This window comes from Chanodichthys erythropterus, chromosome 3 (genome assembly GCF_024489055.1).
Source record: "Chanodichthys erythropterus isolate Z2021 chromosome 3, ASM2448905v1, whole genome shotgun sequence".
Taxonomy (NCBI): Eukaryota; Metazoa; Chordata; class Actinopteri; order Cypriniformes; family Xenocyprididae; genus Chanodichthys; species Chanodichthys erythropterus.
In genome coordinates, this window is record NC_090223.1 from 13,734,527 (window position 1) to 13,806,615 (window position 72,089).

The 72,089-nt window shown below is 39.5% G+C and overlaps 1 protein-coding gene and 1 pseudogene across 1 annotated transcript; both read right to left on the reverse strand.

Moving 5' to 3' along the window:
* Positions 1-15,094: 15,094 nt before the first annotated feature.
* Positions 15,095-20,451, reverse strand: LOC137003491 (interferon-induced very large GTPase 1-like; annotated as a pseudogene).
* An 11,356-nt stretch (positions 20,452-31,807) lies between these two features.
* LOC137003501 (GTPase IMAP family member 8-like) lies at positions 31,808-54,940 on the reverse strand. Its single transcript, XM_067363689.1, has 7 exons — positions 54,877-54,940; positions 52,815-53,486; positions 47,324-48,001; positions 42,264-44,182; positions 32,814-32,866; positions 32,349-32,397; positions 31,808-31,906 (listed from the first exon to the last, which is right to left on the reverse strand). Exons 1-7 carry the CDS (start codon positions 54,938-54,940, stop codon positions 31,808-31,810), a joined length of 3,534 nt encoding a protein of 1,177 aa, XP_067219790.1.
* Between the last annotated feature and the right edge of the window lie 17,149 nt (positions 54,941-72,089).

The window sequence follows — 72,089 nt, forward strand, 5'->3', positions numbered from 1 at the left end:
TGCTGGCCATTTATTTTTTTGAGAGAAAATACAACAATAAATGAATTTTAAAAATGCGAGTAGCATAATCATTTCTTTTATAAAACACCATTGAACATGTTTTTAAAGTTTCTGATTTCTGAAGTTCTGAGTTCAGACAGTTAAACACAGACCTCAGATATCATCAACTCTGGTCTGACAGATGGGGGAGCCAAAACTGTGTTGTGAAATTATCAACTTTCTTTTCAGTTACAACATACCATTTTAATATGCAATGAACAACACAAATAACATACTTTTTCAGGAAATTATTATAAATATACTTTTTTAGGGAATAGTTATATTGTTCATTGTTTCTGTATTTTAACAAATAATGTTACATAAAGACAAGATAACAGTCAGTAACAAATGAAAAAATTACTAGCAATACTAGCACAAAGATACAAACAAGACACTATTTAGGAACAAAATACTATAATGTATAAATGTATAGATTATTATAGATTATATTTGTAGATTAATCCTTATTAAAGATGAAGTTATTCAGTCAAGAGCAGATTTGAGCAGAGTGATTGACATTGACACAGACAACAGCAAGTGTATTAAAAGCTGCTGTCACCTTTAGACCAAATGCACGGATCAGACATACATCAGATTTTCTCCCAAAAATGTATGTTCATTTAAAACTTTTTATTTTAACACAGTTATGACTGCGCTTAAGGGCATACTCTCCAAAATGGGCATTTTGACTTAAAATTGTGTGTAACTGTCCGTTCAAGCACAATAAGACGCAGAAGTGAACTCAGTTCGGTAATGCCAAATTGAGTTATTTTGCATCTTCTCTCGCTTGAATGGAATCACTTGAATCCTTAAATTGGCAAGACTTAAAAGCACATGCATATGATAAACTTTCATGATAAGTCAAAAATAAAGCATTAAGCTGAAGGGGAATGGCACCGCTGAAAAATATACAATCAAATCAAACAAAAATAATCATATTTATTTGCTGAGAGGCCCCGTTTTTCAGTGATCATGTTTATTTAAATTGTGAGTAAAATATGGGTTAAAATACAAGATTCCCTTCATGTCCTTAAATGTATGAGGAAATAAATAAATAAATAAATAAATAAATAAAAGAACTTTAAACTCAGCTATCTGGGAATTTAACCTTTTCAAAAAATAAAATAAAATAAAATAAAATAAAATAAAATAAAATAAAATAAAACCTGACATCCACATTTCTTGTTAGGGGAAATCCAGAGACTACAACGACCACATTTTTTTTTTTTTTTTTTTTTTTAACATGCACTTTAAACACTATGTTGTGTTAAATGTGAATATTCTTTGCTCAGTATATTGAAATTGACTAAAGGAGAATGTATTTTATTTGTATTTATGAATAATCTATAGAAATAAATGTAATGTTTCATAAGGTTTGCATTTAATAAATGGCGATTTGGACCAATCTGAAGTTCACAGAAGCACACAGTTTCCATGAGTCTTATTCCAGGCAGTAATGTTATCAGACTTTCTTTCTTTCAATTTCTTGAGTTCTGCAGCATGAATCTCTTCAATCTCTTTATATCTTCTCTTGATCTTCTCCATCTTCTGATTGCATTCCTCCATTGCCTTTTTCTGCTCAAGCAAAAATTTATTCTCATTCATATATTTTTAGTTTGATTTGTTTCTGTCAGTCTGATCACCTGATTGCAAGGATTTTTCTTCCCCGAACATGCCAGTGTTCATCCTTTGATTTTTCCCTGGCTTTGTCTCTTTTAATGTTAATGATCTAAACAATCTCAATTTTTTTCTTGTGTTTCTTTTTATCTTGATCAGATTCTCCTCCTGTTGTTCCTTTTTGTGTGTCAGATTTTCCCACAAGACATTCTTCATACTCATCATTCTTAATTTCCTCAACATATTCTTTAGGTTCACCTTGATCATGTGTTTGTGTATCTGTTGTGACTTCATCCTCTGTCATTTTTTCAGTCTGATATTTTCTTAACAGTGTTTTCTTTCTCTCCAAAAATTTAAATTCTCTAACTTTTGCTTTTTCTTCCTCTAGTTTCTCCTTCATTTCTTTGATTTCAGACTCATATTTGGCTTTAAAGGCGTCTGACCTCCTCCCCTCTCTCTCTGTTGTTCTGCATGAGTCTGAATGCTTTCTCTGCCTCCTGAAACATGTTGTCATTGTAGAAAGTTTGTTTATTACTCCACATCATCTTATCGATCTTCTTTAACAGACTCACGACCTGATCATGGTCCTTCTGTTTATTATTGAACACATGAAATCTTCCTCCACAGTCATTTATCAGTTTCTGGACGTGTGGATCTCCTTCTTTAATGTAATCTTCAAAACTTTAATCTGTGAGATTGTCTCCTTGTGTGAACAGCACCATAGTGTAGGCCTCTGCTTTCTGTCCGAAGGTCATTTTGATGAGCTGAAGTGTTTCTCTCTCTTCTCGTGTGATCGGGCCGACGGTGATGACCAGCAGAAACACATGTGGTCCTGCAGTTGACAGTTCAAAGCATCTCATGATCTCCTGTTGAACTTCTTCATTGCTGTGGCTTGTGTCAAAGAGTCCTGGTGTGTCCACAACAGTCACGGCTCGGCCACAGACCTCCCCGGTCTCTTTTTGGCAGGTCAACAAAAAAACTTGAACAGCGTTGGCCAATACTGAGCCGGCATTCGAACGTAAACACTGAAGCTCTGCAACAAAAATAGCATATGAGAATGACAGGGGAGAGACTAATTTGTTAAATAAAGTCATTATTTTTGTTTACCTTTTGCACACAAAAAGTATTTTCATTGCTTCATAATATTAAGGTTGAAAAGTTTAGAAGATCTTACAAGATTTAAATTCATCTGAGATTATGAAAACAAGTGGTAAGATATGTGTGGCGAGGGGGGCGTGGTTCAGCGAGGTCTGCAACTGGAGAGAGTGTCGGGAGACGCGTGGTAAGCGAGCGGGTTAAATGTAAATTACAAACACCTGTTTCTCATTCCAGCAATTGGCGCGGAGACAGGATAAAACGCCAGGAGAAGCAGGAGTGTGGGAGAGAGAGAGGGACTGCTGACTGAGACACTGAGCACGACAACAGCACTGGAGAGAAGCCCTATTATGGATTGTTTATACCGTTCTGGAGTGAAGCCCTGTTGTGGATTGTTTATTTTCGTTGTTGTGCGGTGCACAGACTTTTGTTGGACATTTTTCATTTTACTAAATAAAGCTCAGTCAGCAGTCAAAAGCCGACCCTTGTCCTCTTCCTTCCCCATGAACTTTGAACATTACTACACTGGTGCCGAAACCCGGGAAGGAAGAAGGGAGCCGCCGCCATGCAAACGCCCTCCGCCGTGCCGTTTGCGGACATCATCACATCCCTCGCGGTCTTACACCAAGACCAACATCAAGCCCTGCTGGACCTCCGCTTGGATCAGGAGCGGCGTTTCCAAGCCATCCTTCAGGTCCAGCAGGAAGACCGCGAGAGGTTCCGGAGCTGGATCGACCGGGAGGTTCGTACGGAGACCACCGGACAGCAGGCTCCGCGCCAACCATTTAACCCTCTCCCTGCCACGAGAGCGGCGGGCAGGTCTGGGCCGGCCTGTTGGCGTTGCGGGGACCCGGAGCATTTCGTGGACAGGTGTCCGATTATGGAGGTTGGGACGTTGATCCGGGTCCCGGACGTTCCACAGGCCGCCCCTGGTCAAGCTGGCGGGTACCAAATTCCTGTGAGTATCAAGGGGGGTACCTATCAGGCTTTGGTGGACTCAGGATGTAACCAAACCTTGGTGCATCAAAGCCTGATTTCATCCGGGGCATTGGATACAAGCCGCATGGTTAGGGTTCGGCGTGTGCACGGGGATGTGGTGAAATATCCTATAGTGCCAGTCATTATCCAATTTAGGGGACAAAAGCATAATGTTGAGGTGGCAGTTAACCCGCACCTCCGGCATCCGATAATTTTGGGACGAATTGGCCTGCGTTTAATAAATTATTGGGTTGTTTGTGCTCGGATGCCTCTTGGAATAAAAATTCGCCGGGTAAGGATGTGCGCGTCCAGGTGGGGGAGACTGACCAGGGACCAATGAGTACTGCCTCAGGGGAACAGAGCGAAATCGGGAGACTAATTCTTTCGGACCGCGATGACTTCCCCCAGGAGCAGTCTCAGGATGAGACGTTAAAACACGCTTTTGAAAAGGTCAGCACTATCGATGGTCAGCCTCTCCAGCCTGGACGCCCACTGAATTATCCGTATTTTGCGATCATAAAGGATAGGTTGTATCGAGTGACCCAAGACACTCAGACAAAGGAGGATACAACTCAGTTATTAGTTCCAAAGAGCCGCAGGGAAATGCTTTTCCACGTGGCTCATTCTAATCCAATGGCTGGTCACTTAGGACAAACGGCAACACTAAATCGCCTCATGACCCGATTCTTTTGGCCGGGCATTCACGAGAACGTGCGCAGGTGGTGTGCGTCTTGTCGTGAATGTCAGTTGGTGAATCCACCGGCCGCTCCAAAAGCGCCTTTGCGCCCCCTCCCATTAATGCAGGTCCCCTTCGAAAGAATTGGTATGGACCTCATCGGGCCATTAGAGTGATCAGCAAGGGGGCATCGCTTTGCATTAGTCATTGTGGATTATGCAACGCGATACCCTGAAGCAGTGGCTCTCTGCAACATTTCCGCTAAGAGTGTTGCGGACGCACTGTTTAATTTAATCTCCCGAGTGGGGATTCCGAAAGAAATCCTCACTGATCAGGGCACGGCGTTTATGTCACGCACGTTACGCAAACTTTACGAATTGTTGGGCGTTAAATCGATTCGTACCAGCATCTTTCACCCACAAACGGACGAGCTGGTCGAACGTTTTAACCGCACGCTTAAATCCATGGTTCGTAAGTTCGTTAGGGAAGACGCCAAAAATTGGGATAAGTGGCTAGAACCCCTGTTATTCGCAGTACGAGAAGTCCCGCAAGCCTCCACGGGGTTTTCCCCCTTCGAGCTTCTCTTTGGACGCCAGCCCCACGGGGTGCTGGATGTCCTAAGAGAGACTTGGGAGGACGGACCGTCTCAGGCTAAAAACGAAATTCAGTATGTGATGGACTTGAGAGCAAAACTCCACACTCTGGGGCGGCTATCCATGGAGAATTTGTTACAAGCCCAACACAAACAGAGCCAACTGTATGACAGGGGAACTAACTTACGCAAATTTTCACCGGGAGATAAAGTGCTTGTATTGCTCCCTACTTCAAGCTCAAAATTATTGGCAAAGTGGCAAGGACCGTTTGAGGTTACACGGCAAATTATGATCGATTATGAGGTAATACGGTCGGATAGGAGAGGAGCACGTCAAATTTACCACCTCAACCTCCTTAAAAAATGGAATGAGGCGGAATCAGTGATGCTGGCGACGGTGATTAGCGGGGAGGATGATCTCGGGCCAGAGGCGAATGTCAAAAAACAATCCCTCGCTCTGGCTTCAGGGGGAGATCACCTCTCGCCCTCCCAGCTCACTGATTTATCTAAGTTACAAGCAGAGTTTGCTGACGTGTTTTCTCCCCTACCGGGCCCTACTGACCTCATTCAGCACCACATCGAGACAGAGCCGGGCGTGGTGGTTCGCAGCCGGCCGTATAGGTTGCCTGAACACAAAAAAAAGGTAGTTCAGGCAGAATTAGGGGCAATGCTTGAAATGGGAGTAATAGAAGAGTCCAGCAGTAACTGGGCGAGCCCGATAGTTTTGGTTCCCAAAACGGACGGCTCAGTTCGGTTCTGTGTGGACTATCGCAAGGTGAATGCAGTGTCGAAATTCGACGCGTATCCAATGCCACGGGTGGACGAACTGCTTGACCGGCTCGGTACGGCTCGATTTTATTCGACACTCGACTTAACAAAGGGATATTGGCAGATCCCCTTGTCGCCATTATCCAAAGAAAAGACAGCTTTCACGACGCCGTTTGGATTGCACCAATTTGTTACACTTCCGTTCGGGCTGTTCGGGGCACCGGCTACCTTTCAGCGGCTCATGGATAAAATTTTGCGGCCCCATGGTGCATATGCTGCTGCCTATCTGGATGATATTATTATCTTCAGTAATGACTGGCAGCGGCATATGCAGCATTTGAGGGCTGTCCTGAGATCGCTGAGGGGGGCTGGGCTCACGGCCAACCCGAAGAAGTGTGCAATTGGGCGCGTGGAAGTAAGGTATCTGGGCTTCCACTTGGGGCATGGACAGGTGCGTCCCCAAATTGATAAGACCGCAGCAATTGCGACTTGTCTGCGCCCCAAGACCAAAAAGGAGGTTAGACCGTTCCTCGGGCTGGCGGGATATTATAGAAGGTTTGTACCTAATTATTCGGACCTCACCAGCTCGTTGACTGATCTAACTAAAAAGGATGCACCAGATACGGTCCAGTGGACGGAGCTGTGCCAGCAGGCCTTTACCCAAGTGAAGGCTGCTCTATGTGGCGGGCCACTGCTTCATTCTCCTGATTTGAAACCCTTTTCTCTGTTGTTCATCTCTAATCATTTTTACCTGTATCTATTATTTTAAATATTTTAAATAGCAAGATGTAGTTTTTTTCTCTCCTCTCCTCTCCTCTCTCCTCTTCATTGTTTATTGTGTGTCTATGATTGTGTATTACTGCAGCTTTGAGTCCAAAACAAATTTCCTGAAAAGGACAATAAAGTATACTCTAACTCTAACTCTAATCTTGCATGAGGAGAGATTTCAGTCTCGGCTATAGAGTCTAATTTTTTCAAAGGGAAAAAAGAAAGAAAAATTAAATGAAAAGACCAACTAAAATGCTTAATTCAAAACTGCAGCTATTTACTGTGGTAGTGTTCATTCCAGCAAGCCAAATGAGAGCATGTGACATATGTTAAAGTCTTTTCAGTCATTAACAAATTGTCCCATTATTATGCTGCTGTTTATTACTTCAATATATCAATAGCAATGGATTCTGCCAGATCAAGAGAAAGATGAGGGATTTGATCATGACTAACTTTGGCATGTTCAATATTGAGAACAGTTTTGCTTCTTCATAAAGCATTCTAAAATTTGGAAGAGCCTGAATATTTTTTAATATAACTCTAATTGTGTTTGACTGAAAGAAGAAAGTCATATACACCTAAGATAGCTTGAGTAAATCATGGGATAATTTTCATTTGGGTGAACTATCCCTTTAAGTTATATAAAATAAGAAACAGTTCTTGGATTGTAAGGTTGTGTTCTTTTAAACAGTTTGTTACAAAAAAATAAATAAATACTGTTCTCAGCATTTTGACAAAAGAGGAACAAGACATTTCTGCACATTTAAGCATTTTAACATCATGGAACTAGTTGTCCAGTTAATGTTACAATGCTTAAATGTGCAGAATTATCTTGTTACACTTTTCACTGTAAAACTTCTGAGTTTGAAACAGCTAGTCTTTATTGTAAAGTGCTTTATAAATAGACGTTTTGGGTTTAATTTATTAGTATAACCCTGCTTCTCTACCAAAGAATGAGAACATTGGGTCTCGTGCATGTGTACGCACAAACTGACATTTTAAGAAAAAATCACATGTTAGCTACTTCACAAAATAGTGTTTTTCTCTGAGGCATGGTAAAAGCATATACTCTCTGAAAATCAAAAAAACTAGATTTAAACAATTAGAATAAATGTGTTGAGCTAATTAGTTTTCTGTCTATAAATATATCAAAACAGTTGTTCTCTTGTCTATTAAAACATGTAAATATTAAGGCGTCTTTGGTGTTTCCATGGTTTCTACAAAATAAACCCGGAAACCGAGGGTAACGCAGGTACGACACAATTGACAGGTGACTCATTACTCGTCCCGGAGCCTTGGTTAAAACTGCAATTTTCTCACGATTTACAATTAGTTGTAAACATTTGGGATACTGTAATTACTAGAGCTGCAACAACTATTCAATAACATCGATAATAATCGATAATGAAAATCATCGACACTCTCAACTAGTCGGGTCTGCCCACCGTGCACTGAAAACATCTGACAGTTGCGTCAAATAGAGTGCCCCAGGGATGACGCGTTTTTGTAGGCCAACCCTGAAGTTAGCGGCGCACGGGTTCCCTCGGTTGAAAGCCTATGCATTTTTCCCATAGACTTTTGGAAAATCGCAGAAAATAAGCTCTGTGTTCAACAAAGGGTTATGACACTTACACGTTTTGTCTATCAAGATAATCTTTACAAGTTGACACAACATTTATAGATTTTGAAGCCTAAATAAAGTCGTCAGATATAAAAGGCTAACATTAGGCTATAAACGGACTACAGCACATCATGGTCGTGGATCAACGTCGTCACCACCAAGCGTCCTCAAACTGTATTTAAAAAACAACTTTATTTACAAACATGCTCACTGATTATGATCTGTGCTGTGTATGAATACTTATCCACTTTTTCATGAGAAATGCTGTCCAAATGTCCTGTTTGTCATGATGACATCTAAAGTCCCCGCCAAAGGAAGTAGTCCCTTTTAGCAATTTGTTAGCAACCGCCGATTTTAAGACACATTAAAAGTTTAAAAAATCACAAGCGGGTTATAACTGGTGTGTTTTATATCATAGATCAAAACGTGAAAGTATTTAGAGGCTTTGTTAATCACAGACCTTATTTCAGGCGATTTAGCAAAAACCCATTAAAAAAACCCATAGACTTTAGCGCGATGGAACCGGAAGTCCTAAAATGCTAACTCGCTTCCGGGTTTTGCCTACAAAAATGCGTTATCCCTGAGGCACTCTATTACAGCACTGAATGAAGGATATCTTTGGACAAAAATGCATCTAAAAATGCAAAAAATAATGAAGGAATCACCTGCAGGAAAGGTACGTGATTCAAGCTGTCCAAAACATGAGAATTCTTTATTTTAAGCTTCAAGCTAATGCATTAGCGTAATGGCTTACCCTGTCAGGTGCTTTGAGAGATGCATGTCCTCAGTGTAAAACGTTCAATTTACGCCTATATCCTTATCTGTAAATGTTACAAATTCACGCGGATATTTCCATTTTGCATAAAGGCTCGTCCTGACAGTCTGCGTTAAACTTCAAACTTTACTGAGTGTGCAATCCTCAGTAGCTCTGAATGAAACTCTATGCTTTTGGACCTTTCAAAATATTTGGTCCACTTCTCATGTGCTTGCAGATCACAGATCACTGTTAGCTACACCTTTCTGTGAATTCCTTCAGGTTGGTGACCTGATCAAAGCACTTTGACTTGGGTAAAGGTTTTATATTCGCACATTCGGACATCCGTATTCAATAGCTGGTTGTCGTTAAGCCAGCTCGGGCATTTCCGGTAAACTGTTAGCTGTTCATTCTGTAGTTGCTGTACATCGACACAAAACTATCAATCCCTAGTGAAAAAAAAAAAAAGTATACTTTATTGTATTTTAAATATATTCCCTTTTTCTATAGTACATTGCAAATATACTAACAAAAAATGTACTATCTCTAAATATATAAAAAGTATATTAGTATCATATTTTCACAATACAACTTTTAACACACTTTAAAATAATTGTACTTTAGTATATTTTCTAAAAAAATATATTTTAGAAAAATATACTTGAAGTGTAAGTTCAGTTTATTTTTTAAAAGTGTATTTATTTGCACTTTATAAAAATATATTTGAGGTATATTTTAACTGTGTACTGAAAATGATCATTGTAACAATGCACTGAAAGTATATTTAAAAAATACATTATTTAATATCCTGTTGTAGTGTGTCTAAAGTTAAATTTGATTATATTTTAAGTTTAGTTCTTCATCCTTGGAATTCATTTTATTACTTGTGCTTATTTATTTCAGTATGACTAATGCATTAAAAGCCCATTTAATATATGCAGTATAGCCTATAATTTCCAAATATGTGTAAATGCTTATTAAGTTTACACTGGCAGAATCATTTTACAATCGTACACACAAATCTATATTAAACAACACACCAGCAGCACAAGTAACGTTACATGTGAAAAAATATGTTGAACTTGAGACTTCGGAATTCAAATGTCTCTTCAACTTGGTTTGTGACCAATCAGATTTTGTTGCTTACTGCCTTCAGCCAATCAGAGCTGCTGACATCACGGTCCACGTCTGAATCCCCCTCGCTCAGTCACTAATAATAATTAGTCTTGCTGCAGGTATACTTAGCATACTTTTTTTCACTAGGGATGGTTGACTTTTTAATGCTGTATTCATGTTTTAATGCAGTTATCACATTTACCTAATTCGCAAATAAACCAGTTTTATTGATTGCAATAAAGATGAAGTTACTGGGAAATGCAGTGTCTGTAATTAGACACACACACACACACACATTTTTTCCCTCAGCACTTCAAATGTTATTTTTAATGTGTTGACCACAAACATTATTTGTTCATCCTTCTGAGATCGTCCCCATTGTAAAACCGAACGTTTAAAAATGAAATTCAACATTTGATAGAAAACACTTAAAAATAAAACACTTTAAAAATAAAAAAGACAATAATTACCAATTTAACCAGCAGGTGGCGGCAAAGTAGCATTTATTTGCGCATATATCAGCCATTTCCTAGTTTTTTACTTTGTTTTTGACTAAATATTAAACATTATTCACCTTATTTTCCGCGACAACAAGGGTGGCGCCATTACGTTCATTTTGTCATCTTACTTCCGGTTGAGGGACCTAAGCTAGTAGTCGCTAGCGGTAATCCTGTAACGGTAGATGAGTATTATATGCTCAGTTAGGGGCTGTCATAACAATTAGATTAAGAAGAGAGAACAGTTGAAACAGCATCAACGATGTTACGAACACAATGTGAAGCGGTCCGAGTGTCGCGGTGCATTTTACAATTTACACCCACCACCTTAAGATGAGGAGCACCTGAGGCAATGGCTGAAGGCGCTAAACTTGAAGTGCTCACCCAAGCGCCCTTATGTGTGTTCGTACCATTTCATGGACGGGAAGCTGACTGACGAATACTTTACCCCGAGAAATGTCTCGGCTACGATGTTCCAGTAAAGAAGTCATGGCGGGTGCTGAACAGGTTGTCAGATTCAGGTAAGCTACCATGTGCTTGTTAGCGTTAGATTCGTGAAGTCCATTCTATAAATACATTTGAGATCAGTAATGAGCAGTTCACAAAATACAACGAATCTTGCATTATTACAATTGCCACCTATATATTTCATATGTAAAATAGTACAATGGTACATATTTACGATAGGATTATGGTACATTATAGTCTAACAAACAGACTACAGTTGGTCCAAAATGCGGCAGCTAGAGTTCTTACTAGAACCAGAAAGTATGACCATATTAGCCCAGTTCTGTCAACATTACATTGGCTCCCTATTAAACATCGTATAGATTTTAAAATCTTGCTACTTACTTATAAAGCTCTAAATGGTTTAGCTCCCCAGTACCTAAGTGAGCTCTTAATGCATTATAGTCCTTCACGTTTATTGCGATCTCAGAATTCAGGCCAGTTGATAATACCCAGAATATCAAAATCAACTGAAGGCGGCAGATCCTTTTCCTATTTAGCCCCTAAACTCTGGAACAATCTTCCTAGCATTGTTCGGGAAGCAGACACACTCTGTCAGTTTAAATCTAGACTAAAAACACATCTCTTTGCTCTTGCATACACATAACACATTATCAATACATTAACATTTTTCAAATCCGTTAAAGGATTGTTACGCTGCAATAATTAGATCGGCCGGAACCGAGAACATTTCCTATAACACTAGATATACCTGTACATCAGAATAAGAATGGCATCTACGCTAATATCTGTCTCTCTGCTTATCCTGAGGTTTGCCGGGTGCTGGATCCAGGCCGTATCCAGATCAGATGGAGAACCTGTGTCTGGACCTGACTACAACGTAACCCAGGAGACAATGGGCCTACAGATCCAGTTCTGGCTGCATCTATAATTCAGATTTTTAATCCCCGTATCCGCTTACATATATTTATATATAATCTATTTTTAATCTCTATAAAAAAATGTATAATTCAGATTTTGATCTCCATATCCATTTACATATATTATATATATCTTCCAAGGGGTTTTTTCCCTCCTAGGACTTTTTTCCCAGTGTCAGCACGCTGGGTTTTTCTCCTAGGGGGTTTTTTCCACCCCTGGGAGTCAGCCGACATTGGCTTAATGTAGCACCATCTTGTATATGTTACATATTACCACGCTTGTTTGTACAGCTTATTTTTAACCACTTCCCTTTTTTCTGTGCTTCTAATATGTAAAGCTGCTTTGAAACAATTACCAATTGTAAAAGCGCTATATAAATAAATTTGACTTGACTTGACTTGACTAACAATAGCTTACATTATTCCTGTAACGTTAAGTTACAGAGATTGCAGATGATAGCAGAATTAAAATTGGGTGTGGCGGAATAAGGTGAATAAAATAACTAGGTTTAAAAATACATTTTGACAATGTGAAGTATGAAGTACTCACAAAATCTTAAGAAAAACAATAACTTTTATTGTGAATGAATGACACAGAAAGCGATCACCGTACTTCCCTTTGTAATCACAGCAGCTGTCAGTCAGTGCAGCACAAGATCAATGATTTCAGCACACTTGTAAAAACACACATTTTATTCAATTATTCTAACTAAATTGCACAATATGTATTTTTTGAAGATTTTTTTCACATAATCAGTGAACTGCAGAGAGAACTGAATTTAGCAGAGGAGAAACAATGAGGTACGTCTTTATTTATTTATTTTGTATGCTGCCTTACGTTTGAATAACTAAATTAATGCTAAATAATGACTATTTAAGTGACTATATTCTGATTATAAAGTAAGTATTACACTACTGATGCTCAATACACCAGCAAATGACATCTCTCTGGAAGTTTTCGAGCTGGCTTATATTAATGCGGAAGTTCTAAAGAACGCTCCGTGCATATAGTCCATTGGCACCCCCTTTTCTCCCAAGTGTTTGATACAGGCTTCTATGTCACTCCAGTGGGGTGTCTTACTCAGATTCATCCACATGAAAGAGGAGAACTCCTCCATGAGTGCCATCCATTTCATCCAGTACTTGCAATTTATGAGGAGAAGGCTCAGCACCCAATGCTCTATTGCCTATTGCCTCAATGATGTTCAGTGTCTTTGGGTGGACTGCGGAGGTGGATTGCCAGCAACCGCCATTTTGGGATTGTTTATGATTTGATCTTAGTGCACGGAGTCCTCTTGATTACTACCTTTTCACACATTTAGGAGCTGGTTTTGGACTCTGTTCTCTCTGTATATGTTACCCCTGCGGTCTATTTTTAAGCAGCATAATATTAACTATCATTTGTATGCTGATGATTTACAATTATACCTTCCATTGGAGTGTGATGGTTATGCATCTTTTACTAATTTTTATAAGTGCTTGACTGAGGTAAAGGGATGGCTAGCAAATAATTTTTTACAATTAAATGAGGATAAGACTGAGTTTGTTATTTTTGGGAACAAGGAGCTTGGGAATTTTCCGGCTGGAAATAATATACTACTGTCCAACAATATGCAAAGTTATGTAAAGAATCTTGGAATATTTTTCGATTCTGACTTACGCTTTGATCGTCAAGTCAACAGCGTTGTGAAATCATCTTTTTTTCAGTTAAGAAAATTGGTTAAACTGAAACCAATTCTTTCGTACAAGGACTTGGAGATTGTTGTGCATGCCTTTGTTTTAACCCGGCTGGACTATTGTAATGCTCTTTATCTGGGCATAAGTGAATCACTGGTTGCTCGTCTTCAGTGTGTCCAGAATGCTGCAGCGAGATTTTTAACAAATACCAGAAAATGGGATCACATAACACCTTTATTGATATCCCTTCACTGGCTACCTGTTAAATACAGAATACAATATAAGGTGTTGATGTTTGTTTTTAAAGCACTACATGAGCAAGCTCCTGAGTACATAAAAGATATGTTAATTCCTTATCAGCCTCAACGTCACCTTCGCTCCTCTCGGAATATGCTCCTAACCGTCCCACGGTCTCGCTTGAGGCGTAGTGGAGACCGCGCTTTTTCTGTTGCGGCTCCTGCACTTTGGAATGTGTTGCCTCTATCCCTAAAAACCTCATCAGGCATTGATATTTTTAAAAAGGATTTGAAGACTTATTTATTTAATCAAGCTTTTGGCGTTTGATTAGGTCTGAGAACTGTGAGTGATTTGTTGTTGATTTTCTGGTGTCTTGTTTTAATGTATTTAATGTTTGTATGTATTTTAGTGTTATTGATTAGCTTAACCATGGACAGCACTTTGGTCCATTTTAATGGTTTTGAAAGTGCTTTATAAATAAAAGTTGAGTTGAGTTGAGTTGAGTTGAGTTTTAGCACTAAAATGTATTGTGAAATACTCTTAGAGCAAACATTTAGGAGTCCTAAAATTAAGACTGACAAGCCCATTATTTTAAGAGTTTCTCCTAAATCGGCAAGTTAGGAGCTACTTTTAGCTGCACATATAAGTGCACAAAGCATTAGATATAATGATCACAGTATGGAAATGTTTCAATGTTTTAGAAATCTGATAAAAGCAAATTTATGTCATTTACCTTGAAATATCAGTGTCAAAATCACTCTGATGGAACACCGATTTCTAGATTATACATCGACTAATCGACAATACTGCATATAGTTGTTTTGAATGATGCTTTTTTTTTGTATTTCTAAACAGCAAATACTTTTATAATATGAATAACATAAAACTCATTTGAATATCTACAGCTAATTTAATATCTTAACATACAGAATAAAAAACAGCTATAATCGGCAAAAAAAAAAAAAGTATAGAATAAACCACAATAACAATTATGTTTTAGTAAAGGTTGCATAACTTTTTTCAATACAAATTTCTAAAATTCAAGTTAAAAATAAACTGTAAATCTTTTTGGCATTTTACCTCTATTGAACAGAACACTTTTAGATTAAATATTGTCTCCAAAGCTCTTGTATCCAGTGTACTCTATCAATTCTCTATGAGGTTTGAGTTTGGAGTTTTACTGGTGTATAATTGAAACTAATTTCTGGCTGTGATCTGAGGAGAATCTGAGGGGAGATGGAAGATTCTTTATCTGCTTTTTATCTGCTTCATTAGATGCACTGATCCAAACTCTCAATAGCTTCCTTTTTTGAGTATTTTCTCCATTTAACAGGGATCTCACCCCTCTCCTCAAATGTTTTATTGTAGTATTTTTGGAGCTTTTTCTGGAATCTGCAGACAAACCACTTCCAGTAGGGCAGTTCAGAGAGATCAGAGGTGATGCTCAAGTCTTCATAAACTCCTCCTGCTCTTCTGTATTCTCTAGAAAGAAGGCTTCCATCTGTTGCATAGACATCTTGATCACTCACCACTAATTTTGAGCAAATAACAGCACAGAGATACTGTGCTTGAGGGAAATGCCTTGCATTAATTGCTCTCACTCTGTGGAAAGGAGCACTGTTATCTCCATGATGGTTTTTTGTAGTGTTGGTGCAAATGTCTTTACAGAACAGACACTGAACCCAACAGGACTGACAGAAGTGATCAATCAGAAGCTCATCTGGTCTGAACTTATAGTCCAGATTTACTGGAAATGTCTCTGTGTTGAATCTACTGCTGATGTCAGACATTACAGAAAGAAGTTCTTGTTTTATCACATCTTCTAGGAGGTTGAAATCATCAACAACATCATCATGTTTCACTCCACTGAGGTCTTTTTCAGAGAAGATCAGCTCATCTGAGAGCTTCTGTGTGAAACTCTTCAACCACAAACCAACATCTTCTCTGTTCACTTGAACATGTTCAGTAGATTCATGTGCTGCTTCCATGATCTTCTGCTGCAGGAGTTTAATGTTCTCCTTCATCTTGGGTAAAACACTGACACTGAACTTATCAGTGATGTACCGACTGACTTCATCTCTGATGAAACTCTTGAAGTGATCTCTGGGATTATGAATGTAGTCCATGTATTTGTCAAAATCCTCCTCTTCTGCCAGTGTCTTCAGGATGTGTTTCTCCAGATTTGATCTGTTTCCATTCAGTGATTCACAGTTTGATCTCACTTCATCAGTCAGATCTCTGGCAATCTTCTTGTAGACACTCTGCTCAATGGGCTCTTTGAGTTTCTGACAGATGATCTCTCCAAAAATGGCAGCTGACGTTGCTCCATGACAGTATTTCTGGAAAACACTATAGTACTCTTCTCTCTTCTTCTCTACATATACCTTAGGATCATTGGCATCTCTGAAGAATCTGTGTTGGTCAGAGATCATCTTGTCTGCCCTTTTACTGATAGAAAGAACCAAATCCATGAAGAAATCAATCTTGAACACATATTTCACTTGTCCTTTCTGATGTTCTGTTACTCTTGTCTTGATGTAACCTGTGAGTTGTTGAATGCAGCTGATGTTATAGCCCATCTTTGAAATGTTAAATGACTGGATCATTCTGTCTGTCTGCTGAACAACATCTGTGACTAATGATTTTATCTGGGTTTCATCCTCTGGAGACAGAGTGTGAGCAAATCCATGTGTTTCTTTAACTCTTTTTGTGGGCTTTCTGAAAATAACATATTCAGAATAAGTTGACACAGTAAATATATCACAGCTCTCACCATATTGGTATTTAGGAGCACTTTTATAGATGAGTTTTAGGATCTCTCTCACATCTCTCATTAAATCAATTTCTCTGATTGAAGGATTGTCTCTGATGATCTTCTTTACACTTTGTTTCCAAAACAAATCAAACTATTTCTTTAGTGTTTCTTCATCATTTGCTTTGTCTTTGAGTTTTAAGGCAAGGTTTTTGCTCTTTTCATAGAGAGTGTTTTCATGAAGTGTCCTCTGAGCATCAATAATTTTCTTCAGGTCTCGCTGCTGAAGAATCTCATTTAATCTCATCTTTGTTTCTCTTGCAACGTTTTCCTGAAGCTCTTTAATTTTGATGTCAAATGATATTTTCCACTGAATCAGTGTTTCTGCATCAGTGTCTTTCTCAAATAAACCTGAGATTGAGTTTTTCACTTCTTCATTTGTCGTCTTCATTTCTGTTTTCACATCAGTTTCCTCAACCTCATGAATTGTTTCATTTTCTATTTTATTTTGTAGTTTGTTCTCAGTTTCCATCATGGCACTGCGGAGACTCCAGGACCACTTGTTGTATTTTGTCTCCAGTTTCCTGTAGGCTGAAATTTCCAGAGGATTTCTGAAGCTTAAGATGAATCGTTCATTCAGTAAAGCCTCCCAGAGATCCTTAATACAGTCTTTTAATACTTTCAGCTTCAATCCATGTGATTTTGAGGCATGAGATATAATAGTTTCCTTTAGTTCTTCAATATTCTCACAGTATTTTGGGTTTGGTAGTGCCATCGGTGGGTTTCCCTCCCAGAGCTGAGCGAAATACTTCACATCATTCTGAACATCAAATCTAATGACATCACTGAAACATTCTGCATCACAGACTTCCTCTTCAGCAGCGAGTTTAGTCATCTTATCCAATGTCTCCTGCAGTCGTCTCCCTCCCTCCATGTTTTTTGCTTCATCTGTGACGTCTGAGACGTTCTGATGCACAAACACACAGCTGGGATTCAGTCTGACCTTCTTCATCCTCATGAAGGCCTGAACAACAATCTGAAGAATGTCTTGCATCTCAGATGGGTTTTCTCCAAAGATGTTGATCAATGTCAGATTTGCAAGACCAACAACAAATGTGGCCAATTCAATGTCATGATGTCTTGTTGATCTTCCAGCCAGTTCTAGAGCAAGAAGACCCCCAGTATCAACAACCAGAATATAGTCAAAGTTCATCTGTGTTTTCATCTCATCTGACACTTTGACCAGCTGCATGAAAGCTCCTCTGGTGCACCTGCCAGCACTGACGGCAAACTGGAGTCCAACCATGGCATTCAACATGGTGGATTTCCCAGAGCTCTGAAGCCCTAAAACTGACAGCACAAAGACTCTCTGGTCTCCCAGTTTCTGGATGAGTTCATCTAGAACAGCAGAGATCCAGATCACAGGAACATGAGCAGCATCTCCATCCATCAGCTCCAGTGGAAATCCAGAGATCATCATCTCTGCTGCAAGACTCGGGAGAGAAGAGAAGTCAAACTGCAGGTCTTTCTTGTTCTTCTGCACAGATGAACATGATTCATAGATCTGACCGATCTCCCTCATGATGTGCTCCAAACCAAAGGCTGCAGCTTGAAGTTCCTCAGATATTTTTACAAGTTTGGTTTGTTCAGCCCAGAGATTTTCATATTTGTCATGTTTCTCTTTCAGTTTTTTGTCTCTTGACCTCTTTTTATTATGCCTCTGATGTAGAGAATAAAGGTCAGCTGAGGTATATTCATCCAGGAGGATTCCGAGCCATTTAATGAAATACATAATATGTCCAGTGTCTGTGATCATTTCTTTAATAAAGAACTTCATAAACTCACTGTTGTCAGATTCATGCTGCTGTTCACGGATTTTCTTCATCTTTGTTTGTTTTCTACTGATGTCCATTTCAGTCTCTTCTCCTCGAGGTCGATGTAGTTCCTTGTTCTTCTGACTCCACTGATGCCACAGTTTCCCCTGATGAGGCAGAACTGATTCTTTGATTTCTGTCAGATCTTTCTTCTCCAGTAAACTCATCATCTGCTGTGCTGCTTCTCTTCCTCTCCTGCAGTCATCATCATCTTCCTCATCTACTCTGATGTCTGAGTGTTTGGACACATCTTCAAGTCTGAAAGTGGAAGATGATTCTGAGAGACAACCATTGATAACTCTTCTGAGTTCTTCAGATACTTCTGAGTGATTTCTGTCTTTTAAACCAATTTTGAATTTTCCTGTCTTCATCTAAATGACAGTAGATTCATCTTCAGTAAAAAGACAGATGAGTGGCTTTCTGTTCCTGTACAAGTTTTGAATTATTGCTGCATGTCTGTCATTCCTGTCCAGTTGAGATAGCAGAACAACATTGACTGAGGCCATTTCAGTGAGGATCTGCAGCTGTTTCTCATGGTCTCCTGCATCACTGTGTAGATTACAGAAAGCAACACAGTCAGTGAATTTATCATCATATGATCCAGAGGGGCAGAACCAGGCGATCTCCACCACTCCATCCATCAGGACTCTGGTTCTGCTGCTGCCTGGGCAGTTCCTGTGGAAGAACGTGTTGTGTTTCTCATTGATCAGACTGTTTATCAGCTGAGACTTGGATGAAGACACAGAGCCAAACCTGAAGAAAAACACCATTGGAGTTTCTGCCTTGTAGACCGGATGGGTTTAACTGATGATTTCATTGTTGGTGTTTCTGATCTTCCAGCTCTTGGTGATTTCTCTGAATGTCCAGAGAGGAAACTCAATCTGTTGTGTGAATGGATTAGGAACAAGCAGAGGCAGAGCGTACTGACACTGGGACAGTTTAGTGACCATCAGCTGCTTCAGGAAACCATCAGCACAATGAAACACGGCCATCTGAACATCCATCGGGTGAATCCTCTTAAACTGACTTGCTCCTTCATTAGACAAAACCATTTCATGAAAAATATCACTTTCATCTTCAGATGAGTGATTGTCTCTTCGTTGTGTGTGATCTTCCTCATTGTTCTTTTTAGTTTTAATGTATCTCGCTCTATAGTCCATCATCAGTAGTTTTTGTATGAAAGTCTGAATCAGCTCCTCTTCAGCACAAGATTCATGGAACTGTAATGAATGTTCAGTTATCTGAAGAACATCTGCAGCTCTCAGTTTATTGTGGTATTTAAGATGAAGTCTGTGAAATAGATGATATATTTCTTCTGCTCTGATTCCTGATGTTCCAATGTCCTTGTTTTTTCTCTGTTTAACAGACAAAACAATAATACATTTATTATATTCAATATTTTCTGGTACTCAACCTTAACTACTAGGTTATTTTTACTTTGCTGAAAAACACACTTGATTCTAATGAACAACTGATTAAGTCATTGAAGTGGCAATAAGAGGGTAAGTTAAAATATTTCTGATCAATTACTTAATGCTTTTATTGTCAGCTGATATTTGAAGAATGATCATCATACCTCTGTGATGACTCTGATCATGTCACTGTCTACAGTGTAGTTGAGTTTCCCCAGCGCTGCACATTTGATCTCATACTCAGTTTCTGCTCTCAGATCAGTCAGAGTAACTGTGTCTTGATCCTTCAGCACAGGTTCAGATGTCCAGACTGTGTCCTGCTTCACTTTATACAGTAATCTGAGCTCCACTGTAGCAGGACATGATGGAGGAACCTTCAGAACCACATTCTGACCTTTGACCTCTTCAGTGATCGGACAGGCTGGTTTGGATGGAGGAGTAAAGCAAACAGCTTCATCACATTCACTTCCGTACAGAATAATGCAGGAACCAGGATGATTCTCCATATCCTTTGATGACACAATGAACCTGTCTTGTTCACAGCTGTTTGAATTGATCAAGTTCTTAAATATCTTCAAGTTGCTCCTCATGGCCTTTTGGATCTCAGGAGTTAGCCAAGACTTTCGCTTGAAATCAGGGCTCGTCACATCAGTTTCTCCTTGTGTTGAAGGACTCAGATAGGCGGTTTGTTGTTGAAGAAGCACATCTGAGCAGTTCAATGATGTGAATGTGTAGCTGACCAGATTCCCAACCTCCTAATCCATCTTGATGAGATCAATGTTGTCTTTTACCTCAACGTCTTTCAGCTGTCTCAGGATTGTTTTAATGATCTCAGACTCTCTTTCTCTCTCTTTCAGCCATTCTGCAAGGTCATGTCCTCTGAATGGAGATTCATCATGTTCTTGTAGAAGATCATTCAGTGCAGTTTCCTTCTCCATGTCCCCGCGGATGTTTGGCAGCAAAGAGCCAAGTTTCTTCATGAGTTTCAACTTGTACATGTAGCTGTTTTGCTTCATTTTCTGTATTTTATCATGAAATTCAGCAAACATCCGTGCAGGAGAGTCTTTCAGAAAATCACTCCATTTCATCTCGGCTGTATTTAAACTCTCAATCACTGATTCAATCTTTATGGTTAAATCAATGCTGATGTCTCTATGAAGTTTTGAAGTTCTCGAGTGAAGTTTGTCCAGAGGATAAAGCCAAACTCTCAGTGGAATCCCACTCTCTTGTTTTTCTCCCAGCAGTTTTGGAAGATCAGCAAAAACGTCTCGGGTTACGAGTGTAACCCCTGTTCCCTGAGTAAGGGAACGAGACGCTACGTTGAATGACGTGATGGGAACCCTCTGTGTTTTGTGTTCGTGAAGCACCTCTGTATCCAACCAATGAGAAAGACGTGACGTCAGAGGCGGGTGACGTCACGGATCAGGAAGCTATAAAGCATACCCGAAACAAAGCACGCTAGCTTCTGTAATATGTCTGAAGCAAGCGCTCCAGGTATGTAGGAGGTACGGCAACGTGACGTAGCGTCTCGTTCCCTTACTCAGGGAACAGGGGTTACACTCGTAACCCGAGACGTTCCCTTTCGTGGGAACTATCGACGCTACGTCGAATGACGTGATGGGAACGCTATCCCAACTACGCCGTGTCTCCGAATGCCTGGCTGTTGTCTTGTAGAACTCTGGCACCCGGAGTAACATTTAGGTTGAGATTATAAAATCTAATGAAGGTGTGCTGGGATGACCATCCAGCCGCACCACATATGTCGTCCAGAGAGACTCCGGACAAGAGAGCTTTAGATGCAGCCATACCTCTCGTGGAATGAGCACGCACGACTAAGGGACATGGGAGTCCCACTGTTTCATACGCCAGTGAGATGGCCTCAACCACCCACTTACTCATCCTCTGCTTGGATGCTGGGCCCCCTTTCTTAGGGGACCCATAACACACAAATAACTGATCTGTTTTTCTCCACAGGGCAGCTCTGTGGACGTAAGCATCCAGTGCCCTCACAGGGCAAAGCAGATTTTTCTTCTCCTGATCTGGATTTGTGAATGGAGGCGGGCAGAACGCCTCAAGTGTGATGGGACCTGGGACCCTCGACGGCACCTTCGGAACATAGCCCGGTCTAGTGTGTAGAAAGACCTTAACCATGCCCGGTGCAAATTCTAGACATGATGGAGCGACTGACAGCGCTTGTAGATCGCCGATCCTTTTTAGTGAAGAAACGGCCAGTAGGAAGATGGTTTTTAATGTCAGGAATTTATCTGACACTTCTTCTATTGGCTCAAAGGGAGCCTCGGCTAACCCTTGAAGCACAATAGTCAGATCCCAGGTCGGGGTTTTTGTGCGCACCACAGGTCTCAACCTGAGTGCGCCACGGAGGAAGCGTATAACTAGGGGGTCTCGGCCCACCGAAGAACCCCCTACAGGATTATGATAAGCCGAAATGGCTGCAATATAAACCTTCAGTGTTGAAGGGGTTAAGCCTTCTGAAAACTTTTCTTGAAGGAACTGTAGCACATAGCTGATAGGAGACTGGACAGGGTCCAAATTACGTTGTTCGCACCATGTAGCGAACAATTTCCATTTATATGAATACAACTTCCTCGTGGAGGGAGCTCTGGAGTGAAGTATGGTCTCCACAACCTCGGTTGGGAGACCAGATTCTATGAGCCTTGCCCCCTCAGAGGCCAGGCGCACAGTTTCCACATTTCCGGACGGGGATGGAGAATCGTACCGCCCGCTTGAGACAAGAGGTCCTGTCTGAGAGGAAGCTCTAGGGGAGAGCCGCTTAGTAGTGACATTATGTCTGAAAACCATATCCTGGTCGGCCAGTAAGGGGCCACCAATATTAGGTCGACCCTCTCCTGGCGGACCTTCTCCAGAACTCCCGGGAGCAGTGAGACTGGGGGAAATGCATACAGACGCAGCCTCGGCCACGTCTGTAGCATAGCGTCCAGCCCTAGAGGTGCTGGGTGCTGTAGGGAATACCACAGAGGGCACTGAGCTGATTCCTCTGTGGCAAATAGATCGACTTGAGCTCGACCGAAAGTTTTCCATATCAACTCCACCACCTCGGTGTGGAGTTTCCATTCCCCCGGTCTCGCGCCCTGCCTCGACAGGGCGTCCGCTCCCACATTCAACCGCCCGGGGATGTAAGCTGCTCTCAGCGAGAGGAGCTTTCCCTGGGACCAGAGGAGGATGCGACTGGCCAACTTTGATAACAGGCGAGACCGCAAACCCCCCTGATGGTTGATGTACGAGACCACCGCAGTGTGGTGCTAGGATGTGTGGACACACATGGTGATCTCTCAGGTCTGGGAGGAAGTGTTTCAATGCAAGAAACACCGCCATCATCTCCAGCCGATTTATGTGCCAGGAGCGCTGATGGTCCTCCCAGAGACCCTGAGCCGAGCGACCACTCATGATCGCCCCCCAGCCCGTGAGGGAAGCATCTGTCGTAAGCATTACATGACGACCAGAAGTCCCCAGCACGGGTCCCTGGGATAGGAACCAAGGCTTCTTCCACATGACCAGAGCACGAAGGCATCGCCGCGTGACTTTGATCATGCGAAAAGGATTTCCCCTCGGAGAAAACCCCTTGGTCCTGAGCCACCACTGTAAGGGTCTCATGTGCAGGAGGCCAAAAGTAATAACGTTGGACGCGGCTGCCATCAGACCCAACAGTCTCTGAAACTGTTTTACAGTGAGTGACTGGCCTAATTTCACCCCATTCACAGCCCCAAGAATGGAACTCACACGAGCAGGGGACAACTGCGCCTGCATCGTGGTGGAATCCCAGATTACTCCTAGATAGTTTGCAACCTGACTCGGGACCAGCACACTCTTTTTGGCGTTGAGCCTCAGCCCAAGCCTTTTCATGTGTGACAGGACAACATCTCGATGTTGAACTGCTAATTGTTCTGTTTGAGCTAGTATCAACCAATCGTCGATATAGTTCAGTACGCGGATGCCCTGGAGTCTCAGCGGAGCCAGTGCTGCATCCACGCACTTTGTGAACGTGCGGGGTGAGAGGGATAGGCCGAAGGGAAGAACCCTGTATTGGTAAGCTTCGCCCCCGAAAGCAAACCTGAGGAACTTCCTGTGAGAAGGATGGATGGATACATGGAAGTATGCGTCTTTCAGATCTATCGCTACAAACCAGTCCTCGGACCTGATCTGAGGGATGATCTGTCTGAGTGTAAGCATTTTGAACTTCAGCTTCTTTACGGATCGATTTAGCACACGTAAATCTATGATCGGACGCAACCCTCCATCCTTCTTCGGAACAATGAAGTAGCGGCTGTAAAAGCCCGACATTTTGCTGGGAGGGGGAACCCTTTCTATAGCCCCTTTTTGCAAAAGCGTCGTAACCTCCTGTTCCATCACCAGAGACTGCTCTGGGGTTACCACTGTGGGAAGCACCCCTTTGAACTTGGGTGGTCGAGAACCAAATTGAATTCTGTATCCCTGTTCTATCATGAGCAGCACCCACTTCGAAATGTTCGGGAGACTTTTCCATTCTTCCAAATATTCTACTAAGGGAACCAGTCTCTCGAGACTGGTCTCTGGTGTTTTTTGAGCACTTGGCTCGTCTATCTGACGCGGCGCACCGGCAGACAAACGAATTACATGCTGACCGACCCTCCTCGGAGGATCGGCGGAGACCGCTGTGCCCTGACGCACACTGGGTGGCAGGGTTGACAGGATGGTCCCCTGAGGGCACCGGGGAGGACCTGATATCTGAATCCCGCCGGAGGGGCTGCCCTCGAGAGATCCTGCATCATAGATGTCAGGACCTCTTCTTTGAAGCCTTCCGGGAGATAATGACGGTCCTCAGATCCGTCCTACCTCCGGAAGGCTTCGCCTGTGCCGCCCGACCTGGTCCCCAAGATTTTTGTGGGGGAGCACGGGAGGCGACACTGGCCTTCTGTTGCGCCCTGTGCGCTGAGGAGCTGGCTGTCGGCCGAGGCTGCTCCCGCCCAGCAGCCTCGGGGGGATGAGAGCGGCGGGGAATAATTTTTGAGAAAGCCGCTGTTTGTTTCCGTGTCTCCTGAAACCTGTCGACGACGGTTGACATCGCGTCGCCGAACAGGCCAGCAGGAGACAGCGGCGCGTCCATGAGCGTGTTCTTATCTCTTTCTTTAATATCAGAGAGGTTGAGCCAAAGATGCCTCTCCGTGGCCACCAGGGCTGCCATAGAGCGGCCGATGGACTTGGCCGTCTCCTTGGTGGCCCGGAGAGCTAGATCTGTTGCCTTTCTTAGCTCATGAATTGCCTCAAAGGACGCCTCCCCACTCTCATCAATTTCCCCCAGCAGATCGGCTTGATATGCCTGTAAGATTGACATAGTATGAAGGCATGCAGCCGCCTGACCTGCTGCCGAATAAGCCTTGCCCACCAAGCTGGAAGTTGTCTTTAGGGGCTTGGTGGGCAACGTCGGGGTCTTAAGGGACGATGCCGACTCGGGCGAGAGATGGCTCGCGAGTGTCTCTTCGATCCGAGGCATCGCCCCATAGCCATGATGTTTTAGGCCAACAATATTACTATACAGAGATGTCTGTGGACTGTATAGTCGATACTGAACCGGTCTCTTCCACGACCTCGACACCTCGGTGTGGAGGTCAGGAAAAAACGGCAGACCCCGACTCTGGGGTAGTGACCGTGCAGGGAGAAACCTTTCGTCTAGCTTGCTTTTTGGTTTACTATCAGGTCTCTCCGCGGGCCAGTCAATATTTAATTTTTCAACTGCCCTGGTCACCACCTCCAAAAGCTCCTCATATGCAGGGGATGAGGCTGGCGGTTCCTCATCGACGCTCTCCACATCAACCTCCTCGGAGGAAGATATGTTGAGCATCGGTGTCTCCCTTCGGGGGGAAGAAACCGCTACGCGTGCTTCCGCCACCAAAGTAGAGACACTGGGTCTAGCAGGTAAGGGAAGTGATAGGGCAGCGCCCGTCTCTTCCCCCTCTGCTAGATCCATCTGTGAACCCCACGAGTGCAGCCTTCGCTGTGCCTCAGCAGCAGCGGGACCAGACCCGCGAGGAACACTCGCCCCAGCGCCCTCCTCAAAGAGCGCCCGGCGCGATCGCAGCACTCTGAGGGTGAGCCGTTCGCAGTGTACACAGACAGCTCCCTCGAGAGCCGCCTGTGCATGCTCAACCCCCAGGCATCTAACGCACATCTCGTGTGTGTCTCCTTCCACAATGAAACGCGGGCAAGGAGGAGCACACTTCCTAAACTGCTGCTTTTCCGCCATTCTTATATATATATATATATGTGTCTTATTTGTGCTTGGGAACTCTTGTCCTCGGACAAAGAGACCACAGTGTGTATGATAGACAATACAACAATAAATAAGACAGACAGATACAGATAGCGCTTGCTGAAGACAACAGAAGCTAGCGTGCTTTGTTTCGGGTATGCTTTATAGCTTCCTGATCCGTGACGTCACCCGCCTCTGACGTCACGTCTTTCTCATTGGTTGGATACAGAGGTGCTTCACGAACACAAAACACAGAGGGTTCCCATCACGTCATTCGACGTAGCGTCGATAGTTCCCACGAAAGGGAACCTTCAACGCATTTTCAAAAGAGGTTGGGTTAGATGGTAGCTGGAAGTCGCCATAAAATGTACAAGTGAAGTTTTTGACTTCAGTTTTCTGGTTGTCATTCATGTTTAGATCAGCATTTGCACCCACTGAAACGATGCCCTGCAGTTTCTCAAGAGCCACTTTCACTTCTCCCTCTACTCTGCTTTTGTCCTCATTTGAAGAAACTTCTCTGTCAAACACAAAGCAGGCGTCTGCTCCATACAGTATTGCTGTAACTACATGTGTGGCTGTATCATTGTCATCATCAGGAAGATTTTCAGAAGGCAAATGATTTACAGTCAGTTCTTCAAACCTGCTGGTTGAATGATAATGTAGTGTCAGTCTTTGCTGTTTGAAAGACTTCTTGATGTCATTGAGATATTTTGCTGCTCCACTAACATGGACAAGATCACCTAAAAGACTCAGTTTGAGTCCACCATCAATATTCAGTAATTTAGATTTGTCCTGAATGGAGTCTGAAGCTGTGACTTTGAATCCTGTATTAATTTGGGCACAAGAGCAAATATTCTGCTGCAGCTGTTCTTTGTTCCAAAGTCTAATACCTATAATAGGAAAAATGTGTTTTAACTCTCAACAGTGAATTTATTAGAATCACATTTTATATCATTTTGTTATAAATTGTTTTCAGTAACTCATAGTAATATTTTCAATGTGTGACAAGTTTATATTGTGGTACCTGGTATTAATGCGTCTTTTCTGCAGTCATACAGCATACCGAGCTTGAAGGGTCTCCCAAGAGCTGCTGTTTCAATCGCATTCACTCCCACTGAACCCATACTAAAAAGACAAACATCAGAGGAGAAAAAGATCCGTGAGGTTACAGTTTGTAGCATATGCACACTTATCAGGACAGTCAATAAAATCTGGAATCTTCAGGATGCTTCTTGCATGCTGGACTGTGTTGTAATCTGACCTCGGCTCCGGCCGGTCCAGAGAAAAACAGACACTCTGACATTTTTGTTACCCTCCGAGGTAAAACAGAGGGCCCCATTTCCTAGCTCTTGGGACATCAAAGGGCCAGATCACATTCCAACACACACCACACACACAGACACACACAAAAACACACAAACATGCTTACAGCTATTCTTAAAATATAACTATGCCAACATGTACCCGTCATGTATGTCAAGTGCATTGCATGTTTCCTAGTGTTTAGACTTAGTTTAAATAACTGTAGTTGAGTTAGTGTTAGTTTCAATGATGGAATTTGTCTGTAAACCATAACTTCTTTTATATGCCTTTCGAGTTTGAGCTCGTTTTAAAGCTCTTGCTACTGCTCATTCACTGAGATCACATAGCTGTCAAATGCATTGTTCTGTTTGTTTAATGATACTGTGAAGAAAGTACTCCATCTCGAAATCCGATCTGATAGCCATAAACCATGCAAATTCAGCTAGGAGACCAGACAAAGGAACTTTGCCCGCCAAATAGTGCTACGCATCTATTGGCCGTTCCAACTCAGGAGGTGTGTTAGATTGGTTTTCCATAAAAACAACGACACACAATTTTTCCTTGGTCTCCCGATTGTCTCTCGACTGCCCCTGAACTGCCTCAGGCGACGGCGCTGTCATCACGCGCTCAGCTCCTTCCGGGACGTCCATCTCCTTGGACCCTCTCTCTTCTTTCTTCTCTGTCATCTTACGCGTCAGTTAAACCTTGTTTGAAAACCCCGCCGGAGAAACCCTCTCGGAAAGGACCAACCAAGCCAAGCGCATTGAAACTCTGCTGCACACCGACTTGAACCATATGCAAGTATTAATTTCTCTGAAATTTATTTAAACTGATTTCTGTGCTGGCTCTCAAAAGGGTTAACTGTCGTAATTTGCCATTCTTTGACCATCCTTCCTTTCCTGTCTCTACTTTCCCTTTTATATATATTTGTATATTCTGTATTTAGCCGTATAATCTCTGTACTAGTAGTTTTCATATATTAAACACATTATTCACGCTTGATTGTTCTTTTGCTCCTTCAACAAAAACCAGGTCACTTTAACGTTTCGATCCTATATCCTTGCTTTACGTTTAGATGCTAGAATAGGAAGTCTTTCTCGTGGCCAGAGAAAAATCTTCCTTTCGATAATTCTGTGAGGAGCTAAAGGTTTGCTGGACAAACCGACGGTTTCTCTAAACAATTATTAAACCAGAACTAATCATATATGTAATTGATTATAATTCGTTGTAATTAATTCACAATATATGTTTAATTCCCCCTTGGGTCGATATATGCATAATAATAAATCATAAAGCTTTATTATATTCATATATCTAACTCATAAATTAATTAATAACTGTACGAAATCGCTACAAGTTACTGTTTGTGAAGTCACCCATAAAAAGCTACTGACATGCTTATGGAATAAAGATCACAAAGAACATCATACCAAATGTTTTATGCTGCGTTCACACCGAACGCATCTGGGGCGTCTGATTTACATGTTAAGTCAATGTAAACGCGCGTCTAGACATCCTGCGGCATGAATCAAGCATCTAGTGTGGCGCGAACCGGCCATTGACGCGCAAATTGAGCGTCTGACGCCCTTGACGCCCGAGTTGAAAAATCTGAACTTTGGCGAAAATTTGTGGCACGATAACCAATCAGGGACTCTGCTTTGGTAGTGACGTGTTTATGACGTGATCAGCGGTGGAGACCAGAACAAAGATAATAGTAGCTGTGTGTGGCCACCCTGAGCACTATGATGTGTCATCATATTTTAATCGAGGCAGGAATAAGGACCTTGACTGGAAGAGGATAAGCGAAGAAATCGGACAGTCTGGTTAGTTGTAAAACGCTTTGCATGATTTTAGCCGTTGATACTAGCCCACCTGCTAGCTAGCAAAAGCCGGCCGGCATAACCGAGTTAAATTGCCGCTACTGGTTTCCAAATGACGAGATGATGAGTTTATTCAGAGGATCTGTGCAGAAAGACATGGAAGCCCCTCCCATGACGCAAATTCGCGTCTGAACACACATTGTTTAGATGCGCGAATAGAGCGAATTTGACGTGCGTCTGACTTCAAAATGTTCAAGTGTCCAACTAGACACATCTGATGCGAATTTGACTCCCCAGACGTGTTCAGTGTGAACACAGTATCAAAGGTGCCATGGAATTGAAAATTTAAAATACCTTGGCCTAGTTGAATAACAAGAGTTCAGTACATGGAAATGACATACAGTGAGTCTCAAACTCCATTTTTTCCTCCTTCTTATGTAAATCTTATTAGTTTAAAAGACCTCCGAAGAACAGGCGAATCTCAACATAACAATGACTGTGACGCAACAGTCGGGATTAGGGTCAACAGTCATCAGTAAAGCATGAATGGAGCGGCATTTAATAGACAGAACCATAGATCACTGACAAGCCACGCAATATCGCGTTCATATCGCAGATGAATCGCCTTCGATAATGAACGCGATATTGCGTGGCTTGTCAGTGATCTACGGCTCTGTCTATTAAATGCCACTCCATTTGAAAGCAGGTGATGGCAATTTCGCGGGAACCGGCTTTACTGACCAAATGCACACGACAATCGCATGCGATATATCGTCAGCCCTAGTCGGGATCATTAATATGTACGCCCCCAAATTTTGCATGTCAGCCCATGTTCAAGGCATTAGACAAGGGCAGGCAGTATTAACATCTGGATCTGTGCACAGCTGAATCATCAGACGTTATGCAGGTAAGTAAGCAAGGACAATAGTGAAAAATGGCAGAAGGAGCAATAATAACTGGCATGATATCATGATATTTTTAGTGATATTTTTAAATTGTCTTTCTAAATGTTTCGTTAGCATGTTGCTAACATACTGTTAAATGTGGTTAAAGTTACCATCGTTTCTTACTGTATTCACGGAGACGAGTCATGTTGTTATTTTCATTTTTAAACACTTGCAGTCTGAATAATTCATAAACACAACTTCATTCTTTATAAATCTCTCCAACAGTGTGTAATGTTAGCTTTATCCACAGAGCACTATCAAACTCATTCAGAATCAAACGTAAACATCCAAATAAATACCATACTTACGCGATTAGACATGCTGCATGACGAACACTTTGTAAAGATCCATTTTGAGGGTTATATTAGCTGTGTGAACTTGTTTATGCAATGTAGTATAGAGTCGAGAGCTCGGGGGCGGGGAGCGCGAGCATTTAAAGGGGAAGCACGCTGAATCTGTGCATTTATAATGATTCCCCAAAATAGGCAGTTAAAAAAATTAATAAAAAAAACCTCTATGGGGTATGTTGAGCTGAAACTGCACAGACACATTCAGGGGACACCTTAGACTTATATTACATCTTGTGAAAAAGGGCTCTATGGCACCTTTAAATGCACAGTCTGACAAGTAAAGCTGCTGAATGCAGCTGTCAGGACAAAGACGGCGGCAGAGAGGTAAGTGAACACACAAGTTCATTGAACAGAGGCATGAACACAGGCAGACAGTGGATGCAGGTAAGTCAGAGAAACAAGCACTTTTGAAATGTAACTTAGCTGGGTGATAATAGAGGAGTGTCTTTTGCAGATGCTGGTGAACGGAGAACTGGAGACGAAAGATGACAGTATGGGAACATGGTAAACTCAGGTGAGTGGCAGGTAAGGAGTCTAGGTATGTCAGACAAGAAAGGAGTGAGGGAAGTGAGAGTCTTTATAGTGTCCATGGATGATGAGGTGCAGGTGCAGGTGATCAGTACTCGGGAGATTGTGAGCGAGTGGTGGGAGCGTGATGATCTGGTGACAATGCGTGGGTGTTGGCTGTGACTCTGTGACAGCAGCACTGACATTATTTAATATAAATATAACTGGAGAGAGATTGGTTGTTCCCTTTCAAAAGGGAACTCACACTGCGTCCTAGAACACTTATGGGGAATGCCCTCGCGTGACTGGTATCTGAAGCAACTGTCAAATCACGACAATCCTATTGGCTGGTGACAGCCTATGACAGTATATAAGGACCGTCCAAAGAACATGTCATCCTCTTTTCATCTTCAGGGAGTGTTTGTCTGTAGTGATCTGTTTAAGACAATTCATTATGTCTGAGAAATGTTTCAAGCATTGTGCTGACCCGTGTCCTAGATATTTGGATAGGTGGAGCTTGCGGAATACTTTGAGAAGGGTTTCAATGCTCGATAAGGATGCTATATCTCTTGCATCCTCTGGCTCAGCAGATAGTGCTCTTTTGGCTCCAAGCCAAGATGAAGAGCAGTCGATGGCCGATGTCAACAGTGAGAGTGTTAGATCTGAGCCCTCACCACCATCCTGCTCACATATAAGGAGCTGCTTGACGTGATGGGACGTGCTTCAGACAGATTGAAGCTATCATGGGATTGTGTTCAGGAAGAGACTGTTTGTGGTTGGATTAGATGAACATTATCTTTCTGGCCACCGTCGTTCAGTCCCCGTGAGCCTTCCATTCTTTCCAGATCTCCATTCTGAGATCAAGAAGGCATGGAAAAACCCATATTCAGCCCGCATCCATAGTCATGGGCATGCAAATCATCGATGAAACATCTGCAAACTATCATATTGGTGGTGGAGCATCAACACTTAAGGCTCCGGCTCTGCCTACCAAACCACTCAAAACCACCTCGCATCTGAATGGCAGAGCATACGCGGCAGTAGGTCAGGCTGGTGCTTCACTGCATACTATGGCAGTGCTTCAAGCATACTAGGCCAATCTGTTCAAAGACATAGACCACAGTTAGAATCTTTCACCTGAGGGGGCAGCTGAGTTGTGCCACACCACAGATTTAAATTGTTGGCGGCAATGGTGGCAATAGAGAGACACCTGTGGGTGAACTTGGCAGATATTGGGGAGAAAGAGAAGGGTTTTCTCCTCGATACTCCAGTCTCACCCTATGAACTTTTTGGTACCTCTGTCGAGGTGGCGGTCGGAAATTTCAAAGAAGTGAGGGCGCTCTCAGTAGCATTTAAATCGTGCATACCATGCCGGTCTGAGTCTACACCCAGACAGCCAGGGTGACCTGGCCCTGTCTGTGGTCTAATCTAGTGTCACCCCTCAGGCCCCTCCTCCTCCGAGGAGCAGGTCGCAGAGAAGGTGAGAAGCTAGAAAGAAGAAGCAGGATCTAATGGAAGTTATGCAAGGCAGGCGTTGTGAACGGCACTGAGTGTTTCTTCCCTTTTTGAGGGTTTGCACCACTACCCTCTCCTCTTCTTCTGCTGCCCCGCATACCCTTCCTACATCGTACCTGAGGCTGGGCCAATGATGAGCGTGTTCCAGAAGCTTGGGACTCTTCTGATGGTCCGGCCTGGGTTTGAAGGTGAGCACAGCCTTTTTAGATTGCTGAGTATGGCAGGCCTCTTTTACATTTAAAAAATGTAGGCCTCCTTCTCCACTTCTCAGGTTGAGTTTTTGTTGGTCGCCTCTCCTCCTGTAAGAGCCATTGCATTTTTGCATTGAACTCAAGCTCCCTGCTTAAGGCTTTTGGGGGGTAGTTTTAAGATAGGGCTTCCTTTAGGGGTGCTTTCATACTAGGGCCCTGGAGCTCCCTTTTTTTAGTGAAGGTTGGTCGTGACACCCTTCCTACACTGCACAAAATGCTGTTCTTACTTAGAGTTTGTCTTGTTTCTAGTCAAAATATCTTAAAGTTCTTAAATCAAGAACCATTTTGTTGACAAGTAAAAATGTCTTGTTTTCAGGAAAAATAAGTCAAAATTAAGGGACTTTTTCCTTAAAACAACTAAATAATCTGCCAATGGGGTAAGCAAAATAATCTTATTTCAAACCAAAAATAAGCTATATAATCTTGTTTTAAATTTGGATTAAGATTATTTTGCTTACCCCATTGGTTCCATGAACAGACAGGTTGTTGGCTAGACTTGGCCTTAAGTGGGCCAGGTCAGCCTCCCTGGTGGCTTCAGGGGTGTCTGCCTGAAAGTGACTGGCCAGGGTTCCTCTCGTCTTGCTTATTAGCATGCATATTACTAGAATATGGGCTATTTATTAGTACTTATTAAGCCCATATTAATGAGAAGTGGATACATTTACATTTTGTAAATCCAACAAATAAGATTCTCTGAATTGCGGCACAAACTAACATTGCATGTTATAGATCAACTAACGCGATCATTATAAAGGTGTTTAAACAACAAAATACATCCACTTACACATATTTGACAATTGGAATATCACACATTTCATGCTATAGGTAACAAATTTGTGAATATTTCACACATGAAAAGGGAAAAATGATTAATGAAAACAATACAAACAATAATGCATTCTAAATAATAGCCGCCTTTAAAACTCACACTGGGGGTCAGCCAGAATATTTGACATTTATATGTGAAAGGATTAAGCACTTTCATTTCTTAGCCATATTTTTTTGACTATTATAATTTTATGATTATTATAAACGGTTTATAAATGTGTAGCATGCATTTCAGCTTTATTCCTCACTCACCTTCTCTGATATTTTCAGCCCTTCCTTCAGTTTAGTCTATTGAAGAGGAGTTAAACTTGTCTTTTTTTCATTAGACTCATGAAGCCTTTAACAGAATTTGATCTGATTTTCCTTCTGTGCTCAGCTGTGAGTGTCTTTCACAAATTGGTCAGATTCAAACTTTCACTCAGATATAGTTCACATAAACTCCTCCCATTTAGGAGGAAACTTTCACAAATACAGTACAGTACAAGTCACCTTAGACATCAGTGAGCATAAAGCAAATAACTAAATGACTTGACTAAATTATGTTTTGTTTTTTTGTTTTTTTCATGTGACACTGTGAGTGTTCAGTAATCATCAGGTCAGTAGGATGAATGTTGTGTGTTTGCAGTCAGAAATGCTTGTATATTGTGAGGTGCGTCTCGTTCATGAGAAGAACATGTTAGTGCGCAGAGATGCAGAGCTGGTGTATGTGACAAACATACACAAATATACACAACATCTGTCATGATTCACTCACTCTGTGCTCATCTATAATCTGTTTTCTTCAAAATAAAATCAATGCATCTTAATAAAGTTACATCAAAGAGCTGCTTTCAAACATCTGATTTAAATTGCTGCTACAGTCTCATTTACTCAGAGGGAAGCAGAAAGTAATATACCTCTGTAGAATGAAAATTAACTGAAAAAATACTTAATTCAAATCTGCAAGTATTCAATACTAAAGTGTTTTTAATCATTAAATATTTGCTCCTGCCACTTTATAATGTAGACACTTAAAATGTTAACAAATCTACATGTTACACTGAAATATAGAGCATATATCTGTACAGCTCTTTAGTGACTTTGAGTGCTTGTGTGTAAATGGCACATCATGACACGATTAATTTTACCTCCATCCATCCTCCTGTCTCTGGGATCTTACGGTCTACACTTATAGCATCCTAAAGAAACCTCACAATTCCTTTTGAATTCTGAACTAAATTCACAAAGTTTGAATTCAAAGTCAATTACTACATCCTGTTTGCTACAAACCTCAAAAACAAAATTAAAATAAAAAAAAAAAAAATCTCAGTTATATTTGTTACTGCAGTAACTTTAAAACCTACAAAAAGTGTCGATCACAATGAAAAACTCAGTGTATAAAGCATGCATTTTATCCAACAGTTTATTTATTTATAATTTATATATTTTTATTTTTTAATATTCACTTATTTAGCCGAAGAGACAGTTATTTTGACATTTAATTCCAGTTGTTCCACATGGTTTGTATTTATTAACACTTATTTAACTAAAAAACCAAATTCCTGATTTATTTCCAGATGCAGCAAAATCATGGTGAGACAGACGAGTGTTGTATTTGTGGTTTCCTCATTGTCTCATGACTGCCACTTTTCTTACTATGTTGCTGACAAGAAGTTTCAGTCTTACCCACAATACCCTGCAAAAAGGTCATTATGCCTACCCACAGCAATGTTTAAAAACTGATTTCTTGTTTATCAAGATGAAATTGTCAAAATTTATATATATATATATATATATATATAAACAAGAGCACAACCATAACTTGATTAGATAAAAAAAAAAAAAAAAAAAAAATCCAGCATTAGTTATCTGTGAACCTTAAATATTAAATTGGACACCTGTGAACCATTTATTCATGAGTTACAGACATTAATATACAATGCATCAACAATAAAATATTTAGTCAAATAATATACTATCTTCTGTGTGTGCATTAATACATACATGATTCACACGTGTTCACTTTCACAGGTTATTTACATTTGTAACTCATGAATAAATGGTTCACATTTAAGGTTCACAGGTAACTAATACTGGATTTTTTTTAATTATTATTATTAATATCCCATCAAGTTATGGTTGTGCTCTTGTGTGTGTTTTTAATAAAGTTTGATATTTCATCTTGAGAAACAAGAAATCAGTTTTTATACATTGCTGTGTATAGGCATCATGACCTTTTTGCAGGGTATGGTTGGTAAGACTTCTAGGAAGCAACATAGTAAGAAAAGAGTGGCAGTCATGAGATAATGAGGAAACCACAAATACAACACTCTTCAGTTCAGCATAACTGTGATGGCCAATTTTGCTGCATCAGGAAATAAATCAGGAATCTGGTTTTGAGTTAAATAAGTGTCAATAAATACAGTTATTAAGCATTTATAATGTGTGAGTTAAAAACGGCTCACTATTTGGCTGGTATTGCTTTAAAGTCGCTCTTTTTAATCATGCACTTATAACTGCTTTTTAATGATTTATAATGCTTATTACTCATTAACAAACACCTTTATAAACCCTTGACAAAGGGAACCTTAATGTAAAGTGTTACTAATGTTTCCTTATTAAAATGTTATCATTCCACTAAGGAAGTATTTAATTCACTTTTAGGTATATCTACATTCTTTTGCTTATTTTTGCTTTTTGCATCTTTGTTTTTTGCTCTCTCATAACTTTACCGTAAATTACCATAATCAGTCACTTTGGATATATTTTTATTTACTTTTCATTTGAGACCTTTTGAGGCTTTTTTTAAAGGTCTTTACTGTTAATTAGTCCATCAAGTTTTTTAATTTGGTTTAAATAAATATTTTGTCGATGCTATATGAGGGTTTGAAAACAACACTTGCTGATTTTCTATAAGGCAATTTATTCATGTTGAAACACCTGACACACACATACATGTCCTTCTGGCACAAAGTTTTAGTACACATTTTACATTTGCAGTTTTAATAAACAGTAACTGTCACCTTGAGATTCATCAGGAAAAGGTTTCAACAACCACAGCAGATATAAGTACACAGGTAATGAACCTGAGTAAAAATGTTGATCATATGCAGCACCATACAGACACTACTAATGTAAAGTTTCAATTCCTATAGGGCTAGTGTAAGGGCCCCCAGCAGGCTGCCAGCGCAGGGCCCCCTGACAAGAGACAGTTATGATGTTGTGGGAGCTATGAAATAAAAATAAATTATAGAATTTTCTCATTTTATTTGTCTTATCCTATTATTTTAGTGAGTAGAATGAATAAATTAGGGCTAAATCATTTTTAAATAATATACTAAAAAACCAAGAAACCCATTCTCTCCCGAGTCCCAACTCGCGAATCATATCGCGGTGGTACGCGAAATGACTCACTTCTCATTCTGTTCCCACTATAGTTTATGCTTTTGCTAAATAGCAAGCTAACTAAACTAATTGGATATGTATTCATCTTTTTCTTTTTTCTTTTTTTTTTTTAATAAACCCACAACTAAAGGAGAATGGATTCTAACTCTGACGCTTCAGAGGCACAACTCCTCTGCATTAGTTAAGTTAGGCCTAAGATGTTTTTTTACACTCTGTGTATAATAGTCGTTTATTATAAATTTTAAATGTAGAAGATATGATACATATCTTTTATGAAATGTAGAGTATATGTTAGATGTATAGCCACCATAGACATTTAGAGTGTCTCCCCAAAAATTAGAAATGGACAAATTGTCCTTCAGTATTTGATATTCTTGATGCTGCTCTGCTGCACTTCATTGCGCACAGCTCTGTTTGTTATTTGGAGGACAAAAAGTTTTAGAAGTTTTTAGGTTTCTCTGTCTCACTAGTCAAACAGCACTCGTCAATGTCAAAATGAGTTTCAAATCAAAGAAGGCGGGTCTTACAGAAGACAAGTATGAATTCCAGCGCAACGCTTTAGTTTTATCTCTGAAAGAGTGCATGGAAGTAGCAGCTAAACATTAATATTTAACTGTTTTATGAGAGGAATGCTGTCCATCAAGTGGCCTTAGCCCTGTGTCGCCAAATTTACACATATGTGAAATTTCCTTCTAGAGACGAGGATGATGTATTAGCAGAGCGTTTTTTTGAAGTTGCTGGATTCCCACGCATTTGTGGAGTGATAGATGGAACACATGTGCGAATTGAAGCGCCCCCACCAATATGAAGATCAATTTGTCAACTGCAAAAACTTTTATCCTATAAATGTACAGCTGTTAAGTGACCTAGACTGCTAAATAACCAATGTTACTGTTAAGTGGCCTGGCAGTACCCATGATGCACGCGTGCTGTCTGAAAGTAACATTTATGTCAGTTTTGAGGATGGAACGCACAGGGGCTTACTTTTGGGGGACATTGGTTATCTCTGTCATGGCTTATGACACCTTTTAGGTATCCAGTAGGAGCTGCACAGGTAAAATTCATTTAAATAACACCAGCTTAGCTATTTAGATGAGTAAATCAATAAAATTAGTTAAAGGTGCTATAGAGGATGTTTTCGTCGACTGAGAAACCAAAGACTGTTAGTGAGTTTTTCAAATGAGCGCATGCGTAAGAACAACCCCCCTCCTTCATAGCTCATTTTGAGGGAATGCCTCCCAAAAGTCGTGCACGAGTATTGGAACACGAGTGTTTGTTTACCACCGGCATTCGCTGTCGTGTTAGTGGATTCATTATGTCGGACTCACCGCAGGTAACTCATAATCTGCAGTTGTTACTCCTGTCTCCTGACAAAAACATTGCATGCGGCGCCTGTAGAGTGTGGAAAGTTACTGGAGCGCGCAGCCACGCTCGTCTCTCACAAGGAACGTCATGGCAGTGATTGACAAGCCAGAGGGCCAATCGTTTACGCGATGATCGCGTAAACGATTGGCTGATGTTTTTAAGGCCCTACCTCATGCACAGATGATGTATATTAATATTATTCCTTTCAGTGCACCTAATAAATAGTCTTTAGCACCTTTAAATGTGGGGAAATAGAGGTAGCCTAGCTATCATCTTCCATTTTTCATATTGCAGGAACGATACAACATTGCTCTAACAAAAACCAGAGTAATCATAGAAAGGACGAATGGCCAGCTTAAAAGAAGATTTCACTGTCTTCACAGCAGTGTTAATTTCGTTAACGAAAACTATGATGAAAAATGTTCATTGACGACCTTTTTTCCATGACTAAGACGAGACAATGAGAGACGACACCAATTTCATTTAACGATAACGTGACTAAAACTACACGTGCAATATCGTTGACGAAAAAAGACGAGACTGAAATGTGGCTAAAAGACTAAAAACTTTACCAGAATCACTCTTTTGAAATCAATTTTTTTTTTTTTTTTTTTTGTCGAATAAAGGAGACAAAACAGTACAGACTGTTTTTACGAGCTTTCATGCTTACGGTTGCTAGATTTCCTGAATTTAACCCCCCATCAGAGTTTTTCTGTTAAAAGAACACGTTTTACTTAATCTTTGCTATCTATACACGACATTCAATGAAATTGCCTCATCTTTCGCGGCCAAAACTGACTGCACCCACACAAGCCAGCGTCGCGCTACTTTAGTGCTGTTCTCGACAATATAACTTTACCTTTGTGAAAGTGGGGATTTAGCACTACTAGCATAATGAACATAGACACAGACTGCATGTTTTAAGTTTTAAGTTAAGATTTAAGTTTAAAACTCTTCGATACAAAAACATACCCTTCTGCGAGTTACTGTTTTTAATGTTGATCATATTATACCAGCAAGAATATTACCCTAATATAATATAATATAATATAATATAATATAATATATAATTTCCCAAGCCTAATTTTTTCTCTATTTTGCAACGAAAGCCACAGCAGAACTGCAGCACACAAGTTGTGTTTCGTGAACGAATCTGTGGCTTTAAACAAATCGTCAATGATTCAATGATCCATTCATAAATACGCTTGCTTTGATACTGAAAGAATGAATGACTCGATGATTCACTCATAAAAACAGCGACTTACCGCCACCTACTGGCAGTTTTAATGTAATATTTAAAAGTATCACTTCGTTTTTATCATCATTGTATTAATAGAATTAAAAAAAAAAAATAAAATATTTAAGTCATTATTTATTTTACAAAGGTATTTATAAAGGTAAAAATTTCACTGGAAAATTGATTTAAGAAGGCAAATATTGTGCTTTAATGGAAATGTGTAACTGCAGTCTAAGTGGAAAAAAGAGGGTACACAGAAGGATGTTAAATCCCTCAGGGGGTACGACACTCTAGAAAGTTTGAGAACCACTGAAAGAGGATATGTACAATTGCACCAGTGCTACTGCTAAGAGTGCAATGTCAATACAGTCTCTTACCTTGATTCAAATTTTTCATAAGCTTAAATGTTTTGAAAGAGAAAAAATATAATGACTATTTTGTCTAAAGAATACATATAAAATATATCAAACTTAATGTTGGTAACTGTAGTTTGACTAAAAGTAATGACTAAGACTTGACAAAAATGAGATGACTTTTCGTCGACTAAAACTAGACTAAAATATGAAAGACTAAAATGTGACTAAGACTAAGGAGCATTTTCATCTGAGATAAAGACTAAGACTAAATCAAAAATGGCTGCCAAAATTAACACTGCTTCACAGAGAGATACACCTGGAACCAACATGAGCAGGGAGAGTCATCATTGCATGAGTCGTCCTGTTTAACATTATATATACGTCCTGGATTGTTATATATAGAAAAATAATATTTATGTAGGTATTTATGCGAGCCCGGATGTTACTCTGGTCGATCCTCTCTCAATAATAATAAAGAAAAAACATTTACTTATATTAACGATGAAATTATGAAACATTTTTGTTGTTACTCCTTACCGAATGTGACACAGCTGTCACTAGTAATAACCTAATGTCATGGCTGGATGGCTGGGAGTGGGGCTTGTCGCTCCAGGAACATTTTCCCAGTTTGGGGTGGCTAGGCTGAAAAAAAAAAAAATATTATTATAGCACCTTACCCAAACTCTGTATCTTTACACTGTGAATCTGCTTTGAAACAATCTGTATTGTGAAAAGCGCTATATAAATGAAGATGACTTGACAAGTGAAAATGTATTTTTTCCATTAGCAACAAAATCAGAAGTGATGGACTATTTGAGAGCAGGACATGAGATTGAGTAATCAAGGATAAAAAAACAAAACAAAACCATTTTCATGAAATACAACACCCCCACTCCATCCAGCGTAGACTGTTCAGCTTAGGAAGATTGGTTCTGACACCCAGAAGAAACAGTCTGTCTGATAAAATGTTTGAAAAGCTTTTCCTGATGAGATATATTCACCACTTAAGATGTGATGCAAAAACTTGAGAAAATGAGATCCAGGCAGACCAGCAATGATTGTCAGAGATTAAATTTGAATAAGGAATAACAAATTTATTATTTAAAACTTATAAAGACAAACACATTTATTAAGTAATTAATAACAAAATCTAGAGTATTGTATCTAATAGATGAAGATCAGAATATACAGAAAGAAGGAACAAAATTAAGATATTTGCAGAATGAAATGAGAGATAGAAGAGAAGAAGCAGAGGAGATGTGAGAAGCAACAGAGCAAAGAAGAAGTAAAGAAAAGCAAAGAAAAAGCTAAACTATCAAAGACTCAGTCCATTTTATGTCATAAGCATAGGAAAACTTACATCCCACTCAAACTTATGTTTTGGTCTAATAAGAAAAGGTCAAATGGATTTACCCATTATGTCATAGACTGGTCAAATGTCAGAAAAATAGATGAAAATAGATATAGGGGTTGTTTTGACACCCTTAAGGGAATTTTGCAGATCTTGCATTATCACGTCAGCAGAAATAGAAACAGACATATTTTGATACAAAGGTATACATCGAGTTCAACTGAGCAACTAATTCTGAAAACATCATCGCTTCTGCAGTACTTGGCAGGCGTCCAATATCTAACCACAAACGTGTCAACATGACCTGTCACACTGGAGCACTTTGAAGAACAATTGAATATAACAAGCATACATACTCTTAAAGATAAAATAAGAATAACCATAAAGGAGTACAATACTTGAAAATATGACGAGGATTAATATATAGAGTAGGAGTACATGAATATATGAAATCAAAAGTAATATTGATAAATCATAAGCCATATATGATTAACATGAAATATGAATAAAATGCATGAATATGAATATTGACCATTTTGGATCCACCAAGATGTGAGCAGTATAAAACTGGTAAGCAATAGGCAAAAAAATAAAAAAATAAAATTAAACATGAATGCAAATAGCATATCACTTATTGTACTTAAATGTAACTTAATGGTTGCTGTGCACCTACTGTTTTATTTGTCTACTGTAATATTTTTAGGTCATTATTTAAAACATTTAAAGACCACATTCCATTAATTGTTGTTGCCAAATATATACATATCATTCTACTGTATAAACTGCATGCAAGTATAAGATTACTGAAATATATCTTATGTGGATCATTAAAGTTGTTAATCATGAGAAATATGTTTATAAATTGACATTATTATTTGAGGACTTCAATCACTGAATAACACACTTTGATGCAACTAATGCAACATTCAACAGCTCTCCAAATTGTTTTAGTAAACTTGGTGGTGTTTTCTGTTGTTTCAGTTGTTCATGGACTTTCTCCAGTGTGTCATATTTTTTCTGAGCATCTTCCAGCATCTCTTTGAGCTCCTTAACATGCCGTTCTTTTCTCTCTCTGAAATCATTCAGTTCTTCTGCTTGTTTTCTGGCTTCATCGTCATGTTTCTTCTTCATGACTTTTATTTCCTCTTCATGTTTCTGTTTCATTTCATTTCTGTCTTTCTCTTCTCTTTCTTTTCTCTCCTTCTCCTCTCTTTCTCTTCTCTTGATCTCTTCTTCTTGCTCTTGTTTCAGATCTTCGATCATTTTCTTCCACCTCTTTCTCTCTTCTTCTCGTCTCTCTTCATCATCTTGTTTTCTTCTCTCCCAGTCCGCTTTTCTCTGTCGCTCCAGTCGTTCATAAAATCTTTTCATTTCAGTTTTCTTTTCTTCATATTCTCTCTCTTTTTCTTCTCTCTCTCTTCTCTGTTTCTGTCTCTCTTCCTCTATCTTATGTCGTTCTTCTTCTTTCTCTTTTTCAAATTTCTTTCTTATTTTCTCCAGTTCTTCTTGTTTTTCTCTCAGTTCTTCCTCATGTCTTTCTTTTCTCTTTCTTTCTTCTTCCTCTCGTTCTCTCATCTTTTGTTTCTTTTCATCCTCCCATTCTCTCTGCTGTCGTTTAATTTCCTCTTGAGTCTCTTTTCTGTCATTTTCAGCCTCTTTTATTTTTCTCTCCCATTTCTGTCTCTCCTTCTCCTCTTCTTCATTCCTCCTTTTCTCCTCCAATTCTCTCTTTTTTATTTCTTGTTCTTGTTTCATTCGTAACTCAACTATAATGCTTTCTTGTTCATTTTTCATCTTTTCTTGATCTTGTCTGTATTTCTCTTCTCTCTTTCTATCATGATCTTCTCTTTCTTTTTGTTGTTTTTCATACTGTGATCTCTGATTTTCAATCTCTCTCTTCATTTCTTCTATTTTTTGATGATATTCATTTTTTTTCTGTTTTTCCTCATCTAATCGTTTTTGTTTTTCAATCTCTTGTTTCTTCTGTTCTGCTTTTTCTTTCTCTTCAAACTCTTTTCTGAGATTTTTCTCTTTTTCCTTCAGTTGATTCTCCATTTTCTTTCTCTCTTCATCAGCTCTTTGTTTCTCTTCCTCGAGTCTCTTCATCAGGTTTTTCTTTTCCATCTCATATTTGGCTTGTAATTCTTCTCTCTGAGTCTGAATCTCTATTTCTCTCTCTTTCAGTATTTCCTCCATTCTCTTTTTAATGCTCATCTCTGCCTCCTCAAACATGCTGTTAGTGAAGTATCGACCCTTATTAGTATTTTTCACCTCTTCTATCATGTTTAACAGTTGAATCACTTGAGTTTTGTCTTGTTTTTCTTTGTTGTTGAAAACCAGGAATCTGTTTTCACAATCTCTGATCAGTTTCTTGAGTTCTGCAGACTTACTTCTCTTAACATAATCCTCTATAGACTCATTCTTCAGATCATCTCCTCTAGTGAACAGAACGATGCTGAACTGAGCAGCTTTTGGACCAAAGATCTTCTTTATCAGATCTACAGTATCTGTTTCTTCTTTAGTGAATCTTCCCAAACTCAACACAATGACAAACACATGAGGTCCAGGTGACGACAGTGAAACACATTTCACTATTTCTTCCACCACTTGATCATGTGACAGTGATGTGTCAAAGAGTCCTGGAGTATCAACAACAGCTACTGATCGACCATTAACTTCACCAACTCCCTTCTTACAAACTGTCGTCACTGAATCTGAGCTTAATTGGCTCTGAAACACCTCTCTTCCCAGAACAGTGTTTCCTGTTGCACTCTTTCCACTTCCTGTTCTCCCAATCAGCACAATCCTCAGACACTCCTGATCATCTGGTTCAGCTTCAGCACCTGAAAATGCATGTATACATGAATTAATATCATGTGGTTTTAGTGACAAGCTTCACATGCAGGTATTAACACTCTGAGGTCACTGCTTCAGGAAGCTTCGGAGCACAATGAATCAGCGTATTGAATCATGATTCGGATCGCGTGTCAAACCGTCAATGGCTGAAATCACGTGACTTTGGTGCTCCGAACAGCAGATTCGATACACTGATTCATTTGTGCTCTGATGCTTCATGAAGCAGTGTTTTGAAATCGGCCATCACTATATAAGTCGTTATTTTGTTTTTTTGGCATTCCAAAAATATTCTCGTCACTTTATAATATTAATATTGAACCACTGTACTCACATGAACTGATTTAGATATGTTTTTAGTACATTAATGGATCTTGAGAGAGGAAGTGTCATTGCTCCCTAAAATAACTAAAATATCTTAATTTGTGTTCTGAAGATCAACGAAGGTCTTACAGGTGTGGAACGGCATGAGGGTGAGTAATAAATGACAGAATTTTCATTTTTGGCTGAACTAACCCTTTAATTGCTTTCATGTAATATCTTTCTTGTTTTTTTGTTTTTTGTTTTTTGTTTTTTGTTTTTTTACTGTTTTTCCTATGTTCCCTAAATAAATCTTTTTTGCTTGATTTATGGTTTGGGTGTTGAATCAGTGCTGGGATGGGAGACAGGGGCTCTGAAGACAATTTGTTTGGTTTATTTAAGTTCTTAAGTTCTATTTATTTTGATCTGTTCTTTCTCCTCCTTTTTCATAACTTTATATAATTATGTCTGTGTCTGAAGGCAGCACAAGTGGCTCAGTGGGAAACACCGTCTCCTCACAACAAGAAGGTTCCTGGTTTGAGTCCCAGCTGAACCAGAAAGTATTTCCTTCAGATCTGGTTTTCCCTTACAAGCCAAAGATGTGTGAATTATTACTTTTGTGACAAAGACATTGAAAAGACATCTTCTGGACATAACTTTGCTTTGTGGAAGTGCTATTCTGTGCTTTCGCTTGGCAGCTGCTGTGAGACACTTGTTGCACACTGCAATAAACTAGATTGATATTAAAATATCATATTAATAAATGCTGGATGGCTTCTGTTGATAAATGGCATGCAAGCAATGTATGACAGGAAAAAATGCTCTACTACTGTAACTAAAAATAAACATTCTTGGAAACATTTTGAAATAATGTAAGTTTACAAGTCTACAAAATACACTGCCCGGCCAAAAAAAAGTAAGTTTGGCTTTTAATAGGCAAATACTTAAATGATTAGTTCACTTTCAAATAAACTTTTCCTGATAATTCACTCACCCCCATGTCATCCAAGATGTCCATGTCCTTCTCTCTTCAGTTGAAAAGAAATTAAGGTTTTTGACGAAAATATTCCAGGTTTATTTTCCTTATAGTGGACTTCAATGGACTCCAAACAGTTGAAGGTCAAAATTACAGTTTCATTGCAGCTTCAAAGCGTTATACACGATCCCAGATGAGGAATAAGGGTCTTATCTAGAGAAACCATTGCTCATTTTTCTAAAAAAAAAAAAAGAAAAAAAATTATTAAAAATTATATATGTTTTAACCATAAATGCTCATCTTGAACTAACTCTCTTCTTCTTCTCTATTAGAATTCCAGCAGCATTACTGCCTTCCACAGGTCAAAGTTTGAACTAATTGTTATATACTTGCACTGCAGCACTAGCATATTGTATATGACAATTTAGTTCAAACTTTGACCTGTGGAGGGCAGTAATACACTTAGCAGTGTCTACACTGCTGGAATTCAAATAGAGAAGAAGAAGAGAGCTAGTTCAAGATGAGCATTTATGGTTAAAAATGAGCAATGGTTTCTCTAGATAAGACCCTTATTCCTCGTCTGGGATCATGTAGAATGCTTTGAAGCTGCACTGAAACTGTAATTTTGACCTTCAACCGTTTGGGCTCCATTGAAGTCCACTACAAGGAGAAAAATCCTGGAATGTTTTCATCAAAAACCTTAATTTCTTTTCGACTGAAGAAAGAAAGACATGAACATCTTGGATGACATGAGGGTGAGTAAATTATCAGGAAATTTTAATTTAAAAAGTGAACTAATCATTTTAAGAATCTATGAATGGATCATTATTACAGTGATTATTATGTTTCATGCATGTTATATGTTTGGCAACAGTTCTTTTAACCCTTAAAAATGGAGTGTGTAGCTTTTTATTTCTTAAACAACCATGTAGGAAGACACACCATGACTATATTCTAGAATGACAATGTCAAGTTTCACCAGGGTTAAAATTGTGAAGAATGGTTTACAGAGCATGAAGAATCATTTTCACTTATGAATTGCCACCTCTGAATTCTGACCTTAACCTCAGTATGTCTTTGGGATGTGCTGGAGGAGACTTTACAGAGTGCTGCTTACCTCTTGCATTGTCGATACAAGATCTTGACCAAAAATTGATGCACCTCCTGATAGAAATAACATCATAACATTTATTTCCCTTGAGAGGTGCATCAATTTTTGGTCAAGATCTTGTATTGACAATGCAAGAGGTGAACAGCACTCTGTAACATCTCGTCCAGTTTATCCCAAAGACTTACACTGAGGTTAAGGTCAGTGCCAATTCATGTGTGAAAATGATTCTTCATGCTCCCTCCCAACAATTCTTTCACAATGTAACCCTGATGAATCTTGACATTGTCATACTGGAATATAGTCATGATGTGTCTTCCTACATGATTGTTTAAGAAATGAAAAGCTACACACTCCATCTGTTATGGTTTAAAGAACTGTTGCCAAACATATAACATGTTAGAAAAATAATTATCACTGTAATAATGATCCTTTCATAGACTCTTAAGTATTATTATAACACTGATCTTTTTTTTTTTTTTCTCAAATATCTTACATTATACCCTTAAATCTGTAGCTTAAACTTAAAACATATTTTTTTTTCAATAGAGTTGTTTTTGAATTGGTCAAATTGGTTAGCAAAATAGTAACATGATACATTTAACTGACTCAAAAGAGTGATTAATTTATAAATTAGATGATTCTCTTATACATTACAAACAGAATTAGAGAACACACAGCACGATTGCTGCAAGATTGTGAGAAAACTATTTCTACATGAAGAAGCATAAGCTAAAAAACGCTCACCCTCTGACTGAATCTTCTGCTTTAACTTTTTGATTTCAGTCTCCAATCTCTTCAGTTCTTCTTTATATTTCTCCTCTGTTTCACGTGTGGCTCTGTTCTCTTGAGCTTTCACATACATCTGAGCTGAATATGGTTCAATCTTCATGTTCTCTATATATTCCAGTAGTTCTGGGATCTGTCTTGAGTTTTCAGGTTCCTTTAATCCCATCACTCTGTACTGACCTCCACAGAGACTGATTAACCTCTGAGATTCTGGGCTTTGTTTTATTAAGTCTGTCACTGCTCTGTCAACAGTGCCCTCATGGATAAATATCACTATTAAGTGATCTCTGGAATAAAACTTCTTCAGGATTGTCTCTATTTCTGCTTTGTCATCATTAGTAAGTCGACAAAAATTAATAATGAAGAGGAAAACATGAACTCCAGGATCACAGAGAGACACACAGCAGAGAGTCTGACGCATCACTTCCTCCTCTGAGAGCTGACTGAGAGCTGGAAGCTCCATCAGACTGATCTTATATCCATGAATCTTCTCTTTCCTCACACACACTTCACTGCTCATTCTTTGATGAGAAGGGTTTATCTTTTTATCACGTAAAAGTTTTGACACAGAGACCGTAAGTGATCCATCACTTCCACACAGCACCAGATTCAGCTTCTGTTTTTTAGAGAAATTTGCTGCTACTGAAAAACATATTAAAGACATCAGACTTCCTTTAACAACAGTCACATTTTAAAATATGAAAAAAATACAAATAGCTAAATGCTTGCTTGCTTTCAACTTACATTTGGAGCGACTCCACTCTCTTATATCAACTGCAAAATTAAATAAAACAGTTATGAATGGCTGGCTATGCAGAATGTTAAATCTTATTCTAAAAATCCAAATTTTTAATTCAAAATAAAATTTTAAATCAAAGCATTAACAACTGTTCAATTCCTTGTCATTTTCCTTTGTTCGGATTTTCTGCCACTCCTTACCATACACTGTAAAAAAGTATTTTCTTTCATTTAACTTTATAAGTATTTTCAACTTGACAAATGTAATTGTTTGAATTTATAAAGTTTAGTTGGTATAACTTTATGAAAGGGAACTTACTTTTTTTAAGTTTTTAATATCACAGCTCATGTTCATTTAATATAATTTTGTCTTATATCTTAGTTAAACCAAATAAACAATTATTGTATTTCAAATGCTTCAGCCATGTTTCGGTTGAGAAATTTTTCATTCAAATTAATCTCTACTGCAAATAATAATTGATCTGATGTCAGCCACTGAAACATCAACTGCAAACAATTACATTAAATCTCTCAAGATCTGAGCAGAGGATGATTAAACAACTCAGAAAACAGCTTTGCCAGCTTCACTTATTTATTTATTTATAACTGAACATAATCATTTTGTTTGAAGTCACCATTTTGATGAATGCCATTTTCATTTAGTTTTGTTCTTGATCCTTGAATTTTTTGATGAACTTTTTTTTTTTTTTGGCTGTTTTAACACTGTGTTTAGAAAACATGTTTGTTGTGGTAAAGAAAGTCAGAAATAAGATGCTTGCTATTTATTAATGATATAAGCATTATAAAGTGGTTTGGTTTGCTGATCACATCTGAAACCTCATAACTGATTGTAGGGTTTAGTGTTATTAATGCCTTTAAACTTTCTACTGATCTTCTGATACTGCAGCATTTGCTCCAGCAGTGTCATGACAATCTGATCATTGGAAGAATAACAATAATAATAATTAAAAAAGCATGCTGTACAGTACAGTAAGTTTTGAACTATGATATCATCAGTGATGGGAATAACGGCGTTATAAATAAACGGCGTTACTAACGCCATTACTTTTTTCAGTAACGTGTAATCAAACGAATTACATTTTCTCCCAATACAATGCCGTTACCGTTACTGGCAAAAAAAAAAAAAAAAAATGCCGCGTTACTATAATTGAGCTCAGAAAGATTTTTTTCTCTGGTGTGTGCTGCAGTTAGTCATACACAAATATAATTTTAAACTGATAATAATGTTCAATGCTCTGTGTCTGTGTGTGTGTCTGTGAGCATGTGAGCTGAGCGCGAGCTCAAACCAGAATACCCTTTGTGACATGCTGGATCGAAAATATGGGAAATAAGTTGTTCTAGTCGACTAGTAGTTATTCATTTAAGCCATTAGTTGACTAATCACATTTATATTAATTTAATTTCTTAAATACTGGAGAGAATAAACTAATAATGAGCGTTTATGTATAGGCTATAAAGGCACTCAAGCGCACGCATAACGCTTGCCATAAAAAACCGGCAAAAGTAATAATTATGAATGTGACCAAAACAGCAAGGAGACATTTTAATTGTTTATTAATAAAGTAATGTTTTCTGAATCAGTGCCGGCTGCAAAGACGAAGTTGACATTGCTGACTCTCATCATCTCCGGATACTGTACGCGCCTAGAGTGTGAATGCACATTTCATTCGGATTAGGCTACATAATCAGAGTAGCCTATTTCTTTTCGTTTTTGGATATTTCAAGCTTTCTGTAGATATATTTATCATGTCTGCGAGGCAAGCAGCTACGCTGAGTTTCGGTTCATTTAGCCTATAAGACGCGCTCCAGTTCACGCGCCAGTGATCGTGTCCGCGCCTGCCATGATTATATTGTCTACTATATTTGCTTCTTATTTATTAAATCCAGGCAATTGGTTGATGAAACATTGATTAAAATTAAGATACAATTTTTACAAAACGAAATTCACTTTAAAGAAAGGCTTCTACAAAACAAAACTTAATGAAGTGGTCAAAATCGTGTCTGACCCACTCCATGACTCCCGATATATTCCGTACGGTGACCGGGAGGGGACATGTTCGGTTCACTTAGTTTTGTCGTGGCCACAACATATAAACTCGTGGGAGCGTGATAATATGTCGTGGCCACAAGATATTAATTCGTGGGAACGTGATAATAAGTCGTTCCCTCACCATATGATCTCGAGGCCACGACTTATTATCACGTTCCCACGAGTTTATATGTCGTAGCTACGACAAAACTAAGTGAACCGAACATGTCCCCTCCCGGTCACCGTAATTCCGCATCTTATGATGCATCTTATACTGTTCACTTTTCATAATCAAGTAAATTAATTTAAAACATAACATAGGACTATTTAAACATAGCCTATATATGAAACTAAATTTTCTTTAATGGCTACCAACACGTAGGCCTATAGTACAGTACAGATAAATTTCATAAGCAAGAGCGGATCATGAGTCACGAGTCGGATCAAGAATTATTTATTCTTAGACTTTTATTTAATATTGGGGGCATTCAAGTTATTTGACTTTTTTTTTTTTAAGTAACGCAATAGTTACTTTCCCTGGTAATTAGTTACTTTTATAATGATGTAACTCAGTAACTAACTCCGTTACTATCTGTGAGAAGTAACTAGTAACTATAACTAATTACTTTTTTAAAGTAACGTGCCCAACACTGGATATCATTCAGACACACATTGACATCAAGAAGCAGCTTATGAATCTCAGGAATGGTCATCAAAAAAGCTTCATGCTGCAGTGCATTCTGGATGCATCAATCAAAACTCATCCATGGCGCCCAGCATGCATTGTGGTGTGAATTTTAATAGTTTGTTCTGTCACCATTGGTGAGGTTTGTATGATGAGGTTTAAAATTGCTGCACAATTTTTTTTTTTTTTTGTGTATATTCTCAGTTTGTGTCAGTGTTAACGCACTAGTGCTCTTTTCATCACAGCTAAATTTGTCTAGTAAAATATTTTCATAGTTCAGTAGCGCCTCAACCTTAAACCCGTACTTGCTTTGAAACAGTCATTTATATCACTGTACAAGTGTTTGAAAGTGAAAAAGGAGACAACTTCAGCTGATTTACTTTATCAAAGAGAAAGTGTTCTTAATTAAACTGCTGCAATTGGTGTAAAATAATAATAATAATAATAATAATTAGAGCTTAACCTCTGTTAAAGGTGCAGCATGTTCCTTTTAGAGGCATCTAGCAGTGAGGTAGTAAATTGCAACCAATGGCTCAGTACCATGCCACCACTCCCTTTCAAAGCACTTTTTAGGAAGCAACAGTGGCCGACACAAAGACAAAAATGTCATTGTTTGAGACAGCAGATAGCCAGGCAAGCAATGAGGTTTCTTCTTACTTCTAACAAAGAATGGTCTCTGCCTCTAATAAACCAAACGACTACTATTTCTTCTTCGTGTGTATTTAACGTATAGTGATGATGCAAGCTGCCTCTAAAAACAACACAGAGATGAACATAAAGACAAAACACGCTCTGTAGAGTGTATGGGTTACTGTAGAAACATGTCGGCGCAAAATGATGACTTGACATGGAGGGGGACCCACGGTAAATGTAGATATTATAAATGGCTCATTCTATGATAATAAAAACATAATGGTTCATTATGTAAGGCCTTTATACTCCACTGAAAACATCCTAAATTTTACATATTGCACCTTTAATTCTTAGAAAGAATTAAATGAAAGAAACTTATGAAAGAATTAAAGTCAAACTGGTCTGTAATAAGTAAAGATGGTAAAGCTGTTTTTGGAGTTGTTTAATCGTCCTCTGCTCAGATCTTGAGAAATGTAATTGATTTAATTTGCGGTTGATGTTTCAGTGGCTGAAATCAGATCAATCATTATATGCAGTAGAAATAAATTTAAATAGGAATAAAGTTCTCAAAGGAAACATGGCTGAAACATATGAAATAAAATATTTACAAAAGGACCATTTAAATAAAATCATTATTTATTTGGTTGAATTACTAAAAGAAGCTAGATGAGGTTACATGAACATGAAATTTGGTTTTGAAAACTATTGAACTGTAAGTTTGAATAACTACATTTGTCAAGTTAAAGATATTTAATATTTTAAGTAATTAAAACTTAAATAAGTCAGTACCTCAAAAAGTTGAGTGAACAAAAACATTTTACAGGGAACGTTTGTACTGAAAACTTTAAAAAGTAAGTTCACCTTACTTTCATAAAGTTAATCCAACTAAACTTTATAAGTTCAAACAACATAATATATATCAAGCTAAACATACTTAATATTCTACGTAAATACAACTTAACTGAATCAGTGCAAAAAGATAACTCCAAAAAATTAATTCACTCAACTTTTCGTTTTTCCCTCATCTTCCTGCAACACTACGTGACATTTCTTTGAGCTCTAGATTATGTTTAATAATATAACACTCCACTTAGTTAAACATTTGATTTATGTATAGAGTTTTTCAATTTTATGTACACTTTATAAAATAAGAATTATTCACAGTGCATGTTTGTGAAACACTGTCTATCAATCCACATGCAGGGCACAAGTTTAACAACAGTAGCAAAGTAAGTGCTCTTAAAACAGTGTGGAAGCTATTTTATTGAAATGTACTTATGATAATGAACTTAATTTCAGCTATAATAAGAGTAATTCTGAAAACTTACTTAGACTTTCTTCACTTCTCTTGCTCTGTTTGAGTTTCCCATCATCTTTATTATAAGGTCTCTGTTGTTTTTCAAAATATCTGCTCAGCTCTTTAATCTTTGATGGTCCTGCAGCATCTTCATATGTCTCACATGTGAGATATTCTTCCTGGTTTCCCTTGAGCATCTCATCAACATTTCTGAATATCTCAGATTGCCATTTTGGTTTTCTTTCTTCAAGCTGCAGATGTCTTTCTCCACACTCCTTTATTAACTGACGGATAGCTGTGTTCATTTCAGTATGACTAAACATGTGTGAGTCGTGTGTCTCTTCATCAGTTGTGATCAATATAGTGCGTTTAATCGTCTCTTCACTGAATTTGTTGAGCACATGTTTGACTCTTCTCATGTCCCTCTGAGTGAAGTCATTATTTTGGAGCACAAGTATGAAGACATGAGGTCCTGGAGCAGACAGATTCACACACTCTCTCACCGTCTTTGTGATCTGATCATCTGAGATGTTGGGATTCAGCAGATGAAGAGTGTTAATGACTGTAATGTGTCTGTTCTTCACTGTTCCACTGATTCTCCAGCAGTGCTGCTGTAAACCTGTAGGCAAATCATGCATGTGTATTCCCAGGATTGAGTTTCTAACTCTGCTGTTCTCAGACACATTCTTCCCCAGAAGAACAATCCTCAGATCACTCACTGAAAAAAAAAAAAAAAAACACATCATGAATATCAAAAATAGAAACACTATTTATTACTATTTATTTCATATTTTGGTTTTATAACTGTTTAAATTAAGTAATGTGAATTGATATTGATATCCAAGCCTTTTATCAGTATAGGCTAACTGTAGGGTAACTGAATTAATTCACAAAATGATTTCACATTACATAATCATAGAATTAAAGAGTAAAAAACAACAACAAATGTTTATTTCACCAGAAAGAATATTAAATATATTAAATATACAAAATATTAAAAAATATTAATAAAGAAATACATTTTTTAAAAAAGTCTGGAGTTATAATATAGCTATCATTTAACTGACTTACTTTTAACACAATCTTTACTTTGACTTCTTCGCCTTTGGCTCTCTGAAAGTAAAATCACCCATATAGCATCAGATGTGATGAACTTGACTTTACTAAAATATGACTGAACCTTCACAATGATCATGACTGACTGGATTTAGGAAATGTGTACAGACTTCATGCAGGCTTTATGCGATGATAAACATGAAAGGTTAGGTAAGTATGCAAATAATGCAGGGCAAATGAATAGTGCTATATTAACACATGACTTACTACTATTAACCCTTGTACACTATTTGTTTGGAATGTACACTCAGGCTGTTGAGGTCTCCAGAGACCTCAGACAAGAGAATGTGATTTTGTAACAATCAAAATCTATTTTTTAAACAAATGTAATTTTACTTACTCACTATTAATGTTTTACTCTACATTCTGGGGGGATTCATGGCATGTTTTAAATTTGTATAAATAAATTAGGGTTTTTACTGGGTCAGTAAAGTCACCGGCGCCTTCACTTGCTTTTTTTTTTTTCTTATCAGTGCAAAAGAGACTCAAAATACTTCATCAGTTTTGGTCATACAAACAAGAGTTATACATTATTAAAAACTGTGGGTTGTCTTCTTTTATTTGTGTATGCTCACAGTAAAAACAAAATGTTGTGCTTTTTGCAAAATAAAGAAAACTAACATGTTGCAGTCTCTTTTTCAATGAAGTCCATTCTGATAGTCCTCAGAAAATTAACTGTAACTTAGTGAATAAATAGTACACAAACATGAGATTATATTTAAAGAACTGTTGAAATGTCAGGTTTTAAATCATGTAAGTCAATTCAAATACAAATAGTCTCAGTTTGTGCAATCTGTTTGAAAAGAGAGAGATGTCAGTCGTTCATGAGTCTCCTCATTTATCCACTAATGTGGCCACACCCACAGACAGTGTGCACTATTCAAAAGCAAATTCTGAGGTGATGCATCCATGTAAACAATCAATGACGCCCGCTGTCATCAACTTGAGAAAGAAGAAAAAAAAACGCATTAAGTTTGGTCAGATGTATGTACCTTTCTTCGTCTTGAGACGTGGTGAGGAATAATGCTGGAAGAATTTATCTGGTTTCAGTTTCATTTTGAGGATCAAGCCGAGGATTGTGAATGGTAAGTTCTGTATTCTTCTTCTAAGTTCTGTGTCTGTAAATATTATACTGCAAAAAGACCATTTAAATATGAATCCTGCATGTTCTGTATGTCTCTGTATGGTGAAGATGTGCAGTTTTGTTAATTTACAAAAGTAAATCATTTAAATAAGTAAACATGCCATATTGGCTTTCCCCAAACTATATTGTTATACTGAGATGAGTGAAATCGACTGAAATATATAATAAATTGTCACATGTGCTCTATGTCTGTCCTTGGACTTTTAAGTTGAAGTGTTTCCTGTGCTTTATGTTGTAGTTCTTTGTAGTTTTTCATGTTGATTTGTCTCCCCAGGTGTTTCTTGTTTCCTTGTTAAGCCTATTTGCTCCTGTGTATATATAGCCCTTATGTTTCCATGTTCTTTGCTAGTCGTTGTTGTGTGTTGTGACGGATCGTGTTCATGTCTTGGGTCTAAGGTTCCAGTCTATTCGTGTGGAGTTTTGTTATTAAAAGTGTGCGTGTAATTGGATTCTGTCTCTGCTTCGTCTCTCAACGATCGTTACAGAACGACTAGCCATTATGATGAATCCAGTAGCACAGACCATGCGTCTCCAACAGGGGAATTGTCTTATTGAGGAGTATGTTAAGGACTTAATTCAACTGGTCCATGTAAAAATCTATGGGGTGAGCTATCTGAGCCGCTCAGTTCAATGATGCCTTTGCATGAGCCTAATTGGACTCTGGAATTTTATATTGATTTGGCACTGAAATTGAGTGGCTCTGCTTTAACCGTGGGGGTTGATGAGGAAGAACACGACATTCCTGCTGTATCAGCCACACCAGAATCCTCAGCCATCATGGCAACCATTCCAGTGTCTCATCCCGTCATGACTACTATTCCAGAGTCTCGTCCCATTATGGATACCATGCCAGAGCTTCCAGCCATCAGGGTCACCACGCCAGCCCATGAGTCCACTCTAGAGCCCGCACCAGCCCCAGAGTCCGCTCCAGCCCATGAGCCCGCTCCAGCCTATGAGTCCACTCCAGAGCTCGCTCCAGCCCATGAGTCTGTTCCAGAAGCCCCTCCAGTCCATGAGTCCTTTCTCGAGCCTGTTCCAGCCCATAAATTTGCTTTAGAACCCAGAGAATTTAGAACCCAGCCTTGTAACCTGCAAACTTTCTGACTGACATGATACGACCGCGGAGGTTGTCCCTGAATTTCCTGTCTTCTGTGATTCGACCAAGGAGGTCGCCCCAGAAGTTCCTGCCTGTCTCGATGTGACTGCAGAGATCATACATCAACTTCATGTTAACCAAAAACACTCTGCTGGCCCAGTTATGTCCATGATGGACATCCTCAAACCACCTGACTGTTTTAACATGGCCCTTGTGGCTAGCATTAACCTCTCTGTACCTTGTGTTTCAGTTTTGCCTGATCAGTTGTGTTGGCTTTTAGTTCCATCTGCTTCGCCATGGGGTCTTCAAGCCCGTCTGTGCTTCTGCGATGGTTGTCTGCTCTACCGTGGGGTTCTTCAAGCCCGTCTGCGCTACTGTGGTGGTTGTCTGCTCCACCGTGGGGGTCTTCAAGCCCATCTGCAAGGCTGCCTGTCCAGCCTGCTTCGCCCTGGCTGCATGTTCCACTCTGGCCATCTGCTCTGCATCAGTCTACAGACCTTCTTCCTCTCCATGGACCTAGCCCTCCATCCAGCCCCCTAGTCAGCCTCCCTCCTGGACTTTTATGACTGTTGGGAGCATCTGGAAGTCACTCTTTTAGAGGGGGGCTCTGCCACATGTTCTCTGTGTTTGTCCTTGGACTTTTAAGTTGAAGTGTTTCCTGTGCTTTGTTGTAGTTCTTTGTAGTTTTTCATGTTGATTTGTCTCCCCAGGTGTTTCTTGTTTCCTTGTTAAGACTGTTTGCTCCTATGTATATAATATAATAATATATATATATATATATATATATATATATATATATATATATATATATATATATATATATATATATATATATATATATATATCTTTTATCTTACAGATTTGACAATCATCAGATATTTGTCCATATTGGCCTGCATGTATTTTATAATGAGATCACTGACTGTAAGCAGGAAAGTTTTTTTTGTTTGTTTTTCTCCAGTGCATAGAAACACCAAATGCCACGTCGTCAAGTCACCTTTATTTATATAGCGCTTTTTACAATGCAGATTGTGTCAAAGCAGCTTTACAGTGATAACTGGTATATGATTTTGGCTCTTAAAGAAAATGGTGTCAATGCAGGCAGATGCAAAGCACTGTTGAATATCAAATGTCAAGTCAAATGTCAAGTGCTCCCAACTAAGCAAGCCAAAGGTGACAGCGGCAAGGAACCCAAACTCCAACAGGTGACATCAGGTGGCAAACAGAAGGCAAATAGGTGTTAAAATGGAGAAGAAAAAAAAAACCTTGGGAGAAACCAGGCTTAGTCGGGGGGGCAGTTCCCCTCTGGCGAACAGTGCTTAGTTATGATTCAGGTAGCTATCATAAGTCTGATGCGATCGCAACATTCAAAGTATTTATTCAAGTTCCATCCAGTTGAGGATTGTATTCATCACGCCGGTATGGATGGTTTGTTGAGGAACTGTGTGACTGGCTGTCGTGTCGATGTTTAACAGGAAGCCAATGCAGTGTTGACAGAACTGGGCTAATATGATCATACTTTCTAGTTCTAGTAAGAACTCTAGCTGCTGCATTTTGTACGAGCTGTAGTTTATTTATCAAGCAGGAGAAACAACCACCCGGTAGAGCGTTACAGTAATCTAGCCTCGAGGTCATGAACGCATGAACTAACTGTTCTGCATTTGTCATTGAGAGCATATGTCGTAGTTTAGATATATTTTTAAGATGGAAGAATGCGGTTTTACAGATGCTAGAAACATGGCCTTCAAATGAAAGGTTGGTATCAAAGAGTACACCCAGGTTCCTAACTGATGACGAAGACTTAACAGAGCAGCTATCAAGTGTTAGACAGTATTCTAGGTTAATACGTGAAGAGGTTTTTGGTCCAAAAATTAGAATCTCTGTTTTTTCTGAATTTAGTTGTAAGAAATTACTGGTCATCCAGTTTTTTTTTTTATATATCAGCTATGCATTCCGTTAATTTTGTGAATCGGTAAGTTTTGTCAGGGCGTGAAGAAATATAGAGCTGAGTATCATCAGCGTAACAGTGAAAACTAACACCATGCTTCCTATCTCCCAAGGGTAGCATGTACAGAGTGAAAATCAATGGTCCTAGTACTGAGCCTTGCTGTACTCCATATTGAACTTGTGATCGATAAGGTCAGATAAGTATGATTTGAACCATGACAGTGCAATTCCGCTAATGCCAATATAATTTTCGAGTCTATTTAAAAGAATATTGTGATCAATAGTGTCAAAAGCAGCATTAAGATCCAGTAACACTAATAGAGAGATAAAACCACGATCTGATGATAAGAGCAAATCATTAGTAACTCTAATGAGAGCAGTCTCAGTACTTTGGTACTGTCTAAATCCTGACTGGAAATCCTCACAGATACTATTTCTTTCTAAAAAGAAACATAGTTGTGATGATACTGCCTTTTCTAGTATTTTTGACATAAAAGTGAGATTTGAGATCGGCCTGTAAGTGACTAATTCTTTAGGATCAAGTTGTGGTTTTTTAATAAAAGGTTCAATAATAGCCAGCTTAAAAGTTTTTGGTACATATCCTAGTGATAAAGACGAATTAACGATATTAAGAAGAGGATCTATGACCTCTGGAAGCATCTCTTTCAATAGCTTAGTCGGTATAGGGTCTAACATACATGTGGATGATTTTATTGATTTAACAAGTTTAGACAATTCTTCCTCTAAATTAATTGAATTTTTCCTCAGGGACACTACAATGCACTGATGCGATACTGTAGTAGACTGTTACATGGTTATAATTTTCTCTCTAATATTGTCAATCTTGCAAGTAAAGAAGTTCATAAAGTCATTACTGCTGTGCTCTTTGGAAACATCAGAAGTTGAAGCTTTATTTCTTGTTAATTTAGCCACTGTATCATATAAATACCTAGTGTTGTGCTCATTTTCTTCTAAAAGTTTTGAAAATAGGCAGATCTAGCAGTTTTTAAGGCCTTTTTGTACTCAATCATTCTCTCTCTCCACGAAATGCAAAAAACATCTAGTTTTGTTTTCTTTCAGCTGTGCTCCAGGTATGTGATATTCACATATATCTTTGAACATGATTTATTTCCAGGTATAACTGTGTACTCAAAATATGTCTTTGACTCTCATTCATTTAGTTAACTATATTCTAAATAAACTATGAACAGAAAAATATATATTTCTTTTGTCATTGCATTTTTTCTTAGTTAACTCAGTCACATTCTTGACTGAATGGCTCATTATGTGGCTCATTAGGGGCAGGGTCTTAATCTCCTTAGGTGTGAATCACATAATTATTCATGAAAGATTCACGCCTCCTCGCGTATGGCCTTTCTAAACAAAATGTGTCTTAGAAATTTAAAAATCAATACTTTGTTTCATGTGACCGAGTAGGCAGGCTCATTTTTACATCATTTTGAAGCAAAAACAGTTCCCAAAAGACATGATGAAATTTGTGTGCATACACTGTGCTGGTTAATGTTTAGAGCAATAGAATATATATGAAATGTTTATAAAACTTGAAACATGCTTACTTCATATTGATTATTGATTGCGTACAGCTGGTTGGAATGATGTGATGATTGAAAGGATTATTTGAAAGTGCTCCTCCCGCATTTTGTTAAAGGATTAGTCCACTTTCAAATAAGCCATCAGAAAGTATAACTCATCATGGGCCCAGCCATCAGCCTGATGTAAGAAGCGCCTGGGTATAAAATCATTAATCAGGAGGCGTTAAGAAGAAAGAAGAGGGTAGATGTAACTAGAGGAAATAGATCACCGATGCTGCTGGCATCTATATTCAATTACCTCCCTCAGATTCCTCTTCTTCCTGGAGTCCCACCTTCTCTGAGACCTGCTCCTAGGAGGAGGAGGTGCCTGAGAGGTAATGCTGGACTTTTGGCCCTGACTCCGATCCTTGAATCGGGACAGGCCAGGACCTCCTGTATGTCTGGGCCTGGATTCGGATCTGAGTGGTATGCACGTTTTAAACTCTGCTGAGCACGCCTTCACCTCTCTGAACTTTCCCACCACCGCTTCGACGGAGTTGCCGTAAAGTTCCGAGGGCGAAGCTGCCACATAGAGGAGAAAGCCCTTCTCTTTCTCCCCAATGTCCGCCATGTTCAGCCACAGATGCCTTTCCATGGCCACCAGTATGCAGTAGGCACAATAGTATGTGTTTTTGGCAAGCTGTCCGAGAAGAGGGCTCTGAGCTCGGTATTTGGCCCAAACCCAGAGTACTCCCCCCGTATTCTGGTTAGGAAAGTAACCAGGCAAGTGTGAGGAGACAGGGTGGTGGGATGCTGCATTGTCGAGGAATATGGGTGAGTCGACTATGTCTATATATATGCTTTCACTCATGCTGATTGGGTAGATATGTTGATTACTGATTGCTAACAGCTGGCTGAGTGTGATGAGGCTCTCTTAACTTGTATGGGGCCTGAGATATTTATAAAAGAGCATTGCTGTTTAAGTTACAAACAAAAGAATATTGTCTGGAAAAAAGAATGGGTGGGTATTGTTTGCTCACATGAGCTCTACTAGAGGAGAGGTGGCTGTCCTCTTTGCTAAGAATGTCTTACCTATTTCATGTGACGTTAAGCATGTGGTCTCTGGCAGGTTATTATTCATGAGGGCTCTGTTTTAAAAATTAAATCATTGTCTAGTATCATGTAATGTGTATATAGCAAATGTGAAGTCAAAGCATGCATATTGCCATTTTAACACCTCCCTGTTAAGTGATGTGAATTTTAGAGATGTTTTTGTTTCTTTCTGGAATAAATTTAAAGTAAGAAAGCGGTGTTTTAAAAAATTGTGGAAATGTTGAGGTTAAAGTATTTTGTCAACAGTATACTTTCAGTGTTTCTCGAGAAATCACTAGATCAATGAAAAAGCTTGAATCTGAAATAATAGAGGCACAAGGGTTAGCAGAGGTTACTGGGGAGGGAAGACACATCGAGAAACTTAAAACCGAGACATGTCTTCTGGCAGATTTGCCCACAGCGCAGGGGGCTCTTTAAAGCAAATGGATGCCCCATCTTAAGTTTTTCTTTAGTCTTGAAATAAAGAATGGTCAGAGTCGTTATATCGTCTACGCTCTGAGAATGGGCAAGAGTTAACACAGACATCTGATATCAGGAAACAAGCTGTACAGTTCTATGGCAGATTGTACAGTAGTGAATACAAAAAGGACAAGGAGTTATCCACTGGCTTCTATGAAGGTCTGCCAAGTGTCTTGGAGGACTCAAAGGCAGAGCTGGAGAAGCCTCTTTCTGCAGAGGAACTTCTGAATGCTCTGAAGGGCATGGAGAGCGGAAAAGCTCCTGGGATGGATGGACTCCCTGCTGAATTTTATAAAGAGTTAGGGGCTGTGCTGGGTGAGGACCTGCTGGCAGTCTTAAATGAAAGTTTGTCTGATTGCTCTTTGCCCTTGAGCTGTAGGAGGGCAGTGATCACAAAAGAGTGATCTGCAGGAGATCAAGAACTGGAAACCTGTAAGTTTGCTGTGTTCTGATCTTAAAGTTCTTTCTAAGACTTTGGCTAATAGACTGAGAAAAGTGAATGGGCAAGTCATTAATTTTGACCAGACGTAACCAGACGGGCAGGTCAATCATTGATAATGTCAGTCTCATGAGGGATGTTTAAAGTGTTTTGAGTCTTTTAAGGGTAAATTAGGGTTTTATCTCTATTGACCATTAAAAAAGCATTTGATAAAATTTAGCACTAGTATCTATGGGACACCCTAGAAGCTTTTGATTTTAGTTCTGATTTTATTAATATGATAAAAGTGCTGAAGATCAATGGTGGTTTGACCACCCATTTTAAAGTTAGTAGAGCACCACTGTCCAGTATGCTTTACTCATTAGCTATTGGACCAATGCTGAATAAACTAAGAACCAAGATTAAAGGTTTAGTATTGCATCATGATATACAGCACCAATTTCAGCTTATGCTGTTGATGTAATGGTTATGGTAAACGGACAAGAAGACATTAATTAGCTGGTTTCTGTTATTAATGATTTTGGAATAATTTCAGCTGCCAAAGTTAATTGGGATAAGAGTGAAGCACTGGCTGTGGGGAAATGAGAGGGAGGGCTACCAAAATTACCTAGTGAGATGACTTTGAAGATAAGGTTTTAAATATCTAGGTGTGTATATTGGGGATTCAAATACCCAGCAAAAGAATTGGTAAGGGCCGGGGTGTTTGAAAAAAAAAATAGAACGTAAATTAAAAAGGGGGAAATGGATTCATTCACAACTGTCTTTTAGAGGGTGGGTTTTAATAGTAAACAACTTGGTCGCTTCAACATTACGGCATAAATTATCTTGTGTGCATCCACCTGTTGAATTGCTGTCCTGATTACAGACAATCTTAGTGAAATTTTTTTGGGACAATTTGCACTGGGTTTCTCAAGGTGTGCTCTTTCTTCCTAAAAAAGAGGGAGGACAAGGCCTGATACACTAAGCAGACATGCTACCATTCGTCAACAGCTCAATCAGAAATTTTTAACTGGCCCTGTGGGTCTGGTGTGGAGGAAGTAGATGGAGTAGATGGACTCCAACTGGATGCTGCGCTGTTTCTGTTATTGTGGACTTTTTAAAGTGTGGGGACTTTTGAATGTGTGCAGGCTGGAGGAGACCAATTCTTTGTACAGGTTATTGCAAGAACCTCTTATTACAGGAACTTGCATGGACATTGCTGGTAAGAATGTTTCAGAACTTACGCAGATTCTGTGTGCTACCAAATCTGTGACATTGAGGCACATAATTGATGCAGCCGGACCTGAGCTGAGTGATATAAATGCGGTGGCCAGTTTGCTGGGTCAGAGGTCAATTCGCCACATGCTAACAATAGTGGAGATGTGGAATACAAGGCTGACAAATGAGGAATTGTCTTTAATAAAGGATTTTAAAAATGGAAGAGTGACTTTGGATGTAAGAGACACTTTTTCAAGGCTTGGGATCACACCAGACCTAAAAGAATTGTTGGGTCATTTGTTGGATCTTATTGGACTACAAAATTTAGAACTGAACGAAGTAGGAGGGAAAGTGATGTATAATTGCTTTTGTTAAATCTCAAATCTCTCTTCTTTTTTTTTCTTTTTTTTTTTCTTTTTTTTTGCATTTTAAATAAAAGAAAAAAGAAAAAAGAAACTATAAATGCAGTACGCAAACAAAACCAGTATTCAAAATCACAGGTATTTCTGATACCTCTTGTTCATATGGAGATTTTTTTCAATTCTGAAAGTACTAAATTATCAGATAATCATTATATTTCAAAATAGTTAAGAAATTGAATATAGAAAAAAATGAGAACCACATTTTTTTGTTAAATATTATTATATCATACATTATTTTATTTAAATGTAAAATTACTTTTCAGAGGTTTATGTTTGCTTCCTCTTTTGTGGAGCCTTACATCACCAAGTGCAATGCAAAGCGTTGGATGCAGTGGTGTAAAACACACTACCACTGGACTCTAGAACAGTGGAGATGTGTTCTCTGGAGTGATGAATCACACTTCTCTGTCTGGCAATCCAAAGGACAAGTCTGGGTTTGGCGGTTTCCAGGAGAACGGTACTTGCCTGACTGCATCTATAATATGGTTCGTAGAAAATAAATAAAACAGACTGTAGTGTATATCACATCATATGCACACATTTGTAGGTGAACATACTTCTTTATCACTTCTCTTGCCTACATACACATCAGCCTTCCTACTTCCTCTAGCTCCCCCTAATGGTCACTATCCTACATCCTTCCTTTTCTTAGAGATATTTGTTCATCAAAATTAACCACATCTCAAAATTCTAAACAGAAAACCGAGCAATATATATGTATGCATACTTTCTTATCCAACATACTGTTACTTCAGTGACTCATTTGACTTAACATGAACATCACTTTTTTCCTCTTTTTCCCCAACAGATACTACACTGTTGACACCTCAAATCAACATTGAAATTAGAACATTAACAATTCTTCAAAACATTTGAATTTTTTTTTTTTTTTTTTATTTCATTTTCAATGTCCTTGCAAGAACTGCTCATAAAAAACTCAAAGTCCAATAAAACAAAACATTATCAATTCCCTTGATGGCTAGGGGTAGACTGCCCTGTCACCCATACAGTTCCAGGGATTATTTTGCCCTGTAATGGCAACTGCCTATATAACATAATCCTTCAGTGCAAGTGGTTCCCTCCTGATCCTCCGAGGCAAATGTCCAGATTGTTCTCCCATTGACACACGTCCAGACGGCTCTTTAGTCACATGGTCTGGTCCCATCCAGACATCATCCATGTCTACACTGGAGTTTGTTGTGAAATCCATCTCTTGACCAAAGAAACATATCTCATGCACTTCACACCATTTTTTTTCCAGAATGACAGATGGCCCTTTCCTCTCCACAACACGGTACAGCTCAGGCTCAAATGCAGTGGTCAACTTGTTCTGTTTCTTTTGTTTGAGCAGAACACAATCACCTGCTTGGATCATGCTGTTGACTGCTGCTCGTCCTTTGTCAGCTGCCTGTCTACCCTTTTCCTTTTCAATAAAATCTCTCTGTCGCACTGCAACATCTCCCACTGCAGATGAAACAATGCTGCTCACCTCTGGCAACTTAGTATGGAGCTGACGACTGAACAATAACTTAGCAGGGCTGCAACCAGTAACAGAGTGTGGAGTGGAGTGATAGGCCAGCAAAAATGTGTACATTTCCTTACGCCAATCTTTTCCTTCAGAATGAGCTGCCCGTATGGCTTGGCACAGTGTTCTGTTCTGTCTTTTGACTTCACCATTCACTTGAGGCCAATATGGCGTGACGCGTCTGTGATGAATTGCATTGAGTGCCAAGAATTCTTTGAATTCGGCCCCTGTAAATTGTGTGGCGTTGTCAGAAACAATTGTCTCTGGAAATCCATGAGTGGCAAATATCTGAGTCAAACACTTGACAATGTTGCTAGCAGTGATGCGGCGAAGCACACTCATCTCCACCCATCTTGAGTAATAATCCGTTATGACCAGCAAATGCTCACCTGAAAGGAACGGGCCACATACATCAATGGCAATAATTTGACATGGTTTCTCTGGCAGTTCAGTACGTTTGACTGAAACAAGTCTGGGAGATGCCCCATTTATTTGGCATGCAGGGCAGGATTTGACTAGTTGCTCTGCATTTTTATCAATTCCTGGCCACCATACTTTTGTACGGAGGTGCTGTTTAGTTTTGACAATGCCCTGATGCCCCTCATGGGCCAACAGCAGAGTACGGTATCTGGCTGCTTGAGGAATAATGATGCAATTTCCCCTTAGAATCAAATGGCCAATGCATGACAGTTCATCTTTGATGCCCATGCAATCAGGACTACATGAGCTCCAACAATTCTGCAGAATGCATTTCCTCAAACTGCACTGTGTTTCGTCTTCTGCTGCAATTTCCTTTAATTCACAGAGTGTAAAAGCTTTAGGGGCAGCATGCTTTGCGACAAAGTAAATGTGCTCGTCTGTTGCAACTGGAGGTGGGTTCACAGTGAGATGAGAAAGTGAGTCAGCTGCGTTCTGTGGGACAGGTTTGTAAATTACTTTAAATTTGTAGGGCTGCAGCCTTAAAGCCCAATGCTCAATCCTGGCAGGTAGTTTTGATTTTGGTGAGTAAATCACCTCCAATGGCTTGTGGTCAGTTATCATTAAATTCTTTACCACACAAGAAAAAATGGAACTTCTCGCAGGCCCACACTACAGCAAGCGCTTCTCTTTCAGTCTGAGAATACCGCCTTTCCACATCCGTCAAAGCATGTCTGGCATAGTAGACTGGATTGTATGCACCATCAGCTTGTGCTTGGGTCAAGATCGCACCAAGCCCTACTGGACTAGCATCTAAGATCTGTGTGTCTGCCTCCTGGCTGTAATAAGCCATCGTTTGTGAACTTGCTAGTGCAACCTTCAATGCCTTGAACACGGCCTCTTGTTCTTTCCCCTATGACCATGTACATGTTGACCTAGTGAAATGCCTCAGAGGTTCTGCAATAGTGGCCAGGTTGGGAATGAATCGACCACAATAATTAACCAAGCCAAGGAAACTCCTCACCTCAGTGGCATTCTCTGGCTGCTGAGTGTTTTGCACTGCCTCCACTTTAGATTGCGCTGCCCCAACTCCGTTCTTTGAAAGCACGTCATCCATGAATTCCATCTCAGTCATCCTGAAGACACACTTATCTTTGCTTAGTGTCAGCTGCTTCTCTTGCAAGCATTTCAGTACTTGATGTAAGCATGCATCATGCTCCTGCACAGTCTTTCCAAATACCACAATGTCGTCCGAGATGTTGTGGACTCCGTCAATGCCCTGCAAAACTTGGCGAATTACATGTTGGTACATTTCAGGAGCAGAAAAGATTCTGAACATGAGTCTCATATATCTCCATAGGCCAGTGTGTGTGGCAAATGTAGTCAATGCTCATGATTCGGGTTCCAGCTCAATTCGGTGATATCCCCATTTCAAGTCCAACTTGGAGAACCACCCAGCACATGTCATGTCCTCCAGAATTTCATCGATGGTGGGAATGGGGTAATCGCTCACGCACAACAGCTTCATTGACTCTATGCATATCTACACAAATCCGGATGTCTCCACATTTTTTATGTACCACCAACTTGCTGCTGAAGTTTTTCTTCAACTAATTTTTTGACACTGAACGTCAGTCTGTGGATCAGCTGTGCAACAGGAATAACACTGCTGTCGACATGTAATTGCGACATCTACAATGTTACAACTTGCATCTGAGTCTATTAGCATGGTCCCTGGCATCCCGTCCACCAGTATTGACATTTCAGCATTATTTGTGTCTCCTTGCAGAACAAACACCCATTCAGAATCATCATTGTCTCCCATGATGTCAACTGACATTTGATATTAACAGTGCTTTGATCTGCCTGCATTGACACCATTTTCTTTAAGAGCTGCTGTGCAGCCAAAATTATATACCAGTTATTACTGTAAAGCTGCTTTGACACAATATGCATTGTAAAAAGCGCTACATAAATAAAGGTGACTTGACTTGACTTTGTTGTGTGGTGCTTTATTTGTTACTTGGTTTACTTTCAGTCCTGTTTTGGTATGGCAAACCACTGCAAAGTGGCCCTCTTTGCCACAGGAGCGTCACTGTTTCCCTTTTGCAATGGTGCACATTTTTCTGTAATGTCCTACATGGCCACAACGACAGCACGTTAGTTGGTGTGCAGATTTTGTGTTGTTGTGAAAATGCAGACGATTTGTATTTTAATTGTGGCTTTCCACCAGCAGACTGTGTATTCACATGTAGCATTTTGCCTTTTCCAACACCATTAATAGTGAGTTTTTCCATTTTTGCAGCTTGTTGGTCTGCAGCTTCCATAGTTCTGGCAATATCTTGCAAAATAGACAATGTGAAATCCTTTTGCCGAAAAATGTGCCGCTCATATGGAACATTTTTCTTTGGCGTAAAATAATCGTTATTGTCGTGAATATATCTTGCACATTAGAGCCACCCAAGTGAAGCAGCAACACGCGTTTCTGAGCATTATCTTTAACGCCAGAGGCCGTCAAATAAAGTTTGAAACTTCTCACCCATTTTGCCCATCGGAATCCAATGCCGGCGGGGTCTGTGTGCACATCAAATGGGCCGAGAGGAGGTAGATTCAGCACCATTGCCATGTTACTGATATTTCCTTTTTTTTTTTTTTTTTTTTTTTTTTTGTATGCTTCAAAATCTCAAAAGCTGATCCATGAGATCTATGGATTACAACACTTCTACAGTGCTTAACTCTAATGATCCTGAACCCATGCAAGTCGGATATACCCGCATTTCATCTGAGAAAAGAGACCGTCGTATTCACCAGAATCTGTTTATACTGTGGACAGCCCGGACATTTAAAAGCCTCCTGCCTGACCTGTCCATCATCCCGTAACTCCATTGTGGTGAGTGTACATGATCAAAGATCACATTCCTCGTCATGTGTTGAACTACCTGTGACTTTCAAATTTGCTGGGAAGTCTGTGATAACCAATGCAATGATTGACTCAGGTGCTGCAGAGAACTTTATTGACAGTGATTTTGCCAGGTCTCACCAAATTCCTCTAACTCCCTGTTATTCTCTGTTGGCAGTGGCAGCACTAGATGGGTGCCCCCTAGGGGTAGGTCACGTCCATCACACCACCAAGGACATTATGTTGCAAACTGGAGCCATCCATACTGAAATTATTTGCCTATTTCTCATCCAATCACCCAGTAGGACTTCCATGGCTTCAAGAACATAACCCACAAATTTCATGGACTGAACCATTGTCTTCGGAGCTGTGTGCAACCTGTTATCATTAACACTATTCAAGCTGCTACTGTTTCTGTAGAATCCACCTGCATTCCCAACCTCCTATCTGAGTATAATGATCTCACAGAGGCCTTCAGCAAGACTAAAGCATCCCAGCTTCCACCTCATCATCCTACCAACTGTGCCATCAAACTTATTCCTGGAACTATTCCTTCCAAGGGCAGAATATTCCCTTTGTCACAACCGGAATCCGAAGCCATGAAAGCATACATTGAAGAGAAATTATCCAAGTGATTTATTTGACCCTCCACATCTCCTGCCTCTGCTGGCTTCTTCTTCATCGACAAGAAAGATGGAGGTCTGTGCCCTTGTATCGACTACAGAGGTTTAAATGACATCATGGTCAAGTTTCTCTACCCTTTACCTTTGGTCCCAGCAGCACTTGAACAGCTTCGCACAGCCAAATACTTCACCAAGCTAGATCTTCGAAGCGCTTACAATCTTATCAGAATTTGAGAGGGGGAATCAAAGAACTGCAATGATTTCTAGGAATTGCAAACTTTTACAGACACGTTATCAGAGACTTCAGTAAGATCACAGCACCCCTGACATTCACGTTGAAGAAAGGGGGAAGAAAACTATCATGGACATCAACAGCCTTAGTCTTTTCATGACCTGAAAGATCGCTTCACCTTGGCACCCATCCTGCATCATCCTGACCCTGAACGGGAATTTGTTGTTTAGGTGGACGCATCCAACACTGGTATTGGAGCCATCCTCTCACAACGCCATGGAACCACTCCTAAACTTTTACCTTGTGCTTTCTTCTCTCGCAAACTCACTCCCACTGAGCAGAACTATGATGTTGGCAACCGTGAACTCCTTGCCATGAAAGCAGCCTTTGAAGAATGGAGACACTGGTTGGAAGGGGGCCAGATATCCATTCCTTGTCTTGACAGACCACCGTAACCTTGAATATCTATGCACAGCAAAGAGGCTAAACCCCAGACAAGCAAGATGGGCGTTATTCTTTACATGCCTCCATTTCTCCGTTACCTACTGTCTGGGATCAAAGAACACCAAAGCTTATGTTCTCTATCCCGCCAATATGAATCCGGGCCTCTTACCAGCTGAACGCATCATCCCTTCCACACTCATTCTGGCTCCTATTCAATGGGACATCATGACCAAGTTTAGGGAGGCCCAAGGGACAGATCCACTTCCACCAAACTGCCCATTGAATAAAAACATATGTTCCTTCGTCCCTTTTCAGTGGGTTCATTCATCTCCCAGTTCTGGTCATCCTGGTATCACTGCCACCATTCAATTGTTGTCAAACCACTTCTGGTGGCCATCTATGCAGTCAAACACAATCTCCTTCATGCAGAATTGTTCCACTTGCAGTATGACCAAATCTTCCAAACAACTACCATCCGGCCTTCTACATCCTTTACCCATTCCTCAATGCCCTTGGTCCCACATCACCGATCTCCCTAACTCTTCTGGCCACACTACCATACTCACTGTTGTCGATTGCTTCTCCAAGGCATGCCAATTGATCCCATTGCCAAAATTGCCCACTGCTTTAGAAACCGCTGAACAGTTATGTAATTACGTTTTCAGATTCTATGGCTTACCCAAGACATTGTCTCAGACCAAGAAGGACCTCAGTTCACATCTCGAGTATGGTCAGCTATTTTCCAGCAACTCAACATCAATGTTAGTCTTACCTCTGTTTATCACCCACAATCCAATGGCCAAACAGAATGACTCAATCTAGAACTCACCCGATTCCTCAGGTCTTACTGTCACCACAATCAATCAGACTGGAGTTGTTTCTTATTCTGGGCCGAGTACACACAAAACTCTCTCCACAAACCCTCAACTGGCTTAACCCCTTTTCAATGTGTCCTTGGTTTCCAACCCCCGCTGTTCCCTTGGTCAGAAGAACCCACATATCTCCCAGCAGTAAATGACTGGTTACAGAGAAGCAAGAACACTTGGAATGAAGTGCACGTACATCTACAACGAGATGTCAGGATGCTTAAGGAACAGGCTGATCGTCACCGCCGTCCTTATCCTGAATATCTACCTCGTCAATGGGTTTGGCTCTCCACCCGTGATCTCCGCCTTCGTCTACCATGCAGAAAACTCAGTCTCTGTCATAAATCAGGCTCCCGTGGTCTCCCCTGTGCACCACCAGAGGGCTCCCTCTCCTAAGTATTGATTTGGTTTATAAACTCTATTTCCAAGAATCCCGTACCTGCTACTGATTACCTGCACACCTGAAGGCTATGATCTGGAGTATTTATACAGCCCTGTTTCTAATACACTTTGCAAAGTGTTTTGCCCTGCTGACATTACTGAGTGTTTCTGCCTTGTTTTCGGATTGCCTTGTTTGTCTTGATTCTCTGCCACCTGCCTTTGTTACATTGCTTTGTTTGTTTGGATTTACTGTTGACTGTCTGCTGCCTGCCCTGATCCTCTGCCTGCCTCTTGATAACGATTTTGTGATACCTCTGATATATCTATTGCTGGACACTGACCCTTGCCTGTTTTGTACCACTGCTATATCTTTTAAATAAACCACACATGGATTCACATTCCACTAACTCTTCATTACATACATACAGTCATACTAAAAATTATTCAGACATTTTTGATATTTTTGATATATTTTTACTAGTGGGTGCAGGACATTATAGTTCATTTATGTAAGTGAGGATAGCAAAATAAAGTAAACTGTGACATATTATACAAAAAAATTCTTCATACAGTGGACTACCAGTAAAATTGATAAAATTTTGGAACCGAAAATTATTCAGACACTTTGACCTTGTCAGACACAGACGAGAACATGATGGTAAGTATAAAACAGGTGGTTTATTTCCAGACAGAGGCATGAACACAGGAATAACACAGGTGAGTTGTTGGTTGAGATGAGTACGCTGAGTAAAGTCACTTAGCTGAACAGTAACCGAGTTCTTCCTTCTTGGCAGAGGATTCGACAAGGGAAGACAGGACCAGACGAAGGAGTGAAGACATGAAGACATAGGAGGTAAGGTAAGTACTTCAGGTTTGTATAAACAAGACCAAATACTGAATTGCAGGGAATGAGTGTTCTTATAGTGTTGAGTGATGAGGTGCAGGTGCTGCTGATCAGTATTCGGGTGACTGGGAACGAGTGTGCGGAGCGTGGAGATCCAGTGACGATGTGTGTTTTGTGTTGGTGGTGGGAATTGACTTCGTGACAGACCTGACCATGTTTTGCTTAAGTGTTATCTGACATTAAGATTATTTTTTTTCTGACACAGTTTAACTCTGAAATCTCGTCATATTTTATTGCCATTTTCTATAACATTTTCTATTATCTATCAACTATAATAATATATAAAACTACAATAAACTATATTAATGTTAAATTAAATTAAATATTCAAGGTGTCTGAATACATTTTGGTTTGACTGTACAATGTTCAACATTATTCGTCATCCTAATACATTTATGATAAACATTTGCTCATATAAACATCATCAAGCCAATTACTGTAACAGCACTTGGGGAGGATTTACTTGCACAGAAGCTGAAGAACCATACACATATTTATGACTTGTATTAGCTTAGTCTAATTCAATCATCATGGAGTCTTCAAATAAAACACCATTCCAAGGAAT

Bases quoted from the DNA above. Each gene is read 5' to 3' on its own strand.
- LOC137003501 (XM_067363689.1), bottom strand. From the start codon at position 54,940: ATGAAACTGAAACCAGATAAATTCTTCCAGCATTATTCCTCACCACGT. The intron at 48,002-52,814 runs GTGAAGAAAGTC...TTTCAGTAGCAG, and splicing joins ACTCAAACAGAGCAAGAGAA to CAAATTTCTCTAAAAAACAG. The intron at 32,398-32,813 runs ATTTTTTAAATG...TTTAAATGCTAC, and splicing joins AAGTGGAGAAGGAGGCCTAC to TGAGAGCGCCCTCACTTCTT.